The sequence below is a fragment of the Cricetulus griseus genome, assembly GCF_003668045.3.
Source record: "Cricetulus griseus strain 17A/GY chromosome 1 unlocalized genomic scaffold, alternate assembly CriGri-PICRH-1.0 chr1_0, whole genome shotgun sequence".
NCBI lineage: Eukaryota > Metazoa > Chordata > Mammalia > Rodentia > Cricetidae > Cricetulus > Cricetulus griseus.
Window position 1 is genome coordinate 226594473 of NW_023276806.1, and position 72089 is coordinate 226666561.

Below are 72089 nucleotides of genomic sequence, written 5' to 3' on the forward strand. Positions count from 1 at the left end.
ATGGGGGAAGGGTATTTAAGGTAGCCTCTCCACTATTGCTTACATTGTTAGTTGGGGTTGTTCTTGTGGATCTCTGGACATTTTCCTAGTGCCAGATTTCTCTTGAAACCTATACTGGCTCCCTCTACTAAGATACCTCTATTCTTCCCCCAACTCAGTCTTCACGATTCCTCATGTTCTCCTCTCCCCTCCTTTTCTCCTTTTCTCTGTTTCCTAACTCCCTCCCTCCTCTCCCTGTGCTCCCAATTTGCTCAGGAGATCTTGTCTTTTTCTCCTTATCTGGAGGACCATGCATGTCTCTCTTAGGGACCTCCTTGTTTCCTAGCTTCTCTGGCAGTGTGGATTGTAGGCTGGTAATCCTTTGCTCTGTCAGACTGCTATTTTTTTCTTACCATCATTTCTCAGCATGTAAGCATTAACTACAGGAGATGAAGAGGTTTAAGAACCCCTGTTCTAAGCACCAGGGGAATCAATAGATCTGCATCATGGGTTTTATCTCCTAGTTACTTTCTTGTCTGGTTTTCCAGGAGTCTGTGGATGCTAGATCTGCATTTATGTTTACCAGCCCAGCAAAACATTAGACCTGGCACATTATAACTGGCACAATAAACTCAAACTTAACAGATCCAGGAAAATTTAAAATTAAGGCTGCTCTCTTCCATTGAGTATAGCCATGTATATTCAACATACTCTCAGAAGCATGTCCAAGATCTTTCGTTGCCAACATAAACTAGAGAATCACTACAATTCTTTTAGTATGTGTGATTTATTGTTTGCTTTGAGATTTTGCTTCCACAGAGAAGTGGGGCATGAAAGAAATGATCTGCCCCCTTCACAAAAAATGTATCCAGCCAATGAAGGAATAAGTTCATTCTCTAAAATGGCACTACTGCTTCAGAGGAGAAACAGAAGTATTTCCTTTAGGAAAGAAGGCTCTTGGATCTTTTTCTGAGAGATCATAGCAGCCGTGTTGGTGAGAGATGCAAGTTGACCTAGCCTGCTAAGTAACTTCAGGACCTCCGGTTTGGGGACTTTTGACTTAACCTGCAGAAAAGAGTTTCAAGACAGTCAGTTTGAAAAAGTTGGAGTTTATTTAAAAAACAAACAAACAAACAAACAAAAAACAAAGTACACACTAGAGACAGAATGTGAATATTAGGTTAGGAAAAGAACATGCTTACTTGTCCATAAGTATGTACTTGGTGTCACCCCATTGTTCAAGGGATGTAATTTACAGTTTCAGAGATTAGCTAAGTTTTTAAAAGCTGATTGAATAGCTAGCTTACTTACTATTTATTGCATCTTAATTTCTTTTACTAGATACAATTGCAAAGGGGGTTAAGGTTGCATCATTCAGTTTTACAGAAGCAGGTTAAAATCAGAGGTCACAAAGAAGTAAGATGTGTGATCTGGCCTTGACTTATGTCAGCCAGTTGTTTTAATCCTCTCAAATGGGATATTTCTCAGAAAAGGTAGCATATTCTCTACAGGTCAAGTCTTTGCAGCAGTTCTGTGTTTTCTCTTTGTGTAGAAATTCTTGACTCATCCCCTCCCCAAAAGGAATGTAAACAAGATCCTAGGGGTGGGGGGAGTTGAGAAAATCTTTTCCTTTCTCCAATCCACTTAATTTTTCCATATTTCTAGCTAGTCTCAGGGAGAATTTAATGATGTACCAATTCACCTCCCACATAACAGTATTATATTATCTCGACTTTCATGGTATCATGTGAATGGAATTCACTCATCTTCCCCAGGATTGAGACTGCAGCATCTGACCTGGTATCAGATCACCAAGATTAGAAAAATAGCTCTGCTATAAGCAAATACTTAAAATTTTACTTGCATGGATGGTCTTGCTTTCTTACTCTTCTGTTAGCAGCATGAAAAGAACACACTCCATGTAATTGCTTCCTCCCAGTCTGGAGCCCAGAATAAGCAGCGAAAAACCAAAGTAGCTACTGTCAAACCACAGATGTATATGGGATAAAAATAAACACATGCCATAACCATTGCAGCTGAGGCTGTTTTATAGACTCACACCTGATTAGAACACACATTGGTACCACATATCACACACTACAAAACAAAACAAAACAAACAAAAAAACCATAATGTTGGCTACTACTAAGAGATAATGTTGGCTGTAAGCTTCAAGAAAACATATTAAAAGCTGAAAAAGGAAACAGATATCATATACTGTCAAAAAATGTATGATAATTTCCTGAGACAACTAACAGAAAAATATATTTAATAAATGATGGCATTATGCTAAGAATTTTTGAAAATTTTGGAAGATGAGTTAATTTCTAGTAGCTGCATTATAATGATGTATAACCTGAAAGGGCAGAAGCAAGGAAATAAATGGTTAGTTTGCAAAAATTCAGGGGGATATTCAATGTAAGAAGTTGGAAGGTTGAATGATGCACTCAGAGAAAAGGCATGGTGATCATTAAACAGCTCAGAATATATACCAAATCAAGGGTAAAATTGTAACACTTAATATGACCATGTAGGAGATGGAGGCTTCACCTCATCTGCCCTTTATAGCCGAGTCAAAAGCTTTAGGGGCTGCCTCAAAGGAGCCTGGTGCATCTCGATTACTGACCTCTAAGTAACTCTAGAAAAAGACATCAAGAACAGGCCATGTTTTAGCATATAGTTACATGGAATGAAATCCATGGGAAACTGACAATGTTTTTTTTATTCCATATTTATTTCAGAAGGATCTTTATCAAATTCATTGGTGTGAGAAGGATGAACTCATAATTAACCACTTAAAGACAGCATTTTTCTCTCAACTAGTGATATTCTTTCTGCTATGATATTGTCAGAAATTTTAACAGTTTGGGCTAAAAGAAACTGAGACTGTATGAGAGATGAGGTAAACACTATGTCTTCAATTCTCTGGAAGAAACTAGGTAATGACTGACAGGGAAATGTCTCCCAGGGTACAAAACAGTTTAAACAACAGATCAGGATGCAATTCCTAAATAAAATAATGGGAGCCTAATCTAGGGACCTGGAAATATTTGTTTGCCCAGAAGGACTTCAGAAATTCTATCTAGCACTTTTTCATTTCTGGTGGAAGTGTTTATTTCTGTTACTCAATTCTTACTCTGTGATTATATGTTAAGTGTGTGGCAAGTAGTATATTCTCCTCATCATTCAGCACTCTCTGACACAAAGAAACCATATTCAGACAATGTATATCACAGTTATAGATCAAAAGACTTTAGGATGTGATTTTATTAGATGAAACTGGAAAAAGTTTGTGAAAGATGGGTAACCATTCCAAAGGGGCAGACTCTTACAGAATGAAATAGTAAGGCGAGCACTCACTTTCCTGTAACAGTACCGAACACTCACACTCTTGCTGTGGACTTATGGAAATAGAGTTTCTGATCTTAGCCAAAGTGACTTACCGTGCCCAGTGGCATGTTGAGATGGCATGTTAAACGTGCCAGTGACATATTGCATGTGGCATATTAAATGTACCCATGGCATGTTAGGATGATATATTAAATGCACCAGTGGCAATGTGGGGTGTCATGTTCAATGTGCCAGTGGCATGTTGGGATGGCATGTGTCTTAGATCAGGCTGTTTTGTTGTTGTTGTTGTTTGCTGTGAAGAGACACCATGACCACAGCAACTTGTATAAAGAAAACATTTTATTGTGGTGGCTCGCTTACAATTTCAGAGGTTCGCTTCATTATTTCCATGACAGGAGCATGGTGGCATGTGTGAGTCGCTGGAGCTGAGAGTGCTATATCTTACAGGCAATAGGCAGTCAACTGACTGTCCAACTGAGGGAAGCTTGAGCCAAAGAGACCTCAAAGCCCACCCCCACAGTGACACACTTCTTCCAACAGGGCCATGCCTCCTAATAGTGATACTCCCTTTGGGGGTTATTTTCTTTGAAACCGCCATAGTATGTTAAATGTGCCAGTGGCATGTTATGATGGTATGTTAAATGTGTCATGAGCAGAGGTTTGAAATGAACATACATGGATGGCTTTTGTTCTAGCATTTTCACCAACATCATGGAAATATATCTATGGTAGCCTCTGCCCCTATGGCATGGTCCCCAGAGAAAGAAACATGGAGGACAGTTAAAACTTATCCACAAACTGGGCGTTGGTGGCGCATGCCTTTAATCCCAGCACTCGGGAGGCAGAGGCAGGCAGATCTCTGTGAGTCTGAGGCAGCCTGGTCTCCAGAGTGAGTGCCAGGATAGGCTCCAAAGCTACACAGAGAAACCCTGCCTAGGAAAAAAAGAAAAGGAAAGAAAGAAAGAAAGAAAGAAAGAAAGAAAGAAAGAAAGAAAGAAAGAAAGAAAAAAAAAAAAACTTACCCACAAACCCACAGTGCAAAGGAGGTACCTCAGTCAACCCTCTTACACAGAAACAACTAAATATTCATTGTCTGTCATGGACATAATGTCCTCTTGTTTTGTATCTTCAGATGACTGAAACTGAGCTTCATCCCATAATTTATCTCTGTACTGTCAAAAAAAGTATTTCATAAGAATGTGAATTCTAATTATGAATCAATTCAATATCTTGGAGGGGAAATCCCCCAATTTAGTGTTGTTGTTTTTTTTCAGATTTCCTAAGATCTTGAATCACAGGTCTTTGTTCCACACAATCATTATAACAAAAGAGGAGTCATTAAATCTCATAAGGCGCAAACAGAATTGACTAAAAGCCAAAGAACAATACTTAGTAACAGTAAAAAATGGGTTTATGTCTGGAGTCTAGAAGGTAACAAAATCAGGAATTATGGAATAAAGGAATGTGATGAAGATGCCCCGGGAAGGATGTATGGACAACTTGCAACATTATCACATAAAGAAGAAAAGGATAACTGGCTTAATGTGGCCATGTGGGAACTTGCTGAAGAGGAGAAAGCAATCGATACCTCTGTTTAGCTTCATCCAACAAGTAAGAAATGTAGGTAGAAAGAAAGAGTAGGAATGAAGAGAGAAGAGGAGACAGGGAGGGAAGGAAAAGAGGGAGGGGAGAGAGAGAGAGGTACAAAGAGGATTGGCCAGCTACTGTCAGAAGGGGACATGTATGTAGGAAGACAGACCCAGCTTGCAGACTGTCAAGGAGAACATGGTGGAGACTCTTGGAGCAGTGCATTCGTGCCGAGTCTTATGTGCACTGACACCTATTTTTAGAAGATCTCATGAAAACTATATTTGAGAGTTTTAAAAGAGACACATCTCTTCAAAAATCAAAGGAATGGGAGCAGAAGCAACAGGCATCGAGTCTAAAGCTTGGTGGCAAAAAGGTGGATAGAAAAACCAACCCAGCAGTTGCAGCAAAGCAGAGATCTAAGCTGGAAGTCGCCAGAAAGTGTGGCAGTGGACAGAAGATTACTAGAAACTCTCCAGAACCCAAGAAGAATGAAAAGAGAGCGGGTGATGAAACAAAGCCCATTTTGAAAGTCTTCATAGAAGCTGCAGACAATGGCTGCCATGCTGTTCCCAGCAGAAAGCAGGAAGGTCAAGAGACAACTTTGTTTCTAAAGATGCTACCCACAGTCCAAAGCAGGAGTCCTATGCTGAGACACTGAGGGAGATTCCTTCCACAATCCACCCTCTTGTCTCTTTCCCTAGAGATTTCCAGGATGTGGGCAGCTAAGCTTGTGCCTGACAGGTTACAGTCCAATGGGTCCTTTTCTAACTATGTTGTCATGTCCATGGATGACAGGTAGAGCTTGCCATTTAGAGATCTCCCAGTGAAAAGGCTGAGGCACTGCTTAATTGCAAAAGCCTACAAAGAAATAGCATAAGAATAAGTGGTCATCAGGGTGGCAAGAGAGGAGGGGGGTGGGGGAATGTCTCCATGTCTGGGTAGAATAAACACACAGCCTGTTTTGATTGAATGAACTCAAAGACTTCTGCTATTTGCTCAGTGTTGGGGGAGGCATTTGGTGCTAACCAAACAATCAATGAGGTCATTATTAACACCAGGGGAAGTAATAATTTTACAAGAAAGAAGACATAATAATTAATGGTGATAAAATAATCTATAATCTAGCCATAATTAAGGTATACATAATTGTTCACAGTGAGTATTATTCAATACCCAACTCATGATGTCATTGTTATGCCAGGAAATGAAGTATATATGTGTTTGTCTAGTATGTGTTTGTGTTGGAAAGGGGTATAGGGAAGCCAAAGTCTCATTTTCACAGCAATAAGTTGAGAAATAGTAAGTAAAATTGAAAATAAAAATCACATATATATATATATAATCTTTACTTATCTATATCTATATATAGATATATAGATATAGATATATGCAGAAAGGTTCAGTTGGTAAATGCTTGCCTTGCAGAATAAGGAGTCAATTTGATCCCCTCCTACAACAACCCACATTTTAAAAAGCTGGATGGCAGGGAATGTGTGCTAATATAACACATTCACTTATAATCCCAGCCTTAGGGAAACAAAAACAGGCAGATCCCTGGGTTCACCACCTAGACAATCTAGCCTATTTGGAAAACTCCAAGACAATTAAGTAATAATATATTACTCAAAAAAATAACTTGAGTAATTTGAGAGAACTTTGAGTAATGATATATTAATGAAAGAATATAATGACTTCATATAAATAAAATAATATATTAATAATAATATATAATAAAATAATATTATGTTAGTGTAAACATTAAAAATAAAAAATGAAGGTGAATGGCCCTTAAGGAATGACTGAGGTCACCATCTAGTTTATGCAGATACACACACACACACACACACACACCTACCACTTGTACACACATGAATAAGCACACACATATATACACATAACCACACAAACAAAACATTAAATTAAGGTTTTTAAAAACATCATACGATGTTTCAAAATGCCTTTAATGTTGGTTATCCCTCTGCATATTCCTTCCCTACCCATTCTTTCCATCCCCTACCCTATTTAGTGCTATCTGGGAATGGGGATGGGGTGAATATGTCCCTGATGCATTGAGAAAAACTCAGCAAAAATAAATAATAAATAAATAAATAAATAAATAGGGAAAAATTGTTTGTAAAGCTCAAAAAACATAGCTGACAGTTGAAACTGAAGACCACAAACTAAAGAGGAGATGTGGGGGCTAGATTTTTTCAGCCTTACATAATTATGTTTTCGTTTTAATAAAGATAAAAAGGGCAACTAAAATAATTGTATTTTCTTACTAGGAACTTTAGTAAGAAGTCATATGACAGCTGTGAGAGAGGTTTCCATTCAAGCATTAGCAAGGAGAGTGTCTCTGAGAACTTGGGGGAAGAAAGCCACCTACTAAGGAGCCAGGAGAATTCCCAGATGCAGGTACAGGTAGGAGCCAGGAGAAAACAGCCCTGCTGTCCACTGCACTATACGCAGCTTCCTCTCATCAGCCTAGAATCAGTAACCAGACTGAATCATAGGTATGGAGAGATGGTTTAGTAATTAAGAGCAATGATGCTCTTCCAGAGGACATGGGTTCAATTCCCAGCACCCACATGGTGGTTCACAAACACCTGTAACTCAGATCCAGGGTCTTCTGGCCTAAACAGCCCAGGCACATATGTCATGCACAGATAAACATGCAGGCAAACACCCACACACATAACAATTACTTAATTTTTAAAAGATTGAATCCTAGGTTCATGGCCTCTGGGGGTCTTCTACATTTAAGAGGCATACGTAAGAGCGTGCAGAGTGCTAGGCCTCAAGGGAAAGAACATGGCCATGGTTGGCAGCTGTTCTGTGTCAGTTCATTAAGGTGAATCAGAAGACAGTAATGACATCTGATGCACAGCGAGGGCCTCCTCGGTGCCTTGCACAGTATTTGTGCTACGTAGAGTTGTTGCCTTCTGTCCTTCTCACTATAACACTATAAATAGCTCCATAATCCAGGTTAAAACTTTATAGCCCTGTAAATACACAGGACACCAGTCTCAGCACTCACCAGGTCTGGGGCATCAGGCTGATACTCCATTGTATCTTCCTTAAAACTCTCTGGTGGGGGCACACTTGCTATCATCTCTATTTTATAAAAGGGATACTCAAAATAGAAAAGCCTAAAATTTTCCAGTACTCTCGATGATCATAAATGGGCATCACAGGACTCAAAGGGTCTGATTCCAAAACCTGCTCATGGAGACATCGCACACAACACTAACAGCAAAATGGAAAAACTGAGATGTAAAGAATTTAAGTAACAAACCTAAGACGACATGGTCACTGTGAGGTGAGCCAGCCCTCAGGTCCATCCTTCTCAACCTAAATCTTGTCTTATTTCACTTGTTTCTACCACCTCCATGTCAGAGAGTCCATTGGCACATTAAAAAGCAAGACGCCCAGCGATGTCGAGTGGCTGATGGGTGGTATAAAGGGATCTGGCGAGCACAGAATTGCAGAGCACAAGCATTAGCCAAAAGGAACTTCCAAGTCTTGGGATATGGAGAGTAGCGGATGTCCCTGCTCTTTCCTCTCTATCTGTGACATGTGCTTGAAGAGGCTTGATTCTGAAGCCATTCCCGGAGCTTATGGGACCTGTCTCTATTACTTACTATTTGAGCTAATTGGACTGTAGTTTCACCATGTGTAAAATGCTAATGAAAATCCAGACATGTCTTTAATTCTAGCACATGGAAGACTGGAGAACTGCTGTGGGCTTGAGGTCAGGCTGGGCTACAAGAGTTAGACTTTGTCTCAAGAAAAGTTGAGGAGGGGGATAAATAATAACATCATCATCAACAACAATAATAGCAGCAATGGGATTATTAGAAAAGTAAATTATTTCTTTGGTACACTTAAAGAATGACAAATTGTTCTTTGCACAGAGTGTTAACATCGATTATAAATATTGTATTTTTATTATACAAGGACATCTCAACTCTGAAATCAAATCTTCTCATTAGAGCACCTGCCCAATATCAGCAAGACTGCCTTTGCCTCTGCCCTGGCTACTACAAGCTTCAGGAGTAGATGTGTTATCTCTACCCCAAACCCATTCATGGGTATCTTACCTCATGTCCATTTCTAATGAGTGGGTTCCTGATTACTCCCAGGACTCATTGTTATAAATCCTTGCTTCTTACAGTGGCTATCAATTCTACATAGATCCTGGCATGTGTGTAAATGTGAACTACCGTGAGGACCATTACTCCCTGCCAGCTTGCTCTGGAGCTAACCTCTGAACCTGAAATTTACATTTTATCTTCCTATTGCCATCAAATCACAATTCACAGTGGATGTAAACCTGGTCCAGTCCTTTAACATTATCAAAAGATTTTCGTATTTTTGTTCTGTGTGCGTGAGTGCTCTGCCTGCATGTATACATGCATGTATACCTCATGCATGCCTGGAGCCTGCGGAAGCCCTGGGAGGTTATCAGATCTCCTAGAACTGAAGTTGCAGAAGGTTATGACCCACGATGTGGGTCCTGGGGACTAAACCTAGGTCCTCTTCCAGATCAGCAATTGCTACCAGCTGAGGTACGTCTTCAGATCCCAGCCTGGCAGAATTTGTGAAGCAAGCTTACAACAAATATTGGCTAACTCAATCACCATAACATCATTCACGATAAGCATTTTACTGCTCCTAAATCTCTGATATTAAGCAAATAATAAAAACTGGGTTTTCTGTTTCCAGATGCCCTTTAGAACAAACTGACTGTAAAGTCTGCATAGACTCCATATTGGCTTCCTTCTACCTTGGCTCTATTTCCCAAGACAATGTGCCCAGCCCTGACCTCTTTCTTCCGCCTGTTGCAGAGTGACCTGAACAGCCAGCCCATGGAGACCTGGGCTTGTTTGTGAGATAAGAACCTTTTCTAGGTCACTCTGGCCTTGCTGTGTTTAATTCCACACTGCTATTGGTCTCAAGTTTCTCCTCAGTCCCAAACCCGAGTCATGTTTGACTACTTCCATACTCTGCCATAACATTCTGTTATCTACTGAAACAGAAGATTTTTTTCTTCTAGCCGCATGTGCCATTTGTATTCCACTAAGGCCAACGCTCTATCACTTTGAACTATTGATTTTTCTCCTTGATTTCATTTTCTGCCTTTTCATTCATCTAAAACTTATATCGGGTGAATCTTCATAGCATGCCACTTCTTTCCTTGCTGAAAACCTTTCTGTGGTTCTTCCCATTCTTCACATAAGACCTGAATCCCTTTACATGACTTTCTCTGTGCCGTGAAATGCCAGCCATCTTTAGATGGCAATGCTTATTTCATTTAGAAACAAGCAAAAGATAAAATGTATAATCTGAAGTCACAGTTTTCTAGTTGTTGTGACCAAAACACTCAAGAACAACTTCAAAAGAGGAATTACTTATTTTAGTTCATGGCTTCGGAGGGTCACTTGGGTCCATGTACTTGGGGAGAACCTCATAGTGGAGGGAGTTCGTGCTGAAAGGGGTTCTTTTCTCAAGGTAGACAGGAAACGTAGATGAACAGTAAGGTGTCAGAGACAAGATACACCCAAGAGCCCACCCTCAGTGACCTACTTTCTCCAAATACAACCAATAGCTGGAAACTAAATCCCCACCCCATGACTCTTTTGGTGGGACACACTACACACAAACCACTACAAACCACATATGTCCATTTACATACACTAACACTCATGTAGAATATGTGGTCAATATTTAAAAATGTTTGCTACCATTCTTAAATGCATTAGGTCATAGGACGCCTTTTTCAAAGAAAGTTTAGAAACATTTGCTTGAAATTAATGTTCTTCCCAGAAGACTGAGACATTCCCTGCCGCTATATCTGTGACCCCTTTAAATCTCACCTCCCATTGCTGCATTTATGCACACACCTCATGCCTCTAACTGACTCCTGAGCAAGTCAGACTAAGTCTTACCTTCAAATTTGATACCACCCTTCGCTGGCTACCTGAAGCCCAGTGAAGTTTCCAGAATTCAGCTCACTGTCCCAGGTATCCACATGGTCTTGGCTCTATCTGCTTCATCCTTCTTAGTAAAGACTCAAATGTAGCACAAAAAGTAGATATTTGGGGGGGCATACATTTATAATTTTTAAATTCAATCAATCTTTAGTATTTGAAAAATACAAGTTGCATACAGTCAACATATATGAGTGATGACTTGTTACGCCTATACATTTGTGAAATAATTACTGCAGAAATTCTGATAAAAGCAACATCCCTTAATATAAGTCAACTCATATGCTTAAAAATTCTCTATTAAATTGTGTATCTTGATGCCTCACCAGCATAGTTGGCTTACTTACTACCATTATTCAGAGATCATGTGTACTTTCTGTACTGATGATTTGAGGTACTATGTGCAATACTACATGATTAATTATGCTTTCTATTCCTCTGTGTTTCTTGTGCTAGACTAGTCTACTTATCTCCTTATTTATCTCTCAATGTAAGTTTTACCAACTCATATTGAATATAATAAAAATTCCAAAGATATATCACAGTTTCTCAGAAACTTTCAAATACCCACATCCTATTTGTCCAAATTAAAATTTAGCTGTAAAGATCACACTTAACTGCCTAATAAGTAGATACTCTACTTCTGTCTAAAGAATAAACTTTATCTTTAAAGGGGCATCTCAATACCAAAAAGGCCTGACAGGAATCAAAAGTATTAGGACCAGACTTTATTTCATCCTTTTATAGAATCTTCTGTATTTTTAACTACTGTTCTTTCTTAAAATTTACCTGGAACTCAAATATCATACCTAAAATGTGTAAAGGCAGAGAACGAGTACACATGTGTTGATTTGGATGAGCATGTCCACTCAGGGTCATGTATTTGAAAGGTTAGTTACCAGGGAGTGGAACTAATGAGAAGGATTGGAAGGATTAGGAGGTGTGGCTTTGTTGGAACTGTGTCACTGGGATTTGGCTTTGAGATTTCAAAAGCCCACTCCAGGACCACTGTCTTTCATTCTGCCTGCTGCCATTCTCTCCGCCATGATGATGGTGGACTAAGCCTCTGAAACTATAAGCAAGCACCATTTCAATGTTTTCCTTTATAAGAGTTGCCTTAGGGGAACTGGACAGATGGCTCAGAAGTTAAGAGCACTGACTGCCCTTCCAGAGGTCCTGAGTTCAACTCCCAGCAATCACATGGTAGCTCACAACCATCTATAATGAGATCTGGTGCCCTCTTCTGGCCTTCGGGCATACAATTAGGCAGAACACTGTATACATAATAAATAAATCTTTTTAAAAAAAAGAGTTGTCTTGGTCACGTTGTCTTTTCACAGCAACAGAGTACTAATGAAGACAACACAGTATCTTGATATCAAACAAGCAGGTGTACTAAATTATCTGTGGGTGAAATAATATGACTTCAGGGGTGGAATAAGATGATTTTATTTCAAAGCTTTGCAACTAAAATATAAATCTGATATGGGATTAAAATCTAGAATAGATAAAGAACCCAACTTAAGAATAAGAAAGCAAGCAATCCAATCAACAAATTGTCTAATAAATGAACATACAAAACTCAGAAGATGAAATAGTAAGGATAAACATGAAAAATGTTTGCCTCATAAACCATTGGAGAAATATAAATCAAGACTGAACTGGGAATCCATCTTATCCTGGTCGGGATGGTGGTCACAGGAAGAAACAGCAAATGCTAACAAGGATACAGACAGAATGGATCTCATACACTGTCAGTAGGAATGTAAACTAGGCCGGCCACTATGGAAGTGAGTTTAGTTTTTATTATTATCATATTTTATTATTTTAAAAAGCTTCTTCATAAACTATATTCTGATCAGTTTTCCCTCCCACAATTCCCCCCAGATCCCTCTACCACCCACCAATTCCATGAACCTTCTCTCTTTAGAAAACAAACAACAAATGAAAAAATTAAAAAGAAAAACACAAGAAATACACACAAAAGTAACCCAAAATCACAAAACACAAAATCTGAAATCACAGCAAACAAGCAAAAGGCCAGTAAGACAAAAAAAACTGTTCAAACATGGCAGGAAAGATCGACAAATGGTCTACAAAATGTTTCCAAAAATAAAATTGAGTTCATTTTGCATTGGCCACCTACTTCTGGGTCTATCCTTAAGTGTGATTAACACACCAGGGAGACTTAATCTGTCATTTGTCCTACTGCATTCAAAATATAAATTGTGTCATCACCAAGTACTTTTAATGTAATTTCCATGTCAGTTAGTATTTTATTAGTATGTTGGACAGGGCCATAAATACTGCATCAGTAAGTAACATTGACACACATTTATTCACATGTTCATCCCTGGTCTTAACAGGGGTGCCCTGGATTTACTCACACAGTATTTGTTGTGGAATGTAGATGTTAAAAAGTTCCTGATTCTATTTTTCTAGGCATTTCTCTTTATTTCTTTCATGTGTGTCAAGATGACTCAGATTCCCTTTGACGTAGCTGGGGCTTTCTCTGACCAGGCTGCCAGTCCCACAGTCGCTTATAAAATAATCACTCAGAGGCTTGATATTAATGATAATTGTTTGGCAGATGACTCAGGCTTATTACTGGCTAGCTCTTACATCTAAATTAGCCCATTTCTATTAATCTGTGTATCACCATATGTCCCATGGCTTACCAGTAATGCTCTGGCATCTTACTCCACTGGTGGCTACATGGCATCTGCCTTACTCCACCTTCTTTCTCCCTGTGTCTCTGTTTGGATTTCCTGCCTAGCTATAGTCTGCCCTGCCATAGGCCAAAGCAGCTTTATTCATCAACCAACAAAAGCAACACATATTTGCAGTGTACAAAAGGACATCCCACAAGGGGTGTGTGTGTGTGTGTGTGTGTGTGTGTGTGTGTGTGTGTGTGTTGTTTAACAAACAATGGGAGATAGAGAGATGGCTCAGCAGTTATGAGCACTGACTGCTCTTCCAGAGGACCCAGGTTCAATTCCCAGGACAAGAAGGAAATCCAGTTCAACACCACTTAGTTAGCCAGTGTTGATTTAAACTGCAAGAGGAGACCCTGAGCAGTTTATTTTAGGCACATTTGAGAACAGCACAATTTGGAAAAAAAAAGTTTCTTGGTGTAACATTCTCTCCTGTGCTCAAGGAGGCAAAATCACATCAAAATTCTACTAAGAGTACATGTCACTTCTTCCCTGAAGATGGGTTCTAGAGATAGGCTGCGTGTGCTATCCTAAGGGCCTGGGGAGGATCTGATATGGTCTCAGTCATAAGTTGACAGAGAGGTCATTTGGGCTCTTAGACACCTCCTGCCCTGGTTGAGGTCGCTTGGTGTGACCCAGCCCTACAGATGGTACCACCTCCATTCCTTCTAGGTGGAAAAACAGGTTCTACATCTTGTTCTTGCATTTGTTTTCCTTCTTTTTGTTATTGTTGTTGTTTTGTTTTGCTTTTTGTTTGCTTTTAATACACACAGACCTGACACTCCTTCTAACCCATCCTCCCAGATACCCTCCCTTTCCCTTCAGGCCTCCCAGGGCCATCCACTGCATGCCACATGACAAGATATAACAATATTAGACACAAACCCTCATGTCAAGACTGGGCGAGGCAACTCAGTAGGCGGAAAAGGGCCCAAGAGCAGATGGAAGAGTCAGAGACAACCCCATTCTCACTGTTAGGAGTCCCAAGAAAACACTAAGCTAATAACCATAGCATATATGCAGAGGACCTAGCACAGGCTTGGTGGTGCCACGTCAGTCTCTGTGAGCCCCTATGAGGTCTGCTTAGCGGTTTCTATGGGCTGTTCTCCTGCTATCCTCTATTCCTCTGCTTCCTGCAGTCCCCCTTTCTTTGGTGGGGTGCATGTTTTTCTTTGAAAAGGCAGTCCTGTGTGTTTAACATTCCTGATTTCCCTAGTGCTGTCTGTGAGTGCAAGGACCTTTGTGCTCCCAACACAACCACATGTCAGATCATAACCATCTCCAACTCCACTTCCAAGGGACTCGATGCCCACTTCCACAAACACCAGCTACACGTGGGGTACACAGAGATAAATGCAGGCGATATTCTGAATACCCGGACATGGAAACAAATAAATATATTTTTAATTCAAATTTAAAGGCACTGGATTTTCTTAGCTAATGCTTTAATTTTTTGTATTATTAAAAGCAGTAGGCACTTATGCATAATAAATGAAAGTATAATTCAAATCTAATTCATGCAAAATGCATTAAATGAGTTGAATATTTTTTCCCATTTTTGAATAAAATTTGCATTATTTAGGGTTTAAGTGTCCCTTGAAATGCTGATAAAAATCTACCTGTAAAATTTCTTTGCATTGGGAGTAGTGAAGACAAAAGATGACCTTTGATGTGTGAATGTCATTCATGGTCATTACTGTATTCAATACTTCTATTTCTCTTTGGGCAAAACAGCTTTTATTTCCAGATGTGTTTACTCTACTCACAAATACTTTAAAATAATTTTTATTATTGTTTTAATCTCCATTGTGCCTATTTTAATTCTGCATTTGTTCACTTACACAGTTTTCCCCACCTGCAAATTATGGAAATGTATCTATCTTAGAATTTTAGAGAATCCTTACATTGGTTACTTTTTCTGCTCTATGGTAAGACATCCTAACCAAAGCAACTTAAGAGAGAGTTCATTTTATCTTACAATTCCAGAGGAATAGGAGTCCATTACCGCACCAGGGACGGCAGAAAATTGGAGGCATGAAGGTAGGAGCCAGAAACTTCACCAGGAGCACCAGGCAGAGACGCTGAAGTGGGAGCAAGGCCGCCCCACCTCAGCATCCCCAAACAGCAACACCAACTGGGAACTAAGTGTTCAGTGAGCATCACTTGGGAGACATTTCTTCATCCTAACCACCACAACCCCTCAAATGTTTAACAGTAATCTCCATGTTGATGTTTCACTATGTCATTGATTTCCTTATTTAATTTGTTTTTAATAATATAAAATTGTGTTATTTTCTCCTTACATTCCTATGTTTTTACGATTGTATGTCTGCAGAAAGGAGCCTCTCCTTAGCTTACACAACTCACCAGAATGCACACTCTCTTCTTTCCTCCTCCTCCTCCCTCTCCCTCCTCCTCCTCCTCCTCCTCCTCCTCCCTCTCCCTCCTCCCTCCCTCCTCCTTCTCCTCCTCCTCCTCCTCCTCCTCTTCCCTCTCCCCCTCCTCCTCTTCCTTCCAGAAGCAGGGCCCCAGCAAGCTATCTGCAATCTGTTGACAAATGGCTGAGAATGTGGAGAGGATGTCATATCTCCAACCTCTGTTCAAACACAGATCTCACATGACTGCCTGTATGAGAAAACTCACAGCCTTCCCATAAAGAGTGAAGGCAACACTTCCAGCCTGAGGAATGCTAGTGCCCAGGAAGAGGACTGCGTTTGTTGACATAAGTCTTCAAAAGAAGTCAGCCTATAGCCAAATAAAACCTCTTGTAGAAAACTCCAAACTGCTGTCACTGGTAAAACTTCACTTTATCTCAAGACTTGATAAATCCTGGAAATTATGTCCTAGGTTCTCTTGGATTGATTTCTAAAACTCTAAAGCAGAACCCACATTGCTGTTTGAGAAGGAAATTATTAGATCTGTGACTCCTAACCACCAGGAAAACTTGTGCAGACCGGGTCCCAGCCCAGTTGCTTCTCCCCTTACAGGAAACTGTGTGGAGGGAAAGAGAAGGCAGCATGCTAACTTCTGCAAATGTAGTGCCTGGGAGGAGTGAGCAGAGGGAGTTCTAGACTGGAAAACACATTGATGACCCCTGTGTACTGTGACAGCAGTTATGAGATTTGTGTGACATTGGAGAATTTACAAAGTGTTCACGTGAACAAGATCCTATTAAAATCCAAAAACATTACACACAAATAATAATTATTTTGTTTTAAATGTTGGAATCAGGGCATAAGAGTTAAATGTAGGGCTTGAGGGGATCGCTCAGAGGCTAAAATTATCACTGTGCAAACAGAAGGACCTAAGTTCAGATCCCCAGAAAACACATGGAAAGCCAGGTACTGCTTACAATCCCAGTGTTGGAGAGAGAGAGGCAAGGAGTTCACTGGCCAGCAGTCTAGTCTAGCTGGAAAACTTCAAGTTCATTGAGAGTCTGTGTCTCAAACAACTAGGTAAGCAATTAAGAAAGATACCCAGTGTCAACCTCAGACTTCCACAAGCACACATAAACATGTACACACACATGAACAAAAGAAGTAACACATAAAGTACATGTCGGAAAAATATTGGCAAATTTTAGGATAAGAACTAGGAATTTCAGGAGCCACCATTTTGTTCCCAAATGTTTTCCCATTCAGGGATTCATGGTCTGCCCTCACTTCCACTGGGTAAAAGGGGGAGATGCTTTCACATGCTTTCATCCAGTCCTACACACAACCTTTAAGTACTAATTGTGTAAGGATTGAAGCCATGGTTTATTGCCAACAGAGGAAGTCATGGTAATATTTTCCATCTGTATTTTGTAATGACGCAAGATGTGAAAACTGGGAGTTAGCTAGAAGAGAAGCCAACGGTCTGAGATAGGACCTGGCCCATAGACTCCCACTCAGTCTCCTATTTTGGCTTCTTCTTGACTTGGTAAACTAGCATTTGAATGCACCATGGCTCACATTTGCAATAGTTTGTTTTCTGTGACTATGTTCTGTGATCCCATGCAGTTTAATGAGAATGACTGGTGACCAAACTTATGCTTCTCTCATGAGATGTAGGGTGTATGCTCAACTGCCAACAAACCGACCTACTGACTGACTGGCAGAGATCTCAAACTTAGTATGTCCTGACTGAAACTTCTGCTGTGCTTCCAAACCTTTGAGCTGAGGTTCTTATTCTCGGGGTTACCACACTTCTGTCTTTTCTGTTGCTTTGGTAAAACTTTATTAACTGAGAAATAATAATAATAATAATAATGATAATAACTAATTGAAACAGTCACTTTGTCCCTTCTCTTTTTCCCCACCCCATACCAACCCATCAAGAAATTCTGATTACTCTGAATTTAAAATAAGTCCTAATTCAACAATTTTACATAATTTCTACCACAAGTCTGATCGAAGTCATTTTTCTAACCAGATAGCTAGCTGTAACAGAGTCTCCCACGATCTCCTAATTCTTCCCCAGTCCCCCACAGGCTACTTTGTTCTCAACACAGCATCCAGAAGGAAACTTGAATATTATCCCAGCCTTCAACCTTTAAACAAAACAAAATCCAAGTCCCCAGTCACTCACAAGTTACTTGCTACTCGTCACTCACCACCTTCTTGTCTTCAGGTGTTACTCTTCTGACCTCAGTCCACACCACAACACTGGTTTGATCACAGGGCCACATATGTGCCAGGCCTTCTGCCCACTGAAGGGCCTCTGGAGAGGCCTTTCTTCTGCTTGTCTACTGCTCTCACATACCCACATGGCTCACTTCTCTGCCTCCTTCAAGCTCCACACCAAACACCATCCTTCACCACAGTCTCTTCAAAATTACATTCCTTGCATTTTCCTTTTTTTGCTTAGATTTACCAGTTTCAAATACAGTACATAGTTACTTTAAGTTAATTATATTCTATTTGTTTTTGCTAGAATGTAAGTTTTACACAGACAAGAATGCTTGTCTATTTTACTATCTGACCTACATCTCAGTTCTTGGGTCAATACCTGCATATACTATCCTTCAATAAACATTTACTAGCCTAATGAATAAGAGACTGAGTAAATTAATTACAACCAATTGACTTTTAAATCCTATGATTCTGGTATGCACATGATTATACAAGATAATGACCAAGCCATCAAGAGCATGCATTCAGCTCTCAGATTTAGGGTACCCTTTCTTAACTGTCTCATTAACATAGCAAGGTTAAAAATGCTTAGTATAGGATTCTTAAGGCCATTTTCTGGGGCTCCTGAACATGTGTGGGAGCTAGAAGATTCATTCAGATATTCTAGTGTTCTTGTTGCTATAGCTACCAGCACATGAAGACATCTTAGACCTGCCCAGTGCCTGATGCTCTGCTGTGTGGTATGAACTGCTGCCTGGACCAACATGTACAGACAGGAATTCCCACAATGACAGAGAAATAAGAAACACTCTAGGGAAAGTGTGATACCAAAGGGAAGGACCATGCTCTGGGCAGATGGGCAGCTCAAAATAGGAAGTCATTTCTCTCCGGACAAGTGCAGAGTTGTACCTTTGCCAAGCTCCACCCTTGTCTCCAACCTTGAGAAGGGACTTTGTGGCGATAATTAATCACAGGATGTTTTTGCTCTTGCCCTCCCATTGGAATGGACCAGTATACTCTTTTTTTCCATGTCACCTCACCTCTCCAGGGACATAAAGCAAGCTAAGGTTAGAGCTCCAACCAGACACAATTCATGAGAAACTCCTGGGGCAATTCCCCATCTGCGTTTGCTCTGTCTCTCCACTTCTCATTTCTGCATTCCCATCAGCTTCTCCATCTCTTGTCTGTCTCTTTTTACCTTTCCTTTTTACTTCTCCTCCTACTCACGGCAAACATGGCTTTCCATTTTACCTGGGATCTTGCCAACCTCTAGAGACAATGACCAAGTCACCTCTTGAACATTCCCAAGCCATCCCTCTCTGAACCCAGGTAAGAAGAAGCCCGCTGATGGGAATCCATAGGCAAATAAAGATAATGGAGCTCCAAGAGTAGAGCATAGGGATAAGAAAATAAAGTGCATTCTGACTGGGTCTGCACTAAAGAGATAACGCTGGGAGGCGAGCAAGCATTCATTCCGCTGCCTTCATCTTCTCTCAGCCACATCTGGTACCCCTCTCCTCAGTACATTACACATCACACATGTTCAGTGTGCTCTCAACAACAGAGCTCTTAGGTTCATGGGACACTGAAATACAGTATGTGGCAACTATGGATGCCCAGGACTTTGAAGCTCGCTTCTATTTTATTTAGTTGTTTTGCCTAAATGCTGCCCTTTTATCCCTGCTTTCCCATCTACAAGTAGGGAATTGTGTCTGTGTGAACTCCATGGTGAGAGATATCCAAAACACACAGTTCCAATAAGGTACTTTGTAAGAATACAAAAAAGGGGACCATTCTTCAGTTTTTAGAGGTAGAATAGAATGCATTCAAGATGACCAGGTCTGAGATCATCATTCAGCTTTGCGGAGGTCAAAACTTTACCACTAACATTACCAAGACAGGGAAGACTCCCTTCATTCCTCCTATTTAGAAATGAAATCCTCAGCCCCCTTAGACCACATCAACCAGAGACTACCCCATTGCAAAGAATGTAGGTCCATGTCCAAGTGTGGCCTCCAGCAGTATGAGTACCCTGCACTGATCTCATTTCATTCTATCGTTAGCTGCCTTCAGACAATATTAGAGGTCTGATTGGGAGAGAAAGAAAGTAGGTAACTGGACAGTAGAGAAGAAGAACTTGATGCCGTTCATGCTCACAAAACATCCAGGTGATTCCAGGGAGCCTGGGCTCTCAGAGACAGTCAAACACTTTCCCCAGAAAGATGGATCATCCCAGGAGGTAAATATTTTTTTTCCTACAAGGGCTGATATTTTGTTTGTTGTCATCTCGGTGAATTATGAAAATGCCCTGGTGATACTAAAATAGCATTGGCTTCTCCCTTCATGTGTCTAATGTTACCTATCCCTTAGTTCCAACTCTATGGCCAGCAAGGAACAGAAAACCATCTTTTAGAGGGAAAGCCTTTCAGTTTTACAAGGCAGCCCTCTTACTGTCTGGTAGATTGGAATGTAGTTTCTAAATTAGAAGTATTTTCAAGCCTGCTAAAATTCACCTTCCTAGGAAACAGTAACTGATTTAAAAATAAATTTGGGAAACAAACCAGTTTTCTTTACAGAGCAAATATTTTTCATGTAAAGTAAGTGGTCCCAGGGCCTAGGATGCTTTTCAACATTTAACAACACAGTGATCATTCATTTCCTGTGATAGACTTGACCTTCACAGTGTCAGAACTGGGGCAGTCTCTGCACCAGACAGTTTTTATGTGGAACATTAAAGTGTTCATTTTTTGAAGCTTATCTATCTGCCTCTGGAGGAAGCCTGTGTTAGCGACATTCATTAAAATGGCTCCTGTTTCATTCAGGGAGAGAATCTCTTTCAACACATCAAAGGCAAAGAGCCAGCTCTACAATCAGTGGGACTCCTAGATTTTCATGGTTCAAAGTTGCTATCCAATTGAAAATAAGAGAGAGCAGGATGCCTGGAAAACATCCTCTTCCGAAAGTGCTAATCCCACACAATTGATTTCTGGGGAAAGGAGAACAAAGCGTGGCAACCATCCAGAGTGCTCTAAACGTTACTGTTGGGGCTGCTCTCCCTGAATCATCAAGAAGCATGAAGTCTGGGAAACATTAGTCAAAGTTCAAAGCCTCTGGTAGCAAGTTGACCCAGAGGTGGGCAAATGTCAGCCATGTAGCTACCATTTTAAGAAGAGATCATGGGTAGCCATAGAAACTGTCAAGATCATCTCATCTGTATAAAATATGGAATCCTTAAAATACTCAGAAAATTCAATAATGGGAAAGCAATAACGTCTGTGTAGAGAAAACTCTATTAATTCACTAAAATGCTTTTAGGGAATAAACATGACACCAAGAAACTAACAAGGGTTCTTATACTCAGACTCACAAAAGCCTTTGACAAAATATCATGTCATACTCAGTCATGAAGGATTTAGCAAGCCATTTTATCTTGTAAAAGAAACAGACCCAGTGGATAGAAATGCCACACAAGCAAATAAAACATGTCTCAGGAATCAAAGCTGAGATCATAACTAGCTGGGGGAAAAAAAGAGTACACAATGCACTCATGAAATCCAGAGGTGATTCAGCAGTCCCTGAGTAAATAAACTGCCAGACTGGTGGGAAGACACCACTAAAAAACATGTTTGTGTGACCAAAAAGTACCAACAAAGTTAGTTTTAGTTCAAGGGACTTTGTTTCACAATGTTTAATTGAAATATATAATAATGAAAGCATATAAAATTCATTTCAAGGGATCTGTCATGAACCAAGAAGGTCTGCTTGACTAGGAAAAGGAGCCGTTAAGAAAGGAGCCATTACAGTCACTCCGCAGGTGGAGCCCAAAGACTGACATGGTAATGTAGAAGCAAAAGTTACATCTCAGTATGATGAGTCACTTTCTTTGTGGCTTTTCCTTATACTATTCCTAATCTTTATAACAACACTGGGTATCCAGCATAGTCACCTCCATTTTCATGTAAAGGGATGAAGCATCAGGGAAATTGAGTACTTCACCCAAAATTAATATAACTGACACGTGGTTAAGCTGAGAACTGAACCTAGAAATACATACAGTCTGTCCAGTTGCATAAAGATAATTATGAAAAAAAGAAGAGTAATATAGAGACATTGAGATAGGTTGAGGCCCACTAGAAGGTAAGAAGAAAGAGGGAGAGTAAAGAAGGGAGAGGAAGGGAGGGAGAGAAAGAGGGTGGAGAATGAAGGGAGGAAGAGAGCATAGAAAATGGGAGGAAGTTAGATATTATAAATACATGAATAGTAAGAGATAGATGATCTAGATGATGAATAGACAGAAAGATAGATGATGAAGATCTATAGATATGGACAAGCAGATTTATCTACAGTTATATATATTTGCACCTTGTACACAGTGTACACTGGAACCTCACTCAGGAAGACAGCAGGCACACAGGCAAAGAACTTGAAATGGACTGGTTAAGGACTGAGATTTCCAAGACAGAAAGGAACGCTAAAAGGACAATCATCTTCAGCTTTCTAAACACTAAAGCATAAACATAAGAGTACCCACAGTGTTCCTGTGTACCTACCGTGTGCCTTCCAAAATCCTCTCTACATTCTTTATGGAATCCTCATCAAATTGCTCTTTTGTTGTCGCTCTTCCACAATGATAAGAGAGCTTGTTCACTTGCCCCCTCCTGTCCAATTCAAGCACCCAGAAAACAACAAAGCAATTTTAAACTGTGAGTGCTCTTTGTCTTTTAGCAAGAATTAAGGGAAAATGGAGACATTTTCTTCTCAATATATGTTATTCCCTTGGAAAGAAAAAAATCAATCAAATTATTTCATTATCATTTATAGAAAGTCATAGACCAGAGACCCAGTGCAGTCAGAATATCCAGATTTATTTGTAACTTTCTAAATTGACTTATTTTAGGGCAATGACTTCTGCTGAGGCCTTTCTTTTTGATCCTTTTTGTAAGCTAAGATGCTAGGCCAGTGATCTGGAAGGCAATTCCTGTAAATATGTATGTGTGTGTGTGTGTGTGTGTGTGTGTGTGTGTGTGTGTGTGTGTGTGTGTGTATGCATGCATGCATGCATGCATGTATGTATGTATAACTACTTTTTGTCAAGAGTATTGAGATCTTGCTCCAATCCAGTTCTGCCCACAGACATTAGTGATACTCTAGGCTGGGTAGCTGTCTCTTTGAGTGTTACTCTACATGGGGTTTTACCTCAGCATGAGTCTAGCACAACCACTTGACCTTTAATCTCCAGCTTAGCATGTATGGACATCTCAAGGGCCGAAGGAATCTGTCCTGTCAGTTTCTCATATTCCCCTTCTACCCATTCTACAAGCATGTTCAGAAGTGCTTTGATTGGCTATTCAAATGACCAATGAAAAACATCATTGTTATAGATCATTTTTATAGCTCTGCACAACAAAAATTAAACCCAAGGTCTGAATCTCTAGCCCAGAAAACCTTCCAACCACATCCAGATGTCCTGGGCCACCAGCCAGCCATGACTCCGTGGGTGCTTCATGGAGCCTCTCCACAATTAGAAGCAAGAATCTGCCAGTACAATAACAAGAGCAGTGATGAATGTCAAAACTAGAGAGAAATTATTTTTAGATTTGCTATCTTAAATTATCTGCATTACCGGGCACATCCGCTGTCCTCAGGGGAAATGTCAGTGAAGGGAAATCTGAGGATAGGAACGCCTGGGAGACTGGGGGGGTCATTTCTCGTTTGCAGAAAGCCATAGAAAGGGGGTAGCGTGTGTTTAAATGGGGAAGGCCACATAGTGTGATGAGCATTATATATGCAAATTGTGTCCTTTGAGTTCACTGGGAAGGGGGCTCATAAAGCAGGCCTGCCCCATCACATTTCAGATCCACAGGCACGCTTGTCTCAATGTCTCCCCCAAGGCCCCTTGTCTTCCCGACTCTGCGACACTGAAGGAAGAAAACAGTAAAATGGCTCAAGAATAAAAATACCAGATCCTTGAAAATAGCTAGAAAATGACCTATCTCCAACAGAGGTTGCTAGGTTTATCACATGATATAAAAGTGTCTAGAGGGAGGAAGAGAAGCCCAAGTTCAGCCATGGGAAGGTCATCCATGGAGAGACTGCTGAACTGGGGCTTCCAGCAGATGGACTGACCTTCCCCAATTGTTTTCTGCTGCATGTTTCCAGTGCCTGGTTTGGCGACCTTGTCTCTGTCTAACACGTTATTCCTTTTACTTGGAAACCTCATCAGAGAGGGCACTCTGCTCTCCTTAATGTCTATGGGGAACTGCATCTGGCTGCCTCAGCATGGCTACTGCCCTCAGTTTTTGCTGCTTGTGTCCAAGGCCCTGTTTTGATGATGTTAAATTTCTGTTGCTATTTGCTGTTTTACTTGGAAGCCTCACCCAAGGAGACACTGTTCTACCCTGACCTTTCTCTGTTGGGCACACAAGCCGACTGCCTCAGTGGGGCTACTACAGCACATTTATGCTGGGTGGTTTGCTGTTATTTGTCATTATTATTGTTGCTGATGATGCTGTTTGTTGGAAGAAAATTTTAAAGATTCATTTACTTTTATTTTGTTCATGAGGTTCTTTTCCCGCCCTGGGTACGTGTGTGTGTGTGTGTGTGTATGTGTGTGTGTGTGTGTGTGTGTGTGTGTGTGTGTGTGTGTGTGCCACATGCATGCCTGGTGCCTGCAGAGGCCAGAGGAGGGTATTAGATCCCTTGGAACTGGAGTTACAGACAGTTGTTGACCACAGTATGCATGCTGGGAACCTAGCCTGCTAGGCTTTGCAAAGATGAAGTGTGTTCTTAACCACTGAGCCGTCTCCCCAGCTGCTTCCACTAAATGTTTTGAGCGCCTAATTGGGAGATGTTCTGCTATCTACATTTTGCTACTGATTCTTTTATTTTTGCTTTGCTATGTACTTAATCAAGCCATTCAAAACTAGAGTACAACCATCGTGGACCATTCTCTAGACCATACAGAACAAGTGTATAAAACCACAGGTTATCAGGGGCTAAACTTCTTGGGTACAAATTTTGCTTTAGTATTAGCCAGTTGGTCATAAGGCATATTTAGCTTCCTCGCTCCTAAACTGCATATGGGAAGAACCCACTCTCTTCTCTAGGTTGTCGCTGGATTAAATGGGTTATGCTTAAAGTCCTTATGCTCAGTTTCCAAGAACTCTCTTAAGTGTTCATTGTTTTGGTTGGTGTTATTAATCCCCTAGAAGAGTGAAACTTTCTGCCCTCATCTCCCTGGGAGAGGAAGGTGGTCCAGACAGCTTTTCTGTCTTTCTACATCTTCTTCTGCTACACAAAGCAGGATTTGAATTACTGAACTTTGCCTGCCTCTGACTCTCAGTTCTGGGATTAAAGCTGTGTGCCACCATGCTCAGCCGATCTTTGCATTTTCTCAGCTTGGTAGACCTAGAATAGGTAGCTTACATTCCTAGAATTTGTAACAATTCTCCCCAAAGAGCTAAGCAAAGCAGAGACAACGCCTTGGTCCTGTTCAATTATTTGACCCATCTGGCTTGCTTTATGCACCCTGATTTGAAAACATGATTATTCTTGAGCAACTCAATTCAAGGCCATCATCTAGTTGTCCTGGTTTACATCATGAAAGTGAAGGAAATTAAAACAGATTGTGTCTGTCTTACCCTGCAGATACCCTCCCCACTGGCTTGACTCTAAAGAGATGAAAGGCAGCGGTAAGGGGACCCGCAGAGGCAGCTGAACAGCTGTCTCTGTCCTGGGCACTCCAGAAGTTCTATCTGCCTGAACCCTCAAGACACCAATTCCATTTCCGTGAACTTCACTGCTAATGCTACAACACCGACCGAGAACAGGCACAAGACTCAGGTTGGCTAAATTTGTTCAATAGATGGGAAATTGTCCCCTAAGGGGGAGGCATTAAACCCGTGGGAAATTCGTCTACCTCCCTCAGACTTAATCCTGCCCCATCACCTCTTCCTCCATTAGAAGAATAGAATGTATGCTAGCAAATGTTCCTTCACATGCTACAAGAAAGAGCACTGGATGGTGCTGATAAGTCAAAATTCTCCAAAGGGAACCCCCAACAGTAAAAGTCAAGATCTCTGCAGTCCTTGTTCTTTCCTCTGTCTTCGTGTGGCTGTTTTCACCCTGTTTCATCCCTCTTGCATTCTGTCATGAGGACCATGAACAAATTATGTGGTCCATGTTGATTAGAACATTGAAAGAATGGCAGAGTCTGGGATTAAAATTCTAAAGACATAAAGAGGTTTCTAAAACAGATTTTGCTAACATCTATTAAAAAGTTAAGCGTCCTCCTGTGGGTCACACGGCCTTCTTTCCACCCCATATCTACTTCACTGGGGAGGTTCTCAGCAGCATCAGAGACCTACACACTGACAGCGTCTCCCAACGGTTACAGCTGAGTCACCAGATAAAGACAAATGGGGAGTCTGATGACAAATGTGGAAAGCGCTGCTCACTTTGAAAGCTGATCCAGCACAGACAGACCCCACCTTTCCTCGTGTTGACGGACTATTAATTACAAAGTCAGGCGCATTTGGATCCTGACAAATCCAACAAGGCCCTCCCTCAGAGTATCCTTGCTTCCCAAGTGTCTATCCCAGCATGCACCACTGATCTGGGTCTCTACTGAAGGTTAAATTAACACAGATTGTCTGATTGACTCCAGTGACCTCATTCCACAGCAGCACATGGGCCATAGCGAGTGCCAGATTCAATCTCAGGAAGGCTGGATGGGACTGACAGAGGCCCTCTGCACATATGTTACGGCTGTGTAGCTTGATCTTCTAAGGGGATTCCTAACAGTGGGAGTAGGGGCTGACTCTGACTCTGTTACCTGCTTTTTGGACCCTTTCCTGCTACTGCATTGCCTCATCCAGCCTTAATAGGATGTCAGTCTTAAAGCAACTTGATGTGCCATGGCTGGCTGATATCCACAGGAGGCCTGCCCTTTTCTGAAGATAAAGGAGGAGTGGATTGGGGGCGGAGGAGGATGGGGGCAAGAGGGGCGATAGGGAGAGGGACTAGGAGGAGAGGAGGAAGGAGGGGAAACTATGATCTGGCTGGGAATGAATGAATGAATGAATGAATGAATGAATGATTTTTTAAAAGAAGTTGGCATGAGATGTCCTAAGAGACCCTCGCATAGAGTTAGCTAAGAGGACAGAGAAATAAAGAGGAGAAGCACATTTCCTGCCTTGGAGGACCCTGAAGTCTAGAACTTATGACCATATAAAACACACGAAATGACTAGAGTGAGGCCAGTGCTTGACCCTGTGGGTGGAGCTCAGAGATTCTAGTGCAAAAGGCAGGTAAAGCTGCACGCTTTGCTAAGTGTCCCTCTGGAGATGTGGGGAAGAGTTCCTGGTAGGCAGCCGCGGAACATTTACAGCCACCGCCCCCAGTTCTGTTCTGACTCCCAAGCTTTCTCTGCTTTCATAAAGGCCACACCCACAGGCTCACCCTGCTTCTGCTTCTCTCCCACAGGTGCAGCCTGACCCCGGTGCATGGACAGCCCCAGCAATAGCTCCATACCCTGCGGCTTCCTCCTTCAAGGCTTCTTCGAGTTCCCACAACTGAGGCCCCTTCTCTTCCTGGTGCTGCTGGCTGTGCACCTGGCCACTTTGAGTGGGAACCTGCTCATCCTGGTGGCTGTGGTCTCGGTGCCCAGTAGGCCACCCATGCTGCTCTTCCTTTGTCAACTCTCAGCCATCGAACTCTGCTACACTCTGGTGGTGGTGCCCCGCTCTCTAGCCGACCTGAGCATGCCTGGCCACGGCAGGGGCAGCCCCATTTCCTTTGTGGGCTGCGCTGTCCAGATGCAAATGTTTGTGGCGCTGGGCGGGGCTGAGTGCTTCTTGTTGGCAGCCATGGCCTATGACCGCTATGTGGCCATCTGCCACCCACTGCGCTATGCATCTATAGTGACCCCAGGTCTTTGTGCACGACTGGCCCTGGCTTGCTGCCTCGGGGGACTAGCAGTGTCAGTGGGGCTAACAGTGGCAGTCTTCCACCTGCCTTTCTGTGGGTCCCGCCTGCTGGTGCATTTCTTCTGTGACATCACTGCACTGCTCCATCTGGCCTGCACACGAAGCTACGTAGATGAGCTGCCCTTACTAGGAGCCTGCCTGGTGCTGCTGTTGCTGCCCTCAATGCTCATTCTGACCTCCTATGGGGCCATTGCCTCCGCCCTGCGCCGCTTGCATGGTGGTGGAGGCAGACGCAAGGCTGCCTCCACCTGTGCCTCGCACCTGGCTGTCACCTTCCTGCATTATGGCTGTGCCACCTTCATGTATGTGCGGCCCAAGTCCAGTTACTCCCCACGACTAGATCGGACATTGGCGCTGGTTTATACCAATGTCACGCCACTTCTATATCCCCTTATCTACAGCCTGAGAAACCGGGAGATCACTTCTGCCATTCACAGGGTCCTGGGGCTCCGTGGATCAGGGTCTGTGTGAGCCCTTGTAACAGGCCAAGACAGAGTGGGCAGCCCCGTTTGTTAAAGCATCCCCCAGCGTTTCTTGTTTGCATCTCGAACGCACCTGCAAACTCAGGGGTGAGATTCAAGAGAAAGAACTTGGAAACTGCACAAGAAGAGACGCGCAGTGGCCATGCCCTTCGTTCCTCCCAGGAGGAATGTCAGGAATTGGAGTAGAGAGGTCTGGATTTGGATTTAGTGCTTCCCTTTGACCCCTGCCACATTTTCCCCATAATTCCCAGTGGTAGGAAGGGCAAATGTGTAAAGTAACATCTGGGGAGAGTGGCTAGGAGACCACTGATAGTGCTAGACTTATCAAGGCTGAGGGGAGTCACAGAAAGTTTCCTGGGGGGATAGATGGCTATATGGAATTCAGAAGCATGGATAAGTGTTAGCCAGAAGAGATGGGTGGAGAAGGTACCAAGGAAACCCAGTTAGTGAAGCCTGAAGCACACTGAAAAAGATCTCAGCAATGGCTAAAGGATCTGTATTGAGAGCTGTTGTGGTCGCTTGGCATTTGTGGGATAGCTTGGGCTGCAGTGAGACGCATAATTGGCTATCTGCACAGGAAATTAGGCATTGCCGGAAGAGTCAGAGATGAAGAAGTAGAGAGTACAAAACTTTGACTGGGCAGAAACAGGAGTTGGGGGCCCTATCATTTGGTGGATGGTGGTACCATTGTTGAAACGGAGAACCCAGGAGCAGAAGCAGTAGAGAAAAGAGGTTGTCACTCTGTTTTAAAATGTGGCTGGGACAAACAATCGCAGACCATGATAGAGCATAAACATAGAGGCTTGCCGAAGACATAAACCCGGTGCACGTTCAAGGGGATGAATCCACGGGTGACTATTGATGGCTGTGGAGGCCATGGGGGTGGCAGATACTAGCCAGGGAGCTAATAGACAAATGTACAAGGAGAGGCTGAGTCAGAACCCGGAAGCAAACACATGCACTGAGATAAGGGTAAGAAATAGTCAACAGGCTTGAGGGCTGCTCCCTGGGTCCACGTCGTCATTCACCTTTCCAGACTCAGTTGTCTCAACTGCCAACAAGGCAAAAACTGAGCGATTCATGTGATCAGACAGGGTGGCAGTCCTGGGGAAGGTGCCTGACGGAGGCTAGGTTATCTAAAGGGCTTCAGAAGGAGGCGGTTCAGTCACCAAGAAGTCTATTGGCACATTGCCCATGCCCTACTCCTTAACCTGACTGTGGATGCCTACGGAGCAAGAGGTGGAGGACGAGTAAGTGCTGTCCCAGACCATCCCTCCCTTAAGCAGCCACAGTCTTAGGATGTTACAGGTGTTTTCTAAACATCGTGACTGTATAGACTCTCTGTTGGAATGACTGGTAGCTATCTCAGGGTGACAGCTGTGGTAACCCTTGCCCAAGGCTTTTGAGGGAGGCTAGCATGGGGACTTGGACGATACATTTGGCTTTCACTTTTGAGTATCTGGGGATACGTTCATGGTACAAACATGCTTGCACACTAACACTTGAGAGAGTAGAGCAGAACTGCAGTGGCAAGGGAAGGGTTATAGCAATAATCCACAGAAGAAAAAATAGGCTTCTACACATCACTGGAGATGCCACGCTCATGGGGAAGAAAAGCAGGGATGAAGTAAAATGTGGTGAAGGCACCATACACCACCTGGGAAGGTAGAAATAGCAATTTAGAATAAGCAGCCTTGGGTTTTCACATTCAAGCACACACTAGAATAAGATAAGGATTTAAATCTGAAACTCAAAACATACTGAAAATTACAGCAAAAAATAAAAACACCAGCGACTCAGTTTGCTGAGGCAAGAAGATAAAACATCCAATGTCTGTCTAAATTACTAAGTGAACTCAAGGCCAACCTGAACAGTGTCTCATTAAATTTAATAAGGGAAAAGGTGATTGGAGATATAGCTCAGTGACAGAGCACTTATTTGCCATGTGTGAAACTCTGGATTCAGGTAATAGTCAAACAAAGCTTTTCACAGAAGGGGAGAGATGCTGCAAACATAATGTCAAGATAAGAGTCCAACAAAAAGAAAAGGACCAATAGAGTGCACCATAGACAAATTAAATTCTGTGTTTTTTTTTTTAAAGTAATTTGAGCCAGGCATGGTGGCATATGCCTTTAGTCCCAGCACTTGGGAAGCAGAGTCAGCAGATCTCTGTGAGTTTGAGGCCAGCCTGGTCTACAAAGCTAGTTCCAAGACAGCCAGGACTACACAAAGAAACCTTGTCTAGAGAAAAAAAGATAATTTGATATAATATGTATACATTATAGTTAGCCATATGTAATTTTAAAGCAAATTATAAAAACATGTAATTTCAAAAACTAAAAAGGTAACAATTCTTACCTACACCATTGCCTCCCACCCCTAAATAGAAATAAAGGTAAATGTTACAATTTTAAAAGACAAACAACCCAATTCAGAAGGTGACTTTATGAAAATATTGTTTCTTCAACTTTACCCTTACTAGCAACAAAATAAATATTAATGATAAACTCACTTAACTACTCTCAAACATTTTTTTTCAACAATTCTGTCAGTATAGTTACCAAGAGAATTTGGGTGCTACTGTGGCCATTTGGTGACAATTTAGTTTTTGTAATATTATTTTTCTTTGATCCACTAATTTCACTTTTTATTAAAAATAGATCCTTCTCTCACACAATGCATCCTATCCACAGTTTCCCCTCCGTCTACTCCTCCCAACTGCCCCCTAGCTCCCCTGTGCCCCAGATCTACCTCTCCATTTCCTCTCCAGAAAGAGCAGGCCTCCAAGAATTGAAACCAAATAGAACAAAACAAAATAGAACACAACAAGGCAAAAAGCCCTCATCCTGAGGCTGGACAAGGCAACGCAATAGGAGGAAAAGAGTACCAAGAGAAGGCAAAAGAGTCACAGACACATTTGTTCCCACTGTTAGGAGTTCTACAAACACGCTAAGCTCTACGGCCAAGCTAATAGCCATAGCATTATACACAGAAGACCTGGTGCAGACCCATGGAGGCTCTGTGCTTGCCTCTTCAGGCTCTGTGAGCCCATGTAAGCCCTGCTCAGTTGATTCACCAGGCCATGTTCTCCAGGTGTCCTCTGTCCCCTCTGATTCCTACAATTTTTCCACCCACTCTTCCACAGGATTCACCAATCTCTTAGAGGAGGAGCCCAATGGAGACTTCCAATTTAGATTCTCTCTCTCTCTGCATAAGGTCTGCCTGTGGGTCTCTTCATCTGCTCCCACCTGCTGCTGGAGGAAGTCTCTCTGATGACAACTGGACAAGGCACCAATCTATGAGTATAGTAGAATGTCATTAGGAATCATCTTATTGGTTGTTTTCTCTCTTTTTTGCCAGTAGTGTTTTGGTTCTACTCTAGGTCTTCACTTCTTAAAGTATTTCTTTACACAGAGACTGAAAAGAGATGTTCCATTTTAAGAAAAGCAAAATATGACTGAGCAGGTGCCTATGCCCTAATTTCTTTCTTTTTTTCTTTCTTTCTTTCTTTTTTTGAATTGATTATTTGGGGATCTCACATCACCCACCCTGATGGCACTCACTTCCCAACCTTCTCATGTACCCCACCCCTCCCTCATAACCACCCCCACAAAAGGGAAAAAAACAAGTCCATTTTGCATTGTCTATATACTCCCTGAAGTGTGGTCAAATTCCCAGTGGCCATTCCCACCAAGGGAGGATGAGTCTTTCTCCACCTACATCCTAATCGGAAGTCATCAACTGAGGAGGGCTGAGCAGTGGCCAGAGACCATTACTTGAAGAAGGAGGAAAAACCACAGGAGGTTGTCATGAGGAGTGAATGATTTGGTACTGGTGATGCACTTAGAAGAGTGTTTGCTGTTCTTACCAAAGAATTACTGGCAAACGGGAAGAAGGAATCCACACCTCAGAGAGTGCTGTGCAATTGTAATTCATGAGGAGATGACCTGAAAAATCGTTCTCACTGTGAAATGGCTTCGATGGATAACTGTGTTTAAGACTTTGTTCAGGGACCAATGAAGACGCTATCTTCTCTATCCTGAGGTGTATGGATGCAGCCTAGATACAGGACTTCTAGCCTTGAGATCTGTCTGTCAGGAGCTCAGTCAGCTACTAGAAAGATACACTGAACCATCTTGATCATCTTTAACCTTGTGTTCTGGAGGAGTTGATGCTGTTTGGACAATTACGGAAAAAGAAAGAAAAGGAAAACTAGGGAGAGTGTGTGTGTGTGTGTGTGTGTGTGTGTGTGTGTGTGTGAGAGAGAGAGAGAGAGAGAGAGAGAGAGAGAGAGAGAGAGTGTGTGTGTGTGTGTGTGTGTGTGTGTGTGAGAGAGAGAGAGAGAGAGAGAGAGAGAGAGAGAGAGACCTACCAAAACTTCTCTGAACTGTACAATGCCATTATTCTTTGTTATCCCCCAAGAAAAAGCTAAAATGTGGCTCCTTCCTAATACTTGTGAGATCATAAAATAGATTTTGTTTACTTTAATCCATTAAAAATTATCCATTTATGTATCATTAGCATCATTCCACAAATGGAAATCTACTTTAACTTGGAAAATATATAGGATACAGTGTAAAGATTTGATATATGGATACTTGTATATACACATAAAAATTTGACACATGTTTCTATGATGATCAAACCAGAGCAATTACTACACCCATCACCTCAGTTCTTACCACTTCTTTGTAGTAAGGCATTGAACATTCTCCTTTCTATCTATTTTGCAATATGCATTACATTGTCACTGACAGTATTCACCCCAACACCACAGATGCCAGGACTCACTCTCCCCATCAGGGCTTGCTTTACCTACGGCCCCCTCCTTCCATCAGTAGCACGTGACAGATTTAACACATTCTGGGGTTTGGGAGTCCCATCAACAGCCAAAAAGAATGCAGTGTTTTTACCCGTGAGAGATGTGCAAGGAGGTCTTACATAAGTCATTAGTGAAAGAAGCAGGGTGGGTGACCACACCCTGAGGAGTCATCCCTGATTCCATTCTTTTCTCAATGACCCTCTCGGACCCTTCCCGAGGAGCTTCCCAGGCTGTTTTCTGCTTGTCCACTGGCTACTCCAACTTGATGACTGGCTCTTGGAAGAGCTCTTCGTTATCCGTACTACATAATTCCACCTTGCTCTCCTCTTTCACATTGTCATGAATTAATTTATAACCACCTTTCACTATTGGAAATCATCTTTACTTTTCTGCTTTAGTTTGCAATTGTTCTTCACAAAACAATGTCAACTCAGTAAAACCCAGTGAAATGTCCTCTGCTTTACCACCATGGTATTTCCAGTTCCTTAGGCATGTCTGGCCTGCAGTAGCTTTTCACTGAGTTGCTGAAGGAAGAAATAAACTAATCAGTATTAACAGGACTCTAGGGTTCATAAATAAAATTCATTGCATATGTGCATGCAAACGTCATTTTGCATTTAATGTGTATTATATGTGCACACACATTTTAGTTAAAACTGAGGATCTGAAACTGAGGACCAAATGAGACAGATCACCATGTAAAGGCACTTGCTACCAAGCCTGATGACGTGAGTTGGACCCCCAGGATACACAGTTGAAAGGAGAGAGCCAACTCCCTAAGGTTGTTTTCTGACCTCTACATGACAACCATAGCACACACACACTGGACACAGAGACAGAGACAGAGACAGAGAGAGAGAGAGAGAGAGAGAGAGAGAGAGAGAGAGAGAGAGACAGAGACAAAGACAAAGACAGAGAGCTTGTTCAATAAATACAGGAGGTAGAGAGGGAAAGGAATATATAAAGGAGGTGTTTTAAAAGAGCAATCAGAAATGTAGGAGAAAATCCAAGAAACTCTGGTGTCATGGAAACTAAAAGATTTTTGAGGAGTTAACAGCCATTCCAAATAGCACTGTTATTTGTTGAAAACTGTGGTTCTGAAGCTAGAGGTGTCTTTAGAGCTGTGTAGTCCTCCAAAGTACCAAATTCACCTGTGAAAAACTCAGCGTCCCACACACAGAGACCACTGTCCAGGTAACAAAGCTCACATCCAGAAAGGCTGTGCTGCCAGTGATGAGACGAGGATGATAAAACAGTCTGAACCAGACCAAGCCCCGTTTAATCAGCTGCCAGTGTGAGACGCTGCACTGGCTCTCATTTCACCTGCTGACACATTTAACAGTTTCAGCATCTGTACCTGGGATTTGCCTGAACCAGAAATTAAAGGTGACAGACACAGAAACAGCAACCCAAGTCATGAAAAGGATGAGGAACATGGATGAGTCAGGAGGCAGAACAAACAATAGACATGGCCCCAAGGGTGGCGTTTGTGGGGAGAAGTGCAAAGTGAAGCAGAAAACTTAAGCAAGGCCAGTTTGGGGTAGTTTTGATCATTTTGATTGGCACTGGGCAGATATTGTCTACCTGCTCAGCACCCTACCCAGGGACTGTTTAGGACAGAGGAAAAGTGAAAACTTGGTGAGAGAAAGTTAAAGAAAGTGGGTTCATGGGGGATGTGGCCCCAGGTTGAGTGCTTGGTATATTAACACTAAATTCACAGGTCAATTGTTTACTCTTTCCAGAAAACAGCTTAATTCTAGAAGATACTGTCTTCTCCAGGTCAGCCAAACCTCCAAGAGGACAGAGCATCAGTAGTAAAGAAGATGCAGACTCTCCACACGATGCTAAAGACAATGTGTGCAGCAGCGTCATAAGGTCCTTTGGTTCTTCACCCTTACAGTGTCTGATGACAGAGCTCCTTCTAGTGACACTGGTGCCACCACAGACCCTCTCACTTCCCAACTCCCCTGTCCTTGCTTGGAGACCATCTTCACCTGCATCTCCCTCTCCAGGTGCTCAGCCAGCAGGAAGAATGGGGCCCCAAAAACAGGTAACAGAATTAGAGACAGCCCCCAGCTCCCACTGTTAGGAGTCCCACAAGAAGACCAAGTTATACAACTGTAACGTACGAGCAGAGGGCCCTGCAGGCCCTGCAGTCCCATGCAGGATCCCTGGTTGTCAGCCCTGTATCTTTTCTCCACTTCGAGACCCTGTCTCCCTTTACAACCAAGATCTCTGGGATTGACATTTTTTACATTTACTTTTGGTGTGTGTGGGGGCGGGAGCATGAGCACACATGTGTGTGATGCATACTGGCCACTGAATTCATGTAGAGGTCAGAGAACATGGGTCAGGGATTAAACTTGGGTTGTCAAACTTAGCATTCAATGCCAACTGACCACTGGACCATCTTCCCAGACCCAGGACTAACTTTTAACTTTTTAAACCATCATCTGTGTTTTTATCCAGTATGCAAACATCCTTCCTGCTCTCTAACTGCTCAGATAAGGTGCTGGTATTCAGGGCTGTTGACGGCAATTCCCTGACGTCACGTCTTGTATTCAAGTCACTATAACTCATAAAACACAAACTTAGCTGAACTGTATCCTCTGGCCTGAAACAACAGTGTCAACTATGCATGCGGGGATCACCAATGACTTTGAAAGACACTGGCCTCTAGGTCCGCAAGAGATCCTAACTTACCTGCTTTTGGTGTGATCTGGGCATTCCTTTTTTTCTTTTCTTTTTTTTAAACTTCTGTTATTCTGTGCTGAATCCAGGGTTGGGAACCTCTGTAATAACTGATCCTGCTTTCCACCATGGATGAAGATGCCTTTTTCTGGCTAAAACTTAAGCCAGAAGTTTGGAATCTAGATCCATCTTCACCCCGGTCCTACAGAAAGCTCTCTCCCATACTATGAACCCAGATACATGAATTCTCTTCTGAGACAGAAAAGTCCTAAGGATTCTCATTGTATGGGTCCTTCCTCTTAAAATGTCAATTCCTTGCTGAGGGGATGTGGCTACAGTGCCAGGAATTTTGCCATTCCCAGACTATGAATTTCTCCTCAGGCTAAGAGTGGAACAGGACACACAGGTTAGAAAGGTGGACAGCACAAAGGAAACGGGGACCCTGTTATCCAGATGGAGAAACAAAAGGTGAAATAAACACAGACAATACTTAAGTCCCCAGTGAAGTCTGTCTATACGTGAAGCATTTTCCACATCTAATCTCTGACTCACTTGCAGAAGCAATATTTTTATAGACCTTTTGGGGGCAACATTTCTCTGAGAAACTGGAGTTTAGACAGGAGCTCAGCCTACCAGTAACTTAAGACCTTACCCAAAGCTTTGGATATTACAACCCCACATGGTGGAAATGAAGACTTCTATGATCCGGGCAAAGAGCAAATACATTTTTTCCTACATTATAAGAAATGGGAGAAGCTTTCTAACCACGGTCTTCCTTCAGACATCAGGTGGCTCACTCAGCTGTTGTAAGCATCCACGTTTCCTGTAGTGTCTGCCTCTTCCTCTGCCTGATCTGTGGTCTAGGTCCATGTTGTCTCCAGTGTCCAGGTGCTCCCTAAAGGAGCCGCTACCTTCTTGTAAATAACCCACAAGGAGAATGGAACCCACCCTTTGTTGTCACCATTAAATACACACCACGAAAGTAACATCATTCATCTGAAGATTTCTGGAACTCAGTGTCTCTAGTGTAGAGAAATTAGTGGCAGTATGTAGGAGAAGCTGTAGCCACGCCTTCTTAGGGGCTGGCTACAAGAGTACCTAAGGGCTTATGAGGGCATGGTCAGAGTGAGTAGGGGGACTGAGTTTTTGGTTTCGGTTTCTCCCATTTCAGCAGGAAGTAACTTAGAAAATGCTACGCCCACTTTCCCCATTGTTGTCAGTTAGGATAGTGTATATACCTAGTTATAAATAGCTTCCTATTGTTTATGACTTTAGGGTTTAGTTAAAATAGATAGTTATCTTCTTAAGTTTTAATCCTCTTTTAGACTAAAAGGGGAATTGTAGGAGAAGCTGTAGCCACGCCTTCTTAGGGGCTGGCTACAAGAGTACCTAAGGGCTTATGAGGGCATGGTCAGAGTGAGTAGGGGGACTGAGTTTTCGGTTTCGGTTTCTCTTTGCTTCTTGCTGTACAGACTACCACCGGCTGGCTGGTTCGCTCTGTAAGTAAGGCTTTTCCCTATTAAATACCCTTATATTTCTACCTGACTCCGTACTGGTAATTTCTTACTATAGCAGTACCCTGTCCCAGGAGCTGAAAGTTGGACACTCTGACTGAGTTCTGTCTGTGACCTTGACCAAGTTCTCTAACTATTCAGAGACCCCAAGCATTTACTGAATAAACTAAAGTTGACATTAGCATCTATCTCACAGGGCCTTGAGAATTTGTGATAATACAAGAGATGTTTGGAACAGAACTTTTCCATGAAAAGTAATAATCACCCTAAACCTCGGGCCCTGTGTCAGGGAATGACAAGCTGTGACAGGAAAGTAGGTATCTACAGCAGGGCACAGGTAGAGTTTGTTGGGATAAGCACATTTCCACTCTGCTGTTTCCACTTTGTGGTAGGAATTTAGTGGGTCTCTCTCCAAACTCTGTGTTCACTGTGATTTTGTTGTTGTCCCTAGATAGAGCCAAGATCCCAAGGTGCTCTCTGTTTGGCTGAGCCTCTGTCTGACTCTCCTTGCTGTTATACAAAGAAGCTGTGATGTGAAAACAGAAGTAAAATGCCAGAAAGACAGACTGTCATAGGGTGAGGTTGAAATCCCAGTTTGGATGCAATTTTAAAAATTAACCTGTTCTGTGTTTATGCAGAAATCCATGTATAAGGAATGCTAAATGTCTGAGCTGTCTGTAAATATATATATAGATTTGGACAAGGCAGTGAAGGCAACAGCCACTCATATCACCCTATGGGACTGCTCTAGTAAAGACCCCATTGTTCATTCCACTGTGAAGGACAAGCCAGACACCAGACAGCGATGAGACACTAGACCCAGCTTTCGCAGGAGCTTTCATCAGCTCCCCTGCAGAAAACATGCCTCTTTTATTGGCAAAATTTTTAGGTTAGCATACATAGCAATGGGTTACATCATGACAATTTCACACTTACATGTCTTTTTATTTTGCTCTAATTCTCCCTCCCCTCTCCAAATACCTTCCTCCGTGCCTTCTTCCTACTCCTGGCTTGTTCCTTTTCTCTCTCCAGATTAGTCTCCTGTATTGCCTTCACGTCACGTGTATTCCATTACCCCCTCCTTTCCCTGTCTCTCTCCTGGCCTCCTCTTCTCCTTTCAGGATCCCCTGTCTAATTTTGTGACCTACAAATACACATACATAAATAACACACATACGTATACATGTATATTATTATTCACATAGGTTCTGCAGATGAGGGGAAATGTGTGATTTCTAAGACACACATGGACATCTCACTGAGGAAGCCTGTTACAGCAGTGCAGTCACCTACAGTGGAGCAAGGGATGTCAGGAGATCAAAGACACTTAGGTGATTTTAAGAATGATTTCGAGGTGCTCTGTGAGCTCAGCCTCCTTCTCTGGATCTACTTCCACAGAAGGATTAATTACCTGTCATCACAATTACCTTCCACTGCACTGGGATGTATGTTTTTGCATGAAAGGAAGGCACATGGACCCATGGCTCATGGTATTGTCAATGTTCAGTGTTACTACTAAATCTATATGATGTATGTTTATAGATGCATTAAAGTAGGCTTGTGTTTGGTACCATGTTATGCCTGAACAATTAACTGATACTAAAGCTTCAGGGGTGAAATTTACTCCAGGTTTTAAAATTTCGAAAGACAGTGTTGGCCTGCTTGTATGAGTAAGTGCCATGTTCATGAAGTGCCCAAAGAGGCCAGAAGAAGGGGTCAGATCCCCTGGAGCTGGAGTGACAGGTGACAGTAATTAGCTGCCATATGGGTGCTGGGAACCAAACCTAAGTCATGTACTAGAGCAGCAAGTATTCTTATCCCTAGCCATCTCTCTAACCACAACTCCCAAATTTTTAATAACACTTTATGCATATTCCTAGAAGACTGTTATCAAACAGTTAAGTATATAATTATATAACTCATTGAATTTTCCTTATACTAATTAGATGATTAGAAACTAGCTTTCTGATTAAATCTTGTCCTTAAATTAATTGTCTACTTGGCCAATAATGTACCAAAAGAAAATGACTATTTTTTATATAGAATTAAACACTTCAATGCCAAATACAATGTGTACAAGCCATACTTATTTTCAATGCCAAGATCTCTATTACAAGAAACACATAGACCACAAAAAATATTGTGCTACCTGTGATAATAGTTTATAACCTTATTATATAAGGTTATATATTGTATGTTGTATATAACCTGAGAAAGAAACTCAGGTAAATTGTTTTTCAAGAGTGTTTTAAATGGGTATCTTTTCTCTAAATAAACAATATAAATATTCATTTTGTAACCACAAGGTTTAAAAATCATTGCACTGGTCTTAATGATACCTCAAGTAGGTAGAGTTAGATTCAATGTGTGTTTGAAGGTGGCAGCGTTGATAAAGGCTATAAGACTCTGACCCTTAAAACTCTAACATAAAAGATGCAATCTGATTGGAGCCAGGAGCCAGGCATCTCCCATACTCTACTGAGGTAACATTTGACTTTGACTTTCAGCCACAATTTTCTTGTTGATTCAAGAAGCACTCTCTCATTTCAAAGAGACAGCAAAGTATTAATTCTGGAGCCCAGTATGAGTCGCTATGGGCCCAAGAACACAGAGACTAGTTTCCCCAAATTCCATATCACAACATGGCAGTAGTTTCAAGAAGTTGTTATAGTAACAAAACAAACTCATAAAAAATACAAAGCAATAAGAAAAATCCACTCTGGGCTTCAGATGCTATCTGATGACATCCTAGTCCTCTTCCTTATGGTCGCTAGTAGTCTGCTCAGTTAATAACATTTCGAAACATTTCACCTGACAGTCACAAGGGTGTTAGTTCAGACACAGAAGTGAGCAAGGACTTGCTATTAGGCTAAACATAACCCAAGGTAAACTGTAACATTTCCACAGTTATTAAGGTCCTAATAAGTCCATCTGCTTGCAGAAGCTTCAAGGTGAGATGTGGCTTCCTTCTAGGAAGTTTTGATCACATGTCCTCAGTAGGACAATGTTTATGGCTTTCTTTGATGTGCAGAGTTACACACGTGTAAGCATGCTTTCTCTTCATCATCAAAGCAGGCAAACACCCACCCAGCAAGATCAGAGCTAAAAAACAACCTATCAAGAAAGCTAGGTAAACATTTTCTGGGCTTTTCTTGGCCAGACTGGAGGGAAGGTGAAGAAAGTATGTGAGGCAGAGCCATACAAGCGATTCCTCCCTTTCCTCCAGACTCTGGCAGAGTGGTGGCCATTAACAGGAACGGAGAAAATAAGAAAGAGCTTCACTGTTTTCATAAAGAGCTTTCAAACCCATTCTCACTCTTGAATAATCATGTCTAACTCCACCTTCCTTTCTTTGTTTGGCCTCCAGTCTGGCTTCAGTGTCTGTGTTCAGTCCTCTTGACCAGAAAGTATTTCCTCAACTGGAATCCATGATGTCATTTGGGGTGAATTCTATACCCCTCACTGGCCTTACTTAACCCTCACACCCAGAATCCCTGTCTGCAACCACAGTTGGCATCCAGACTAGGAGATGAGGGCATCCAGAGCCTTATACATACAATGCAAAGCCTGAGAAACAGCACCAACCAATGGAACGTCTAAAATGTTGCTTCGGCATCTTTTCTGCGACCCCAAGGGTGGCATAAAACACATTGGGTTTTGATACAGAGAACTATTGGAACAGCTTGTATTTGAAAAAGGCAAAAACAAGAAAAGCTTGAGTTTACAAGACTCAACAAGATACAAGAAAATGTGTGGGGAAATAAAAATTATTTTGTTTGTAGCATTTGGCTTGGGCAGTACCATTTTTCTAAAGTGTTGAAAAATACTTAACATTCCTGGAGGGTTTAACTGACAGAAGATGTTGCGCTATGTGCTGTGCATGAATTATCTCATTTCCTTTTCGAAGAAGCCACACAAGGCAGACACACTCATTTTACCTGGGGAGAAACTAAGACAAGGGATGCCTTGACTCACCTGTTTTAAATCCACTAACAGTGAAGCCGAGAGTCCAAGAATCCAGATTGTACAATCTACCCTGTTAGGTACAAGGCTGTGCTGTCCCTGCTACATGGTATGGGCTGCACTAGGAATATATGAAGACCTCGGGAAATGTCACAGTAGGGTTGGAGATCCAGGCCCCAGACCAATAGATCCCAGATCTTTACAGTTCTACAAATAAAGGGACTGATTTACTAAGAAAAATGAATTCACAAGTCACAGCAGAAAATGACTATTCTTTCTTGTCCTCATACCCTCAGATCTGCATGGGAATAATTTTTATCCCATCTGTAAACCTAAACCTAAAACTAAACCCAAAATGTATCAAATTAAGTCCTGGTTCTTCTTGGAAAATAAGAAGGGTTTCAGCCATTTTATGCCCCTCAAAATTCTCATTTTATTATAAAAAATATCTAGTGCTATGGATAGCCAAGACTCTGCACATTGCTCCATGGTGAAACTGCTTCTTGCCCTCTATGGTGATTTGAATCAAAACAGCCCCATAGGGAGTGGCACTATTAGCAAGTATGGCCTTGTTGGTGTAAGTGTGGTCTTGTTGGAGGAACTGTGTCACTGGTGGTGGGCTTTGAGGTTTCAAAGGCTCAAGCCAGGTCCTCTGCCTCTCTCTTCCTTCTTCCTGTTGGTTCTAATTTAGAACTTTTAGCTACCTCTCCAGCACCTGCTGCCACATTTCCTATCAAGATGACACTGGACTCTTCAGTTCTTTCCAGTGCCTGCCTCTACCTCCTCAGTTTCCAACCGAAACATGACAACTTCTATTGGGACCAGAGTCACCCACCAATTTTGAAAACTATCTCTGGAGACATTGCTTACATTGCAAACGCACTGTCTCAGAAGTGGTGGACTTGAGACCTTGATCTGGTTGTTTTCACAAAATTGAGAAGACATCAATGTTACTGCCTCTTTATATAAGTGGCCAAGTCTTCATATCAACTGGAGGGAACCATCAGTGATGAAGAACTCCTGGTACCAGAAGCAGATAATTAAGTAGCTGTCAAGGTACAAAATGACTCTAAGGCCTGAGAAGCCAGTGGGTCGTGAGGACATTGTGAATTATGTCCCCCAAACAACCTCAGCTGGAACCAAGAGAGCCAAGCTGGAACCAAGTCAGCTCGGATAAGAGGGAGGGCCTTAAAACCAAATATGCAAGAGGCATCCATTCATTATGAAACTCAAAGTGGGCAAATCTCTGTGAGCTTGAGGCCAGTCAGGGCTACACTGACTGTTTCCGTTTCTCCTGTCTGGAGAAACGGAAATTTTTTTTAAAAAAAAGATATGGACATACAGGTGGTGGTCATTGCTCAGTCAAACACAAACAAAACTGAGAAAAATGCTTAGGCCTTGGCCCAGGCCAGCAGTTTCTAGAGGCAAAAGTAAACTTGCTTATCTTAGGGCCAGAAAGTGAATTATATCCAGGAGTCAAGAAACGTCTGATCAGAACCACTTTTCCTGCTCGTTTTCATAATCTTCAAGGTTTAGTTTGCTTACATTGGGCAAGAAAATGATTAGGATGTTGGAAAAATACCTCTGTAAACTGCACAAAGGAATTTCAGAAGGTCGGAGTATAAAGAGATCCCACTAAGCTGCTACTGCAACAGCTTCGTTTCAGAATGGAAAGAAGCAGGGTGGTCAAGAAAACCGTTAAGACTTGATATCAGAAATATCTCATCTCCATCTAATCTGGATCTTTACCAGTTGTCTCGCGGTAGCCAAGTCTGTGTCTCCTCATAAACTTGTGAATTTGACAGAACAAGCTTTCCTCCCTTGAATGTGCTCATACCCAGCCCCACCTTTATGACCAAGCCCATAATAAGTTGCTGGAAGTGAGAAGAGTCTTTGAAAATGATTCAGAGAGGTTCTTTGAGCAAAATTCTTCACATGCCATAGGCTGAGTGACTAATCTGATTGTCTTATACCTGCTTGGTGTTTCTATCTGACCTGTGCTGGGTGAAATCCTTTATTCCCTCCGCCCACATCTAGCTATCCACAACCCCAGATGGTTGCATGTATGAATTAAGAGTGGAATAGAACAAACCGGGTCAAAGGCAAAGATACAGCTAAACACTGAATTAGCAGCAGAATGTTTGTGGAGCAAAGAGGTGAGAGAATGATAGGAGCTCACAGAGACAAGTCCCATGGGAGATTAACCTTACATAGACCAGGAGAAGGGCAACCACATGGAATTGAATATGAAGACCTGGTCTATTCACTGGAGGCAGATATGAGGAATGGAATACACGAGAGCAGAGACTGATTCTTTATGAAAGATGGACAGAAAATAGAAAGTGGGAGTCATTTTATGTTTTGTGGTGATATTTTGTTTATGATCTAACAAATAAAGCTTGCCTGAAGATCAGAGTGCAAAGCTAGCCACACAAATAAGCCAGACAGGCCAGGCAGTGGTGACACACACCTTTCATTCCAGCAGCCACACTAGTTAGTCATAGAAGCTGGGAGGTGGGAGTAGACACCTTTAATCCCAGCACTAGAGAGAAAAATAAAGTGGTGGACACAGGAGTGTAGTGTATTCAATCTGCAGTCATCCTGAAGACAGGATCGTCCCAGCCTTGGTAGAGGTAAGAACTGATTGGCTGCTTTGCTTTTCTGATCTTCAGCTTAGACCCCAATATCTGTCTCTGGGTTTTATTATTCCTGCTACAATTTTTATTAAATCAAGACATTTTTGTCTTTGTGTATCCTGTGTTTCTGAAGTCCTGAGTCACCTGTATGAAAACCCACAACCTTCAGATAAAATAGGAATACTCATAAATAAAGATATGAAATAGGGAAAAAACCCAAAGGGGGAAACATTATCTCTCTTGTAAAGAATTGGGTGAATATTAAAAATAACAACAACAAAACAACCCAGTAGGGTAGAAAGACGGCTCAGTGGGTAAAGTGTTTACCACGCAAACCCAAAGACCTGACTAGAATCCATGTGGAAAACTTAGGGAAGTTATGCACATCTGTAATCCCTCAGAGCTGTAGAGATGGGAACAGGTAGATTGCTGGGGCTTGCTTGCCAGTCAGCCTAGCCAAATCTGTGAGCTCCAGGACAAGTGAGATTCTGTCTCAAAAAAAAAAAAAAAACAAGATGGATGGAGACTGAAGAGGTGGCTCGGCAGTTAAGCTCACTGGCTTCTCTTCCAGAGGACCTAGGATTAATTGTCAGCTTCCAAGTGTGATTCACAACCTTCTGTAATCCCAGTTCCAAGGGACCAAATGCCCTCTGTGGTCTCCATGGACACTGCATACATATGGTACACAGAAACAGAAGCAGGTGAATTATCCATAAATGTAAAATAAAAATAAAAATGTATGAGAGAAGAAACCAAAGTGATGGACAATGCCTAAGGCTGACTTCTTGTCTCTACTTACATACACCTCCACACACACTGACAGATATGCATCTGCACATATGTGTATGTGTGCATGATTAAATTAATTAAATAAGAGAAAGAAAAGCAAGAGAAACAATCAAGACTCTCAAGACACTGTGTTCTGACCCTAATTCTAAGGGACTGTCATGTGAATGAGTAGTAGTAGAGTAAGAAAAGCCCCATAGTATAAATGCTTGGCTGATAATCTTGAACCCTGGAAGAGGTCATGGCTTAGGAAGATCCAGATGCCACAAAAGTAATTGAGAGGCAAGAATGAAACAGCAGTAGAAGAGTTCCCAAGAAGTCCACCTGAGGCCTTCCCCCAAGTTCCCTTTAAAAAAAAGTGATGTGTTCAAACACACACCCAGGAGGAGATACTAAAGGCACCTGAGAGTTCAACCAAGGACTTCTCAGAGGAATAAGTTGGGTAGTCCTTACGGATGAGGCCTGCAACACAGACTTACCAAGTTAGCACTCCAGGATTCAATATGTCATAGTGTCATGGGTGTATGTGCGTGTGAAGGAATAACAGCTGCAGAAAATAAGAAAGGAGACCACATAACAAAGCGATTACCCCTGATGCATGATAAAACCAAACCAAGGCAACAAATAAGGCGCACATCCCTTGACTACAGAGTTCCACAGTGTCACAGCCTGGTCCACATTACCTGAATCCTGGCAGAAAGATGTCACATCAATGCATGAAGATGAGTGTGACTGCTTGCCTGTGGAGACAAATGGAAGAACCACCATGAAATAGTGATTTAGTGTCTTCTATTCCAAAGTCTTAGAAACCAATACTATCAATTTTTATCATAAATTTGGAAGTCATGGTAGAAAAGAAGAAAAGTAAATATGCCATTTTAATACAGGATTGAACTTCAAATCAGTTGTATGGTTACCTAGACAGATTATTTGAAGAAAAAGGGTGTGCTTTATTCTGTAGGAAAATTGAGTTTCCAACCCCCACCCCCACCTGGTAACTCATTTGCACCCTATCCACCAGGATAGCAAGTCAGGAAGTTAAGATCATTACAGAAAACAAAGAAGGTATATTTCCAAAGAGCCTTGATGGAGAGGCTCATTCTCTTGTCACTTAAACTAGCTGATCTTGAAGATTATTGTGGGCTCCACATTTATAATAATAATGTTTTGTGAAAAGGTTTCCCTTCCAGAAATGGATTGCATATCCAATGTTAATGTACAATAGTAAATTGCATAGTTTCAACAAAATAACTTACATGGAGTGCGAGTGAAATCATAGGCCAAGTTCTTGTCTCCACTGTGACCATTAAAGTATTTTCCCCCAAGTCATACAGTTGCTGTTCTAGTTGCCTTTCTCTTGCTGTAACAAAACTATCTGACTGGAAGAGATTTGGGAAAGAAAAGGTTTATTTCTTTTTAGGCTTCCAGATCATAGTCCATCATCGAAGGAACGCAGGACTAGACAGATTCCAAGGCAGAACCTGAAGTAGAAACCATGGAGGAATGCTGCTTGCTTTCTCACTCTCTGGCTCACTGTGACTCGGGCTCAGCTAGCATCCTTATACAACCTAGAACCACCTGCCCAGGAAATGACCCTGCATCAGTTGTCAGTCAAGACAACCCCTCACAGACAGACCCACAGACCAGCCTGTTAAAGACAATTACTCTATTGAGACTCTTGTCAGGAGATTCTAGGTTGTATCAAGTTGATAATTCATGCTAACTAAAACAGTTAGTTAAGCATAGACAGAAGACCATATAGAACACCATTTCAAATTTCGCTATATAGGGACAGGAAGTATTTGAATTTTCTCCCAGTAGAGTTACATGTGATGAGTTGCTTCTAGGGCTTTTGAAGCTGTTGGGAACTACTTCAGCAATGCCCATGTCATTCTGCACCAATGTTCTTCTTGAATTTTACAGGAGACGGATGGAGTGACATAGTTTGGATATGAATCTAGGAATACTCATGTGTTCGGAGCTTGGCCCCCAGGTGATGGCAATATTTTAGAAAACTTTAGAAGATGTGGCTTCATTGGAAGAAGTGGGTCTTTAGGTACGACCCTTTAGGGGTATATTTTTCTGCCCCCTTCCTTCTGCTTCCTGTCTTATGAGATAACTGTCCTCTGCTGTAGTCTCAAGAGAGGATATGCTACACCCTCAAAGTGAGTGTAGATAGGATCCTCAGAGACCATGAGAAAAAGAGTAGATAGTATATATAGCAAAGGTAGCTTTTTTAAAAATTAGGAAGTGAAAGACCCCCAAAGAGGTACTTTCGTAGAGGGAGACCCACACCCAGGAACCAGCGAGGCCACGAACTGGATGCAAAAAACAAGAGGCTTTATTGGAGACGCGGGTACCCGGGGTGACTTAGCTTCTGTGTGGCTAAGCGCCCCGAGCCAAGGGAAAGGGGTCCTTATATAGGGAAAAAGGCGCAAGCTAGGAGCAGGGATTCTATTGGATAATTCTAATGAGGCATTATACAGAGCTATTCCCATTGGTCAATGTATATGAGGCGCTATACAGGGTTATTCAAATGAGGCAAAGTACAGAGTTATTCAAATGAGGTGAAACATAGAGTCTTTCAAATGAGGCGAAATACAGAATCATTTCCATTGGATGGTTCAAATGAGACACAGAGCCATTCCAGATCAGCATATTCTCAAGGTCTGGTGTCTGGTGTCTGGTACAGCAGACTCAATCCCCCCCCCTTCCTGATGGCTGACCTTGGGGGCGGAGACCTTGGGACGGAGTGTTTCTCTTCGGGCGGGGGCTCAGGGGCAGGGCTCCAGGCCGGCTCACTCGGTGTTTGTTCTCGTGCCGACCCACCTGGTGCTCGCCCTCGTGCCGGCCCACCCGGTGCTCGTTCTCGGGCTGGCCCACCTGGTGCTCATTCTCGGGCCGGCCCACCCGGTGCTTGTTCTCGGGCCGGGCGTGCGGCGGGTGGCGGGGAAAGGCCGCCGGGGGTGGGGATCGGGGAAGCCGCCAACAGGAGGAAGAGGAGACAAACTTGAGAAAGAAAGGGCTAAGGGACAGGGGTCTTTCATTCCCCCATTTCTCTTGTAACTGAATGGAATCTTTCATTCAGAGGTCTCTGGATACTCTGGATCTATTTGCTTTAGCTGATGATATTGTTGAGTTAAGACTAAGGCCTGTACAACAGATAGTCGTTCTCTGATGAATTGAGTCAGTTTGTTCAGAATGCAGGGACCAAATATGAGGATCAAAAATAGAATAACCAGAGGTCCCATGAGCGTGGATATAAGGGTAGTCAACCAGGGGGACTTAGCGAACCATCCTTCGAACCATCCTTGTTGAGACTCAAATAGCTGTTGCCTCTGTTTTAGCCTTTCCCTAAGTTTGGCCATGCTGTCCCTAACTATTCCTGTATGATCTGCATAAAAGCAGCATTCTTCCTTGAGGGCAGCACATAGCCCCCCTTCCTGTAAAAATAATAAATCTAATCCTCGTCTGTTCTGCAGGACCACCTCAGAGAGTGATGTTAAGGATTTCTCGAGTGCACTGACTGACTCTTCTAGGACCTGGATATCCGTGTGCATGGCTTGTTGTAGAAGCTTAAAATGATTAATTCCCTGTAGGGCAACGGTTCCGGTCCCTATGCCGGCTGCTATGCCCCCCACTGTTATTCCTCCTAATAATAGGGCCACGGTAAAGGATATTGGCTCCCTCTTATATCGGGTTGATTTCTCTAGTACGCTGTAAACATATTCAGGTTGGTGGTATGTGACTTTGGGCCAAAGTTCTATCAATATACAAAAGTCAATGGTGGTGTTGAGAACAGTGGTAGAGACACAGGGAGTCAACCCAGTACTGCAAGCCCAATAAGTTCCATAAGGGGCAACAAGGTATCGGCTGTCCTGAGATAATGGCTCTACTTGGTTACATAATTCTTGATGTGAGGGAGGAATCCTGCCTATGCATAGCCCCTTTCCTGAGACCTCAGATATTGTGAGCTTGTGCTGCATAGCAGCTCCACAACTGGTAGGTGCTGAGGTCTGGTTGGAGTAGTTGCCCAGTATTGCCACGCCTTCATAATATGGGGGCCGGGAAACTAGGCATAACCAGCATTCCTGAGTCTTGTTGGGGTCTGAAAAATTTAAGGCTTGGTAAACTCCTTGGATTAATTGTAATAATCTATCTCTGGTACCTGGAGGGTCTCTGGTTATCTCGATGTTTAGGGCATCTGGGGTGGGGGAGAAGGTGACAGCACCTGGTGTAGGAGTGATAGCTTTAGGAACGGTAGGGGGTTCAGGGACTTGAAATTGGGTTGGGGCTCTCTGGTCCGCTATTACTGTGTTTGGCCCGACTGATTGTTGGCTTAGGGGAGTAATTTGTCTGTACAGGGAGAATAAGGTCACCGGAACTTTCCCTGCTCGGTGCAGCCGGAGTCCCCAGACTTTAGGACTATCCAAAGTAGTCCTTTTTCCAGCATCTGTGAACCTTAGGATGAGAGGGTTGCATTTTCCTCCGGGGGTGGCGCCTTGAAAACCTCCCCCTCCGGCACTATCATAACAGGGTCCGCAGGCTCTTTGCCCACATCTCCATGGTCCTTTCCCTGCGTACCCTGGGATCTCCCTCCGTTTGAGAGTGATGAAATCCCAAGAGGAAGAGGGTTTCCAGTAAGCCTCCCCTGTGGTTTCACATCCCCATCTTGCACAGTACCCTTCCTGTGGCCCCCCGCAGCCATGAGTTGGTTTATGGCCGGGGCAAACATAAAAATCCTTGCTTCTTGTTCCTATCCTTCCCCCAGGGTGGTGGCATCCGTACCCTGGGAATGGTTCCTGGTCAGAGGGATCCCAATCAGACCCTACTAAGTCACATAGGTCGACATAGAGAGGAGGGAACCCATCATGTAGAGTCCCTATATAAGTGCTGAGGTTGGCTATTTCCCCGGTCCCTAGATTGGCTATTTTCCAGGTGATATTATAAACCCTGTGGGGGTTAGTTGCTACATGGGGGGTAGCACCTTTTCAGGATGGGTTGAAGCCTTCCCTACTAAACATGAAACAGCCAAGATCGTTACTAAGAAATTGCTTGAAGAAAGACAACCAATCAACAGGAGGGTTTACGAGAGAGTCTTATCTTTAAAGGATTTTGAGTGTGGTGTGCGGTCCATTCTGATGCAGTGGCTGAATCGGTGGGTCGGGCTGGCTTTACATGTGAAGCATGTATCCAAGCTGCAATGCCGTCTACCTTGAGTGCGGTGGGAGTGGTAAGCAAAACGATGTAGGGTCCCTTCCAGCGGGGTTCAAGGTTCTTGGCCTGGTGACGCCGGACCCAAACGGTGTCCCCGATCTGGTAGGAATGGGGGATGGTGGGATGGTCCCTCTGGTCTTTATAAGCTTGAGCAAGGGGTTTCCAGACCTCCCGTTGTACTAGTTGGAGGGCCTGTAAATGAGCTTGGAGAGAAGGGGAGTTAGCAAAATCTGAGACATCTTGATCAAGAAAGTTAATGATAGGAGTAGGTACTCCATGCAGGATCTCAAAGGGTGTGAGCCCATGTGGTCCAGGGGTATTACGAGCACGGTAGAGTGCTAGGGGGAGTAGGAGGACCCAGTCTCTAGTGCCAGTTGCAAGCGACAATTTTGTTAAAGTCTCCTTGATTGTTCTATTCATCCTTTCTACCTGTCCTGAACTTTGGGGTCTATAAGCACAATGTAATTTCCAATCAATCCCCAACAAGGTGGCCACTGACTGACTTACCTGGGAGACGAAGGCGGGCCCATTGTCTGTTCCCAGTACCTGAGGCATCCCATAACGGGGAAAGATTTCTTCAAGCAATTTCTTAGTAACGATCTTGGCTGTTTCATGTTTAGTAGGGAAGGCTTCAACCCATCCTGAAAAGGTGTCTACAAAAATTAATAGATACTTGTATCCATATTTACCTGGTTTAATCTCAGTGAAATCTATCTCCCAATGTGTTCCGGGCCGGTAGCCTCTGACCCGGTTCCCGGGAGGAAGCTTCAGTCTGGATGCGTTGACTCGGGCGCACGCATCACATTGCTCAGTTACCTGTTTTAGAATATCATTCTTCCCCAAAAGGAAATTGAATTCCTCTTCTCGTTCGAGGAGCTCCCGCATCTTCTTGGAGCTCAGATGTGTCATCTTATGTAAAAATGTCACTAGGTACTTGGTTACCCGGTAGGGGATGACAGTCTTTCCTTCATAAGTCCAATCCCCGTTTGGTTCCTTTGTGGCTCCCAATTTCTCTAGGGTTTGGATGTCTCTTTGTTCATAGTCCCATGAGGGGAAGGGATGGTCGTTGGTGGGCTCTAGAGCCAGGAGGTTAGTGGTGTCTGTGGTCAGGGCCGCCTCTCGGGCAGCCAAGTCTGCCCTTCGATTGCCCCTTGCTTCGAAAGAATCCCCTTTTTGGTGTCCAGGGCAATGTATGATACTTAAGGCGGCGGGCAGATGAAGAGCCCTTAAGAGAGCGAGGATTTCCTCCTTATTTTTAATGTCTTTCCCTTCGGAGGTAAGCAGCCCCCTCCGTCTGTAAATTTCTCCATGTATATGGGCAGTGGCGAAGGCATAACGACTGTCTGTATACACGGTGAGCCTCTTACCTTCTGCCAATTTTAGAGCCTGCGTGAGTGCTATGAGTTCTGCCCTCTGTGCGGAAGTTCCAGGGGGGAGTGCCTGGGCCCAGACGACCTGATTCTCTGTGGTGACTGCCGCGCCCGCCCTTCGTTCTCCTTGATGCAAAAAGCTGCTTCCATCCGTGAACCAGATGTGGTCCGGGCTGGGTAGAGGCTGGTCAGTCAGGTCGGATCTCGCCCCATGGGCCTCGGCCAATACCTGTAAGCAATCATGAGCCTCGGGCTCCCCAGGGAGGGGGAGCAGGGTGGCTGGGTTCAGAGTCACCAAAGGCCCGAAGTGGACCCGGTCTTTGTCTAACAGCATAGTCTGGTAATGAGTCATTCGGGCATTAGTAAGCCATCTGTCTGGAGGCTGTCTGATGACTGCCTCAACTGCATGAGGGGCATGTATGGTCAAAGGCTGCCCCAAGGTTAGCTTGTGAGAATCTTTTACCAGCAGGGCTATAGCGGCAATCATTCGAAGGCAGGGTGGCCATCCCGATGCCACAGGATCCAATTTCTTGGAGAGGTATGCAGTGGGCCTTCTCCAAGGCCCCAGTTTTTGGGTGAGGACTCCCTTAGCATAGCCCTCTTTCTCATCTATAAAAAGTTCAAATGGCTTAGCTAAGTCCGGTAGACCCAGGGCTGGTGATTCAAGGAGAGCCTTTTTGATGTCGGTGAAGGCTTTCTTTTGGGGCTCTTCCCATTTAAAAGCAACCCCTGGCCGAGTGAGGGGGTAGAGGGGAGCCGCCATTTCGGCAAACCCGGGGATCCATAGGCGGCAGAAGCCTGCCGTTCCCAAGAACTCTCTCAGTTGGCGGGGATTTTGTGGGGTGGGAATGTCTAAGATGGCTCGCATACGGGCTTCCGTTAGCCATCGACGTCCATCCTTTATCTTGTATCCTAAATAGGTCACCTGTTTCTGACATATCTGGGCCTTCTTGGCGGATGCCCGGTACCCTAGGCTCCCAAGAGTCTGGAGGAGGGCTTGAGTGCCTTCCTTGCATTCCCCTTTGGTTTTGGCTGCCAGGAGAATGTCATCTACATATTGTAAGAGGATTAGAGCGGGGTACCTAACCCGGAATTCTGCCAGGTCCTGATGTAAAGCTTCATCAAAAAGGGTAGGGCTGTTCTTAAACCCTTGAGGTAGCCTAGTCCAAGTCAGCTGCCCAGAAATTCCAAGGGCCGCGTCCTGCCATTCAAAGGCAAATATAGGCTGGCTGGTGGGATGCAGACGGAGGCAGAAGAAAGCATCTTTAAGATCTAAGATTGTGTACCAGGTATAGTTAGGTGGCAATCCACTCAGCAAATTGTAAGGGTTGGGGACAGTAGGGTGTATGTCCTCTATCCTTTTATTGACTTCTCTCAGGTCCTGCACTGGCCTGTAGTCATTAGTTCCCGGCTTCCTAACAGGTAACAAGGGTGTATTCCAAGGAGATTTACAGGGCACCAGAATCCCTTGTTCAAGTAACCTTTTAATATGTGGCCGAATTCCTTCTCGGGCTTCTTTAGGCATTGGATACTGTCTGACGGATGCAGGAAGGATGGCAGCTTTTAAGGTTACTATAATTGGGGCCTGGTTAATGGCAAGGCCCATTCCTCCTGTTTCAGCCCAGGCTTGGGGAAATTCCGCAAGCCAGTGATCAAGGGTTTCCTGATTGTTCGAATTAGTCCTCTTTTCATGGAGTCTATATTCATCTTCTATGGACATTGTCAAGATGGTAAGGGGAATTCCCTCTGGCCCTGTGACTTTGACTTCTGACCTCTCAAAGTGTATTTGAGCTTTTAATTTGGTCAATAGGTCCCGTCCTAGTAAGGGGTAGGGGCAATCTGGCACATGGAGGAAAGAATGCATAACCTTACCGGTCGCGAGCTGGAGCTGCCGATTTGTAGTCCAATGGTACTGCTTTCCACCTATAGCTCCCTGTACCCATGCAGTCCGGTGACTCAGGGGTCTGGGTGACCGATTCAGAACGGAATGTTGTGCCCCTGTATCGACTAGGAAGGTGACCGGATGCCCCCCGACTTGCAGTGTTATCCTGGGCTCAGGGGGGGGCTCCTGGCCCTGACTCCTCTAATCTTCTAGGTTCAGGAGGTCAGAAGCCCTTGGCCATGGAAGCTTGGCCCGGGGGTTCTTAGGGCATTCTCTTGCCCAATGTCCTTTTTCTTTACAGTAAGCACATTGGTCCCTGTCCAGGTGGGGCCCCCTTCTGTCATCCCTCTGTCTATTCTGTCTCTGGCCTGTCACTACTGTGGCCAATAGCCTGCTCATTTCTTTATTCCACTTATGGTCTCTCGCAACCTCTTTTTCCTCTGCTTCCTGTCTTAGTCTTTCCTCTCTCTCCTGGGTTTCCTTCCTCCAACGTTCTTCTCTTTCTGTCTGTGTTTCCCTCTTATTAAAAATACGTTCTGCTTCCTTCAACAAATCTTGGAGTGTATATCCCTGTAGATTTTCTAGCCTTTGAAGCTTGTTTCTTATGTCCGGGGCTGATTGCCAAATAAAGGACATAGAAACGTTGGTGGCCTGACCTGGATCTTCCGGATTATAGGGAGTATACATCCTGTACGCTTCTTTCAATCTCTCTAGAAAAGCGGCAGGTGATTCCTCCGCACCCTGTATTATCTGCTTCACCTGGGCCAAATTAGTGGGTCGGCGTCCTGCCCCCCGGAGACCCGCTACAAGCAACTGGCGATAGAGACGCAGGTGGGTCCTACCTGCTTCGGTGGTAAAATCCCATTCAGGTCTTTCAAGAGGGCAAGCCGCATCAATTTCATTGGGTAGCTGGGTGGGCTGCCCGTTTGCTCCTGGGACATTCTTTCGTGCTTCTAGTAGCACGCGCTGTTTCTCCTCCGAGGTTAAGAGGACCTGCAACAGCTGCTGACAATCATCCCAGGTGGGTTGGTGAGTCGTGAGTACCGACTCTATGAGAGATGTCAGCCTCACGGGGTCTGCAGAAAAAGAAGGATTATTATTTTTCCAGTTATAGAGGTCCGATGCTGAGAATGGCCAATACTGAGGTTGGCCGTTCAGTCCAGTTCGGAGGGGCAAAGTGGTTGAATCTGGAACGGGCTGCTCCCTGCGACCTCTTAGTCGATAAGCCATTGGTGAAGGGTCAGGGGCCGCTTCCGCCAAGGCAGCGGCGGAGTCCGCTTCTGCCTCTGGTGGGGGCGGCAGTGGCGGATATGGCGGGGGCTCCTCCGTTAATAGATCAACCAACAGGTCTTCTCCCGGGGGAGTACCTTAGGTGTCTTCTTTTCTTTAGCCTTAGTGTCTTTCACCGCGGTAGGGTAAAGGTTGGAATGGGAAGGGGGGTTGGGAGGAATCAAAGGAGTGGGAGGTGTAGGGGCCGAAGGAATGGGTCGGTTGGAGCGGTTAGAGGGGGGAAGGAGAGAGGGGCCCTTGGGATGTAAGAAAGGACGTACCCAGGGAGGGGGGTCCTGAACCAAAGCCTCCCAAGTGACGATATAAGCCACTTGATCGGGATGCCCGTGTGGTCCAGGATCCATAATCTTCTCTTTTACCTGGAATATAGTCTGGGGGTTAAAGGTACCATCTCGCGGCCAGCCTACGTCAAAGGTCGGCCATTCTGAAGAACAAAGAGTAATCCATTTGCGTTTACGCACATCAACAGATTGGTTATGAGCATATTCCTGTACATCTCTCCAGTGCAAGAGTGTTAGGGACAAAGGAGTGGTGACAGTTTGCCCCATAGTTTCTAGGCTTAGGAGGACACAAATGACAGCTACAAGACAAAGACCGAATAACACAGAACAGACTTTCGCAGCGCGGTTTCGACAGAGAGTCGACAGTAAGAATTGAGAGGGGGTCGAAGAAGGGGGCCCTCCTTCTTCGTCCCCAGTAAAGATTGCAAATCCCTCAAGCCGAGGGCCTTCTCCAAAGAGACTGGGAAAATGTCCAGTCATAGATCTAAGTTCAAAGTACAAATCCCTCACGCTGAGGGCTTCCCAAGTTAAAATACAAATCCCTCACCCCGAGGGCTTCCCAAGTTCAAAATACAAATCCCTCACCCCGAGGGCTTCAAACGCTACCAGGACGTCTCCTGGAGCCGCGGTCGGGAGTCCGAACTCGTCAGTTCCTCTCGGAGCCGCCAAATACAAATGTACACAGCTGTATACTACAAACGCAAGCGCAATTCACAAGACGGACTCAGACCAGACAAGACAAAACAGCGGATCCGCACAACACTTACCTCCCAAACGTGGGTCGGTGGTCCCTGAGTGGGGGTCTCTAATCCCGGACGAGCCCCCAAATGAAAGACCCCCGAAGAGGTACTTTCGTAGAGGGAGACCCACACCCAGGAACCAGCGAGGCCACGAACTGGATGCAAAAAACAAGAGGCTTTATTGGAGACGCGGGTACCCGGGGCGACTTAGCTTCTGTGTGGCTAAGCGCCCGAGCCAAGGGAAAGGGGTCCTTATATAGGGAAAAAGGCGCAAGCTAGGAGCAGGGATTCTATTGGATAATTCTAATGAGGCATTATACAGAGCTATTCCCATTGGTCAATGTATATGAGGCGCTATACAGGGTTATTCAAATGAGGCAAAGTACAGAGTTATTCAAATGAGGTGAAACATAGAGTCTTTCAAATGAGGCGAAATACAGAATCATTTCCATTGGATGGTTCAAATGAGACACAGAGCCATTCCAGATCAGCATATTCTCAAGGTCTGGTGTCTGGTGTCTGGTACAGCAGACTCAATTCCCCCCCCCTTCCTGATGGCTGACCTTGGGGGCGGAGACCTTGGGACGGAGTGTTTCTCTTCGGGCGGGGGCTCAGGGGCAGGGCTCCAGGCCGGCTCACTCGGTGTTTGTTCTCGTGCCGACCCACCTGGTGCTCGCCCTCGTGCCGGCCCACCCGGTGCTTGTTCTCGGGCCGGGCGTGCGGCGGGTGGCGGGGAAAGGCCGCCGGGGGTGGGGATCGGGGAAGCCGCCAACAGGAGGAAGAGGAGACAAACTTGAGAAAGAAAGGGCTAAGGGATAGGGGTCTTTCAGAAGAACTTACCAGAAAATATTGGTAGCCAATAACTTGGTTTAGCAAATTGGTGAGAGTGAGCTAATATACTGATAGCTTGCTATTGCTGCAATTTCCTGAAACTATGTGGCAATGAGACATTAAGGAGAGAGAGAAGGGGAAATGTAAGAGTAGGAGTCATGGCAGAATTCCAAAGGAATGAAGGGAAAGATCCAGGCAAGCAGCCAGCCTGGGGCTGCCGGAAATGCATTATATCCAAGCACTTGGAGTCCAAATTGTGCCTAAAATTTCCTTTCTTTCCATTAATCTCCTGGTATGGAACAGGCTCAAAACAGAGAAACTCATGTAGCCTGTTACACCTACAGAATCCCAAGATGAAGTGACTTTAGTGTCATAGTGCAGAATCTAGAATCCTAAATGAGAGGGAACTACTATAATGTACACACTGAAAAGGATGCATTTCCAGACCTGCAGGGTTCTGTAGGTCCAATCCAACCACTTGATTTCACATATGGCAAATCTGATATCAGGCATCTTGCCAAAGACACAGAGGTCTCACTGCTAAAGCACAGTCTGAATATTTGCTTGCTCTACTCCACACTCCTTAGCATAGAGTATTACAGACTTACCTTTGTTGATGTAATTAACCCAAAAGTTTGAGGAGACACAATTTTCACTCTTATCTTCCTTTATCCTGTAACAACCATATATGTCACCCAAAGGTTTAAAAAGCTGTGTGTGTGTGTGTGTGTGTGTGTGTGTGTGTGTGTGTGTGTGTGTGTGTGTTCCCTTGAGATGGGATCTTTCAACTAACCTTGAACTAGACTGGTGCCCAGCAAGCTCCTACAATCCTCCTGTCTCCACCCCCTATAGCACTGGAGTTGCAGGCTTGTGTGTGGTCATACACAGTTTTGTTAGTACAGGTTCTGTGGATCTGAACTGAAGTTCTTATGTTTGCATAACAAGTACTGTTACCTGTTCAGCTATCTCCACGGTTCCATTACTGTTAATATTAATTTGTACTCATAATCAAAACTGTATATGTTTGTTGTGAACAATTTTTAAATAGTAATAAACAGAAGAAAAAATGAAAATCATTCTTTGGAAAAATTATACTCTTGGGAACCAGCAATAACCCACAAATACTTTGTGGTCTTCCTCCCAATTCTTTTTTTGATGCCTCATTCTTTTGTTAAAGTAATACTTCTGTTTGGTTGGTTTGCTGGTTTTTTTTGTTTTTGTTTTTGTTTGGGGTATTTTATTTTTTAGAATTTCAAACACGTACACAATGTAGTTTGACCTATTCACCCACTCTTGACTTCTTCCCGAACTCTTCCCAGATTCACCACCATACCTCACCCCCTTCCAAATTCATGTCTTCCTTTTTTTATAACCCAAAGCCCACTGTGGGTTGCACCTATACGTGTGGGTCAGGGGTCATCTCCTGGAGCATGATTGACCTGTCAGGAACCATACTCTTAAAGAAAACTTGTTCTACCTCTCCTAGAATATGTCAACTACCACAAATAACTCCTCCACTAGGGATGGAGACTTGGGAGACTCTCACCATTCCATACTAGAACGTTAACTGGCTTGATCTTGTGTGGGTCTCAAGCAGTGGTGCCTCTTTCTTTACAGACATTCAACTCTAATTAATTTGTCAACTTTCCAATCTATTTTCACTCTGGTTATAGATAATTTTTAATCTTACTATTTGAAAAGATAAAAGTGATACAATTCCTTCTTTGCAAACAAGGAAGCGTTTTCACTATATGATGGCAGACCAAACAGCTCTTCTCCTTCAGTTTCAGTATGAACTGTGTCTCTCTGTGTTAAGTCTACTTCTTGGGGTTCCCCTTATCAGACTTTGCTTTCCCTTCACTCCTCCCCTTTGGTTCCTTCCAACTGCTTTCCCCTCCCATCTCCCTCTTAACTTTTGGCTAGAACTCTCAGTGAAAAGAAGTCCTACCAGATTTTTTTTCTTCTCATGGACCTTGAAGTTGAAAAGCCTTCAAGTCTTTTAGTGTCTGATATTTACTTAAGTGGTGGAAAGAACAAAGGTGAACTTTAGATTGCCCAAAGGGGGAAAGCATGAGGTCAAATGGCTGTCCCCTGGTCCAGTGTCACTATGGTGATAACTCTTACTTATAGATTAAGACATCTTTGTCTGGTTAGCTATGATCAATTAATATAAAAAAGTTCTGGTACACAATAATACCTCCCATAGACAAATAATACATTTATTTTCATTAAATAACATATGCAAATGTTGATAAAATCTCATCATGGGCTTGTTATTCTTCTAGAGGACCCAAATCCAGTTACCAGTTACCCATATTAGGTATTTTATGACTTCCTATAACTCTAGCTCTGGGTAATAACATTCTCTTCTGGACTCTATAGTCACGGGCATACAAATGCACATATTCCCTCACAGACAACATATATGTATATAATTTAAAATTTAAAACTAAAAACAGTGGAAATGACAGAAGCTAGAAGAGCAAGCTTCGATGGCATGCAAATACACAAAGGAAACTCAGCACAATAAACAGAAAGATGGGGACTCGCCAAGAAGCCTATGGGAATGAATGAGTCTGAACCTGTGACTTCTCAATGGCTCCACGCCCTGAACAGAACAGTTCAACTGTGTGATGTAAACCCACAATTCCCTTGTCATCAACATGAGTTGCTGGATAAAGTAGAGAAGGAATTCATACCATTTCCCTCTAGGATAGAGTTTAGCCTCTGCACTTTAATTCCTCTTCCCATTCCCTTTTCCAACTACTTTGCCCTTTTTCAAAAACTTTTTAAATTATTTTTTTGTTGTTTTTTCGAGACAGGGTTTCCCTGTGGCTTTGGAGGCTGTCCTGGAACTAGCTCTTGTAGACCAGGCTGGTCTCGAACTCACAGAGATCCACCTGCCTCTGCCTCCCGAGTGCTGGGATTAAAGGCATGCGCCACCAACGCCCAGCTTAAATTATTTTTTAAAGTTAGCAAAAATGTAATAGATTTCACTGTGGCATTTCCATACATGTGTGTCACTATACTCTGTTCAGATTGTCTCTCCCATGGCTGCCTCCCAAGTCTCCTGTCCCCAATAGACAACCCTTAAGTTTTTACAGCACGTGTATTCAATTACCCTCTCTTTCTCCCCTTCCCCACATCAACAGCTTTCCTCTATTCTTATGGTTCTCTTCTGTTTCATGACCTACACACAGACATATGTAAGTGAATAAATACCTATGCATGTACATGTGTGCACACAGAATACATGTAATGAAACACAGATGTGGTGAGATCTTTCTTGCACGAATCAGAGAATGGAGCTTGACACTAGCTAACCATAGAGGTCTGGAGGTCTGTACAGAGTGCTTGTTTTCCTCAGTCTGGTTTATTTAGCTTAACATAATATTTTCCATTTTTACCCATTTTCCTGCACATGCCATGATTTCATTTTTCCTTGCGGCTGATTAAAATTCTATCATTTGTGTGTGGCTCGCTTTCTTTATCCTTTCTTCTGTTAATGGACATCTAGTTTGGTTCTGTGTCATAACTACTCTAAACAGAGCATCAGTAAACGTCCATGTACAAGTGTTACCGGGCATTCTAACTCCGATTACTGCAAGTACACTATGGAGAATAGGAGACATCTGGCTGTCCTGGTAGCTCTACCCTCAGGTTGTTTTTTTGTTGTTTGTTTTTTGTTTGTTTGTTTGTTTGTTTTTAGAAAACTCCACACCAAGTTTCCACAGTGGGTTCACAAGTTTACACCTCCAACAGTAGTACAAAAGGGTTCTTCTTTTCCCAAAACTTTTGCTAGAATCTGTTCTTTGTTTGGTTGGGTTTTGTTTGTCTGTGGTAGCCATTCTGACTGGGGTGAGATAGAATGTCAAAGCAGTCTTAATTTTCATTTCCCTGATGGCTAAAGAGGTTAACTACTTTGCCAGTATTTGCTGCCATTTGTATTTCTTCCTTGAAAATGGATGATTCCATTAACTAGTCCATGCATTGTTTGGAAGATTCATTTCATTGATGTTTACTTTTTGTAGCTGGTTATATACCCTATATTTCACTGCCTGACTGATGGATGGTTGGCCAAGGTTTCCACAACTCTATGCTGCCTCCTCTCTACAGATTATGTCCTTTCCCGCACAGGAGCTTTTTAATTTCAAGGGATACCATTTGTCAGTTCAGAATCCTTTTCAGAAAGTCCCTGCCTGTGCTTGTATCTTGAAGTGTCTAACTATATTTCTCTCTAGCCATTTCAGATTTTACATTAAATTCCAATTGCTTTCAATCCCCTGTAACTAGGCTGCAGAGAGAAATGTCCCTATCTCCTTACTCCTGTGAAGAGTCTCCAGCATTGCAACAGTTTGGAAAGGCAGTAAAATATTCAAAAGTGAGGGAAGGTCTCCTTAGCCCAGAAATTAGGATAATTAAAAGTTTAGATAAAATGCTTTCAGAATGTTCATTCCACAGGGAACTTAGAAGACAGAGGTAGGGTTGGTGAGAAGGAGCTAGGGGAAGAACAGATAGTTTTTAAGGTAAATAATTGCCCTCAAGGGATCCCTAACCTCTGAAAAGTTATCAGCTCAGACTGACAAAGTAAAACCCCACACCCAAGAAGAGAAAACAGTGCTTCAAGGACTTCCTAAGAGGTGAGCCTCCTGCCCAGTCAAAGTGAGTCTTGTGTATGAGGTTAGCACTCAGCCCCAACAGTTTCCTACAGGGACAGTTCAGAGCAGGGGATGAGAGCATTCCGCCAAAGCCTCTTACACAGCCAACATGGCTCTTAAAAACCTCTCACTGGTTGCAGTTAGATACTCTTCAAGTTCCTCCAGTGACTTATTGATGAAACTCATTTATTTCAGGCTACAGAAGAGTCAGTCCTTCTAGGTCAGTTAACCAACAATGTGCCATTAAACAAATTGCTCAGACTATGTAGGCAGACATTTGCAGAATGGAGTAGTAGAAATCAAAAGTTATTTCCTAGGCTTGAAGCACCTACCCTACATTGGAGTAGGAAGGAGTAGAGGGGGTAAGGGGTTGGTAGAATATCCAAAGGCAGTCTACCTTCTCTAAAAGGCAAAATGGCGAATTCTCTCAACATTTGGAAGAATAATTCCTGTAAGATGAAGGAAAGTTTAATCCTTGATCTGGTAGAAAATTTGTTGCTAGTGGAATTTTCACCCTGGATTGTTATCATGATTGGACTTTTGAAGATGGCATATAATTTGGAAGATTATAATAACTGTGGCTTAATCTAACAGTTTCCTTATGTCTAATTGCATGGCTTCATTATTATTTCCTTGCTCTCTGGATTTAAAAACTGTAAATGTCATTTATTGCCATCACACCAAACAATTATATGTGCAGTCCCAATGCTTCAATAGGACTCTATTCCAGTGACTCTTAATGTTTCCTAAACTACAATTTTATTAGCTATTCATAGAATGTAGGAAGACCAAATAATTTATTTTTACTTTCTTTGGTGTTTTAAATTATAAGTTATGTGGCTTGATTTATCTCAAACCTTTAGGAGTACATGGTATCTTAATGTTTGCTAAATATAACTCCTCCACTCTTCAGATGAATAATATGTATTTCAAATACAGCAGCTAACCAGATGATGTGTAAATAGAACTTAATACAAGCTGCAAGCAGGCCTTACAGTACTGTAACTTCAAAGGCATCTTCAAAGAAACAAAAATATTAGTTGTTTTATCTCTACTTTGTATCTACTATATTAAGTATTTGTGCAGCTATATAAAGTATATCTACTGCTTGCTGGTGTAGCCAGTCTTTTGTCAGTTACTGGAATGTTGCTGAAGCTTCCTATGAAGGATGAGGGCATGGTGATTCACTTTCTCTATCCTCCCTGCCAGGATGAGCTTCTGGAGGAACTCTCTCTTAATAACACCTGGAACTTATTTCCTATCACTGTCCAGGCCCTCCCAAGCCCTCACTAAATGTTTATGAGGCTGAGAAAAGTAGAATGAAATTCTCTAATTGTCCAAAAGAGCTCAGAACTAGGTCAATAATCAAGAAAAAAATTTAATCATGATCTAAAATAGACATATCAAGATGTCACTGAAATAAAAATATGATGAGCTCATGCTGTGTGCAAAGTATGGAGCTACCCACTATGTGTGATGGTCTCTAACTTAATTCCTGAAGTGTATTGCTGCATGGATTCTGTAATTAGGGTTAGTCACTACCGTTTATTGCAGATCATCTTGGGACCACATTCTGCTAACTTACTGGTCTTAATAATAGCACTTGTTCCTACTATCAGTTGTCCACATGCTGTAGGCAGAATTGACCTCAGCACTGTGGGCTTTCTGAATGTAAGAATCACAACCTTTAAGATTTTACTGAGTATTTTGCAGAAACAGATTTATCTTCATTAGTTCATCGGATATATATTCAAAAGCTCTGAGGAAAACATCATCATCATCCACACATTTCAGACGAGGAATATGACATGATGGAGGTCAAACGACTGGTTCCTGAAGCAGAAAGACTAGAATTCAGATTTCCCGACTTCTCATTCAAAGCTTCGCCTGTTCTCCAAAACACATCTCAGTTGGGCAGGGTACTGTTGTGAATCTGCCATCTAAGACGCCCAGGAGTCTCCTTCCCTGAGCCATGTCTGTTCAAAACTACTCCATCTCTCAGGCAGGCTGCCTTTATCTTGGCCCTAGGTGGATCTAAGACATAGGCAGATCACCTCTCCCTGACCCTTGGATTCCCTGTGCAGAGAGAGAGAGAGAGAGAGAGAGAGAGAGAGAGAGAGAGAGAGAGAGAGAGAGAGAGAGAAAGGAAATTCTGACCTGAAGGTTCCTTTCATTTCTACACTTTGGACCACACTTGGGAGGGGATCTGGATCCTTCACACCAGTCTGAAAGTAAGAATTCTGACCGTGGCAACGAGTGGCCTAGGATTGGTAACAGGTCCAAAGCAAGACACTCCCTCTGCTGACTCAGAGGACAAAACTGTCAAGGGCTCCCTGGGCAGTGCTCAGAATCCCAATCAGCACCTCCCTAGGCTCTGACCCTCTTTCCTAAATCCACCACTGAGAGCCCAAAGCCACCCTTCAGGATTTCCAGAGATACCTTCTGGCCAGAGACACCTTCGTGGTGAGTATGGAAGCAGGATAAGAGAGGATAATGGGGGTGCTTTGGCCAAAGAGCATTAGATATGAGAATAAAATTGAAAAGGAGTGAATAAAGTTGACAACCTCAGGGTCAGAGCTGAGGGGAGACAGGTGTCCTGCTCTATCCGGCACTCTCCCCTCTCTTTCCAACAATTAGGCAGGGCTTCAGCCGCTGTTGCTGAGGGGAAGTCAGGATGGAATTATGCTCTTCAGATCTCACACACTTGATGGGTTGGTTCTGCTCTAGTTGTCTTCATTTTGATGCTTTGCATGTGTCCTGTTTTGCTACAGTGATTCACGCATCCCCCACAGAATGCACCAAGGTCTGATTTTTAAATTTTCTTATTTTATTCTGTGGAACCACTGGTGTTTCTAAATGCACCTTTTATGTCACAAGGAAGAATTTCATTGAGGTAAATTGAAAAATAGGTTAAGCTTCCTTCCAAACTCCTTTAGGCCACCTTGTCCCCACACATACCCTACAAACCTTACCATCCCTGGTCTCTTCCCTGTGCCTTCCCATCACCTGTGTCCCCCATCTCCTCTTCCTTGAGGCATCCTCCCCCAGTATCCCTTTCCATCTTTCTGGCCTCCACAGGTAGCTAAAGACACAAAGCTAAAGATTCAAAGCTAATATACACATAAGAGAAACAGCATGTGGCATTTGTCTTTGGGGACCTGTGTGACCCCACTCAATTTCCTAACCACATCCATTTACCTGAAATTTGACAATTTTATTTTTTCCACAGTAAATGTAATCCCACTGTGCATATGTACCACATTTTCATGATCCATTCATTTGTTAATGGACATTTACGATGATTCCATTTTCTAAGCCCTTGCAAATAGAGCAACAATAAGCCTGGTACATCCTCCCAACTCAAGTAAATAACACCCCCACCAATGCTTTCAAAAACAACCCTAGTCAGGTAGGTGGTGGTGGCACATGCCTTTAGTCCCAACACTCGGGAGGCAGAGGCAGGTGGATCTCTGTGTGCTCTAGACCAGCCTGGTCTACAAGAGCTACAAGAGCTAGTTCCAGGATAGCCTCCAAAGCCACAGAGACAGAGAAACCCTGTCTCAAAAAACCAAAGGAGGGGGGCAAAAGAATGTTATATATGTGAATGAAATTAAAAGGAGTAAAAGAATAAGTGAAATATAGATCTAGCAAAATAAATACTTCACAGAAAGAAATACACTAGAGATTAAAATTATATTAAAAAAAAAACCTGATGACATTGATGTATAAAAGGAACAGTCACCACAAAGGACAATAACCTAGTACAAAGCCCAGCTGAGAAAGGAGAATTCACAACAGTGGAAAGGTAGAGATCTTTCCAGTCTTTCACACTCAGTGTCAACATGAGTGCTGCTGTTCACCAAAACCCCCCAGCACGTTACTCTCTCACCACTTACTTAAAGATCTTTAAAAATTGACTGTACAGATCACACATTATTGAGAGATAAGGAATATCTACCAAGATTCAGATTGAATTAACCAAGTCCAATATTGTGTGTTTCTCCATAGTACTTAGCACATTTATTTTTAACTCTTAAAATTAATTTCTACATCCCCAAATTATAAGATCCAAGAAATGAAGTCCCCATGTCTCTGTCATTGTGCTTACAGCCACATACATTGTGCCCTGCACATTTCCTGGAACACAGCAGCTCCTTAATGGATGTTCACCTCAGGGACGTAGCCTCAGCAATGAGTCATGAAGTAGAGTATGAGAGGATTCCGTGCAAGGCCATGACCTAGACTTACAAGAAGCATGAATAACAATAGATCTGAGATGTAGGAAATGATGCCCAGATGGGAAGACAAGACCACTTCTAGCCCACATTGTAGAACCTGCCTTTCCGTCCTGCTCACTTTCATTTCCACCTTCCCCGTGCCCATGGATTCCTTCCAGGGTGTTTGTTTTCCTGTACTGTTTCTTTACCTCTACGATACCTGTTCTTTTACCCCACCCCTTCTATGGATGGTCTTTCCTTCCACACCGACTGATTGCTTGTCATGTAACTGTTATTGCACAAGGTGCTAAATATAAATTGATGGCCAAATCAGGGGTGTTAATCTTCAGAATCTTACACCTTGCTATGAGAAGCTGGATCTCCCTTCCTCCAGCATCTTTCTTGTTGTTTGTTTGAAACAGGCATTCGTAGGCCTCTAATGCTCTTTGTAGCTCACATGGTCCTTGAACTCTGTTCCTCCTGCCTCTAACTCCCATATGACAGGATTACGGTGAAAGTATCACCATGCCACTCTTTCCCCCCTTTTTTTCCTTTTCCTTAATTGAAAAATGCCAGGGGTGTTATTTCAACGTCTTAACCATTTCCTCCCCTAAGCACCTAGGTTAAAGAACCAGGCTGTGTCCCAGTTCTGGTTTCAACCTTAGTCTAAGATGTAGTACAAGACCTTCAATGATACCTTTCTTTACTATCTTTACTTGATATCTTTAACACCTTTACTTGACTCTACTTCCTCCACTCCTGGCCAACCAGCTCAGCTGCTCCATGAGAGGAAACGTGACTTGGGTGAGTGAGTTCATCCTAATGGGTCTCTCCAGTGACAAGCACATCCAAGCTGCACTCTTTGTCCTCTTTGGGGCCACATACCTGCTGACCCTGCTGGGCAATGGACTCATCGTCCTCCTGATTGCCCTGGACCCGAGACTCCACCTGCCCATGTATTTCTTCCTGTGCCACCTTTCCGTAGTCGACATCTGCTACACCTCCAGTGGGGTCCCTCAGATGCTCGCACACTTCCTCATGGAGAAGAAGACCATCTCTTTTGCCCTATGTGGGACCCAGCTCTTCTTTGCTCTGACTCTTGGAGGGACTGAGTTTCTGCTGTTGGCTGCCATGGCCTATGACCGCTATGTGGCTGTCTGTGATCCACTAAGGTACACAGTAGTGATGAGCCCAAGGCTCTGCATGGTTCTGGCAGGTGTTTCTTGGTGTGTGGGTGTGGCTAATTCTGCTGTGGAGACAGCAGTCACCATGCGCCTTCCCACCTGTGGACGCAATGTGCTCAACCATGTGGCCTGTGAGACACTGGCACTGGTCAGGCTGGCCTGTGTGGACATCACCCTCAACCAGGTGGTGATACTGGCCTCTAGTGTGGTGGTGCTGCTGGTGCCCTGCTGCCTGGTCTCTCTGTCATATGCCCACATTGTGGCTGCCATCTTGAAAATCCGCTCCACCCAGGGACGCCGCAAAGCCTTTGAGACCTGTGCCTCCCACCTGACTGTGGTCTCCATGTCTTATGGGATGGCCCTCTTCACCTATATGCAGCCCCGATCTACAGCTTCTGCTGAGCAGGATAAGGTGGTGGTTCTCTTCTATGCTGTGGTCACCCCCATGCTGAATCCTCTCATCTACAGTCTGAGGAACAAGGATGTGAAGGCTGCTCTGAGTCGAGTTCTGACGAAGAGCTTTGAGTCAAAGACATAGGAGACAATTTTCTGAAGGAAAGGGTGTCCTTCTGAAGACTGTGGGCATGCTTATGGGCAAGTCGTGTATATGACCCACACACCAATGGCTGTCGTTGACTCTACTATCCCAATTCTAGCCAGCGTTGGTGTATGATCCACTCATGTGACCTGCCTTGAAGTGTGACTATGTGTGTAAGGGAATAGGTATCAGGACCTAAATCTACATGATGATTATTTGAGATAACAGAAAACAGAATCTTGTCTCTGGTCCTTATTTTGACCCCTGTTTTATTCCAAAGAAAACGAATTACAGCACATTAAAGATGCAAATGCCATTCAGAAAGTTAAAGGAGATGTATGCATTTTCTTAACTGAAAGGAAGAGAGAAAGCAACACAGCAGAACGGAAGGTTAGTTCAGACATCAGAGCAACGCCCACCATGTCAACACTAGTTCTGGGATGGCAATATGTCTCAGCGGGTTAAGGTACTTGCCACCAAGCCTAATGGCCTGTGTCTGATAGCTAGGACCAACATGTTGAAAGAAAGGGTCTCACTCTCACAAGCTATCCTCTGACTTCCATAAATCTACCATGGCACAGCTGTGCCTGATACAACATACATACGCAATCAATAAATACATATAAACAAACAGTAGGTGTTTTATTTCCTTCCTAAAATCTGTAAATATGTATCGAACTTTTCTTCAGTCCACAAGAGAAGAAAAATAACCATCTACAAGCTTCAAACTTGTCTGTGCCCACAGAATCAACAGGCTTTTGGGTCAGAAGGACAAACCTGAGCTGAGGATAGAAGTCAGCTCATGTAAAGCACATGCCAGACAATCTGAGTTTGATGCCTGTGGCATCAAAAGATGGGCATGGGTCCTAGAGAGATGACTGAGAAGTTAACATGACTTGCTGCCCTCATAGAGGATCCGGGTTTGGTTCCAAGCACCCACAAGGCAACTGACAGCAATCTGTAACTCTGATTCCAGGGGATCTCCCACTCTCTTCCAGCATCTGTGGGTACCAGGCATACATACATGTGGTGCACACGTGTACACACACACACACACACACACACACACATGCAAAACACCCATACACATAAAATAAACTTTTTTTAAAAGCTTTTTTTAAAAAAAAACCAGGTTGGTGTGGTAGAACACACTTGCAATTCAGTGGAGTGGCAGAAAGTAAGATTCCCTGGTGCTCATTGACCAAGCCATTGGCCACATAGACTGACACCCAAGGTTATCCTTTGGCTTTCATATATTTGCACATATGTCTGTACACACAGTGCATGCACATGTGTGTGTGTTCATGCACACACACACACACACACACACACACACACATTTTCACAGAGGGAAGTGCATGGGTCACATGACTCACGCATGTTCAGGCCATCTTATTGGGGTAGAGAACACACACAGGATCTAACGCTGGTGACCGTCGTGATTTCCACAGCTCCTGCCATGAGCATGTCTCACAGGTACCCTTTCCTTCTATCTCTTTCCAAATTTCAGGGAGGGGAAATGGCAGGTCAGCAAGTCACACGTTAAAGACCTCAGACAAACGTCTAACAATAGTGTCTAACCATATCCTCTGGCTGACCCTCAGGAATGCACTCAGAGCACACACTTGACTAGAAGGCTACATTACACATCATCAGAGGTGAATCAAGGTATTCATCAAGGAAAAACTCTATAGTCTAGAAATAATTTAACAATCACCAAAAATGACTGAGTTCCAGGCACCCTAGATTATAGAACAAAACAGTGATGATCTGATCCTAACAAATGCTTACAGCAACTTTTTTAAAACCATAATTAAATTTCACTTAATAGCTCTCATTTATGTTTTCAACAAGACTAAATAAACACTGAAGATTAATTTAAGAACAATTCAAACTTTTACTCTACATATTGGAAATGGATTGAGTAAGAGATCAGGACAGAACTGAGCAGGGCTATTTAATCCCAGCACTTGAGAGGCAGAGGCAAGCAGATCTCTCTGATTTCATGGCCAGCCTGGCCTACAGAGTGAGTTCAAGGGCAGCCAAAGTTACACAGAAAAAGCCTGTCTCAAAAAGCAAAAATTTAAAGTAAAGAAATAGAGTAATGAAAAACCCACATAAGGATGGAAAATACACAGAGAGTCTGGATACTGTGGGTTATTGTGTTATCTTTGAACTGTTTGATTGAAGAGGAAGGAGGAACAACTGCTAACAGACATTTTATATAAATGCTGCCGGATTAATCCAACTTATATATATTTTAAATGCCTTGCGTTTTATTTAAGTCTAAGAACATGTCCCATTGGTAAAGAGATTTTATTTTTGTTTTCTCAGAGGATGAAAGTTGTAGATTCCTTCCAGACTAATATGGTTTAAACAAGCAAGACCCCCTGAAGCAGTGGCCCAGGTGATCCAACATCCAGGTGATGCAGCATACAGCTGCAACGGGCAGGGTGGGGTGGGGCCGAGCGGGGCAGGGGGGGAGGGGAGGATGGTGCTGGGGAAATCAGGTTCATGAGTAAAAACTGGAACTAGATCTTCAGCACTCACCCACTGCAGCATCAATCCAAAATGGATCAAAAACCCTAATGTGAAACCCAAAATTTTGAAAAGTTTATAAGAAACAAAGAGAACGTATTAAGCTAGAGGTTGATTTCTTGATTCAGCCCCCAGTCCACTAGCCATTCCATGCTGTTCCTCAGTCTGGATCCTGTATAATCTTGAAAGACGTTTACAAAGTGGAGTCGGACATAGGTTGATAAACGGTAGTTTACTGGGGGAAAGTACTCACGCAAGGGAGCCAGTGACCAGGTTTGCACCGGAGGTGGACAGACCCTGAAATGCTTCCTAGTCAGCTCAGCCAGGTGAAAAAGAGTCGAGTGCACGCCTCCCTCCTTCTCAAACCCTTGTTAGGTAACGCTAACCAAGCCCAATTGTGAGTGGTCAGCGGCACCTTCAATCAGGGTTTCTCGCTACAACCTGTGGTGGTCAGAATCCTCAACTAGCCCACAGGCACAGCATTGTAAGCTTTCCTCATCCTACCCAGAAGATGAACTTGTCTTCTGCTGCTCCCCATGAGGTATTGTGACCATTCTCTATTGCCTGATGGGTGACAACACAGTTGGTGTCCTGTGATCTAAACTCAGCTCTAGTCCAACATAACATTGCTCCCTCCACTTCTCTCTGAGCCCCACTAATTCGCCTCCTTTTTTTCCCCTAAGGAAAAGAGATTGAAAGAATTTCCCCCAAAGTTATATCCAGCTTTTCTTTCCCTCTCTGCAATTCTCTGGGCACTCAGGAGGGACATCTGTGACCAAAACATGCTGGAAAAGAATTAGGTTCTGGGAAAAGCCATGGACCTGGAAACTCAGCAGCTGACATCATGAGGGACCTGTTTCTAGTCTTAACCATTGCTAAGGTTTGTGCTAAGGGCCAGAAAATAGAATCAATTATTCTGCTCTCCATCGATTGCACCCACTCTAACCCCATCTTCTAACCCTGCATGCATGAATAATGTGGGCGGAAGACAATTCACACCAAATATTGTTACATATAAATATATAGATTTAGAAATGCAACCTGCTGAATCCCTTCAGTGTTACTCATATGTGTATGTGTGTAGGACTGACCAAATTTGATTGGATAAACATCAAAGGGCCTGTTCCTGGAGGAGACATTTTCTTCCATCAGTTGCCTGTAGCTTTTTGTCTGGGGGTTGTGAGATTTCTCCATCCACACTGATATGTCAACTGGTATTGTCATTATATGGTTGCCAAAACAAGACCTGAAATTGACAACACCAGTTGGCCTGCCAACATGTGATCCAATTTTAAGTACATCCTTTCCCACCTTCAATTCATTTTTTATTAATTAAACTCATTCTTGGACAATTTCACAAGTGTTCTAATACATTTTAATTATTTTCACATCACCCTCTGTTATCTTCTTCCCACCCTGTTCAACCTCCTCATTTCTACAAATCCTTTTCTCCCATTCATATTTTCATGATTTATTTTGTGACCCATTGAATTTAACAAGGGTCATCTGGGTAGCCATGAATTTAGTGGTGCATGGTGGGCCTACCAATGATTACTGAAGACAATGATGGTCACTTACCCAGAATCCATCAGTAACCAATAGTTGAGCAGGTAGGGATGGAGCCGCACTGATTCCCCCCTCATTAATGAATGACTATTGTCAGGCCCAATTGTGAGCAGGCCCAGGCCCAGAGCAGGCAACTGCAGCTGCTGTGAGTTAATGATTGTGTTGCACCCAGATGTGTATTTATTTCCCTTATCCTTTTAATAGCCACTCAGTTTCCCAAAGATAATTCACTAGTGCTGGTTATTAAAACAACACATTAATTTCTTAGTACCCCTGTGTCATTATATAAGAGTAGGGCAGGTATAGAATTTTTTTCATTTCATTTGGATATCTACATTTCATTTGGATGTGTATGTGTCTGTTGTAAACATAGATAAGTATTGATAACCAAAGAAGAAGAAAATGCAAATTGTGACCTCATTACCCAGAGATAACCCATGTATCCTTCCTGAACACCATTTCCTTTCTGCATTCGAGTTTTCTGTCATCATCCAGTTGTTTAGACATATTTTCTACCATTTTCCAACCTACATTTTTTATTTAACCACATATCGTTTGTCATCAAAACGTAGGGGCAAATAGATATGATGCACTTTCTATAAGCAAGGAAGCATTTTAATTATATCTAATTCTATTTATCCTGGAAAATGGTATCTAATA

General features: G+C 43.1%; 3 protein-coding genes across 3 annotated transcripts; 2 read left to right on the forward strand and 1 right to left on the reverse strand.

The window, feature by feature from the left end:
• The first annotated feature begins 27740 nt into the window (after positions 1 to 27740).
• On the forward strand, positions 27741 to 28694 carry LOC100752918 (olfactory receptor 10AC1). The gene has a single exon (XM_027389719.1). The coding sequence runs from the start codon at positions 27741 to 27743 to the stop codon at positions 28692 to 28694; it is 954 nt and encodes a 317-aa protein (XP_027245520.1).
• Positions 28695 to 48176: 19482 nt separating this feature from the next.
• LOC113832613 (MLV-related proviral Env polyprotein-like) lies at positions 48177 to 50254 on the reverse strand. The gene is made up of 2 exons (XM_027389694.2): positions 50248 to 50254; positions 48177 to 50104 (listed from the first exon to the last, which is right to left on the reverse strand). Exons 1-2 carry the CDS (start codon positions 50252 to 50254, stop codon positions 48198 to 48200), a joined length of 1914 nt encoding a protein of 637 aa, XP_027245495.1. The 3' UTR covers positions 48177 to 48197.
• Positions 50255 to 66386: 16132 nt separating this feature from the next.
• On the forward strand, positions 66387 to 67325 carry LOC100760491 (olfactory receptor-like protein OLF3). The gene has a single exon (XM_027389692.2). The coding sequence runs from the start codon at positions 66387 to 66389 to the stop codon at positions 67323 to 67325; it is 939 nt and encodes a 312-aa protein (XP_027245493.1).
• Positions 67326 to 72089: the final 4764 nt, after the last annotated feature.

Excerpts from the sequence above, each read along its gene's own strand:
- LOC100752918 (XM_027389719.1), top strand. The coding sequence starts at position 27,741 with ATGGACAGCCCCAGCAATAGCTCCATACCCTGCGGCTTCCTCCTTCAA.
- LOC100760491 (XM_027389692.2), top strand. The coding sequence starts at position 66,387 with ATGAGAGGAAACGTGACTTGGGTGAGTGAGTTCATCCTAATGGGTCTC.